The 67,558-nt window shown below is 33.3% G+C and overlaps 2 protein-coding genes and 1 pseudogene across 3 annotated transcripts; all 3 read left to right on the top strand.

Moving 5' to 3' along the window:
- Positions 1-26,238: 26,238 nt before the first annotated feature.
- On the top strand, positions 26,239-28,427 carry LOC107916964 (uncharacterized). Of its 2 annotated transcripts, XR_001689661.2 has the most exons (4): positions 26,239-26,643; positions 27,052-27,157; positions 27,937-28,003; positions 28,237-28,427. XR_001689661.2 is itself a non-coding variant. In XM_041086436.1 (3 exons), the coding sequence occupies exons 1-3, from the start codon at positions 26,534-26,536 to the stop codon at positions 27,949-27,951; spliced, it is 231 nt and encodes a 76-aa protein (XP_040942370.1). In that variant the 5' UTR covers positions 26,340-26,533; the 3' UTR covers positions 27,952-28,427. The 2 variants fall into 2 exon arrangements, 1 of the variants encoding a protein (XP_040942370.1); XM_041086436.1 differs by having other exon boundaries at positions 26,340-26,643; positions 27,937-28,427.
- Positions 28,428-33,170: 4,743 nt separating this feature from the next.
- On the top strand, positions 33,171-41,203 carry LOC107933423 (pentatricopeptide repeat-containing protein At4g21190-like; annotated as a pseudogene).
- A 21,341-nt stretch (positions 41,204-62,544) lies between these two features.
- Positions 62,545-63,300, top strand: LOC107933421 (uncharacterized). The gene has a single exon (XM_016865629.1). It carries the CDS (start codon positions 62,545-62,547, stop codon positions 63,298-63,300), a length of 756 nt encoding a protein of 251 aa, XP_016721118.1.
- Positions 63,301-67,558: the final 4,258 nt, after the last annotated feature.

Below are 67,558 nucleotides of genomic sequence, written 5' to 3'. Positions count from 1 at the left end.
AATTATATGGAAGTGAATGTAGGTTTCCAAAAATGAAAATGGAAATTTGCAATCCTATATAGGATTACTTAAAAACTGATGGAAGAACGAGTTTATGTTTTCAGACTATTTTGAAGCCCAAAAATAAAAATAAATAATTCATTCATAGTGAACATATTGATTATGAAATATTGAACGAATTTTCTCGAAATTTTATCAGGGTAAAATTGTCAAAATTTTACTCAAGTAAAATTGGGATGAGAAAATTATTTAATATGTAAATATTAAATTTTATTTTGAGAAATAGAAAAATTGAATCAGGTTGGACTATGTTACTCAGTACTAGGTCAAAAAGGCCCAACGTAATTTGGCCCGATATCAGAGAGGTCCAAAACCCCTCATATAACATGAAGGGGGTAGCAACCCTAGTAGAAATGCGAGGGTGACTCATTCACCCTTCTCCTACTCTAAGTAGGATATTGTTTTTCTATTTCAAATAAACCTTTACAATTTTATAAGGGTTCTACCTTCTCTTCCTATAAATAGATGGCATTGGTAGAGTTATTGACACAACTTTTGAGAGATTATTATTCTGCAGAATAAAATAGAAAATTTATTCTCAACTTATAAACATACTTTTCATAATAAAAATTATACCTATTTTTATTATAGAAGAGAGAATTTTTGTTTTCAACCCAAAAAGAAATGTTTTTTTTTCTAGTTTTGTGTTTTGATTTAATTGGTTCTTGTAACAGCCCGTTTTCATTAATATCAGAACAGTGGTTTCGGGACCACAAATCTGATGTGTAAATATTTATTTTATTATTATTTTCATGTCTCTGGTATGTTAGTAAGGTCGTATAAAATTTTCGTTAAGAAATTTTAACGTTTGCATGCTTAATTAAGTAAAAAAGGACTAAATCGTAAAAAATAAAAGTATAATTCTATTAGTTAAAGGTGCTAAATTATTATGAATTTTTAATATGAGTGGGCTTATTGGTAATTAGACCATTTGATTAGTTGGTGGACATATTTGAACATAGCTTAAATGTTTTTTAAAGTTAAAAACAAAGGTTAGTTTAGTAATTAGTAAATTAAACGAAAAACAAATAAAAGAAATAATGTACTCATCTTCTCCAAAGTTTCCTACCACCGAATTTTGAAGGAAATAAATCCATTCTTAGGGTTCTTAAATTCGGCTAGCTAGAGGGAGTGCATGTAAGTGAAATTTCATCCTGTTTTTAATGATGTCTATGTTTTTGAAGTTGTTGTAGCTTAATCTAACTAGCCTAGGAATTAATTTGAAAATTTTTTAAAGGTTTAGGGTTTTTCCATGAATGTTCTAGCATGATTTATGAAGTTTGGTGAAAGATTATGAGTCTTTTTTGTTAAATAAACAACTTTTGTAAAGTGATTTTTGATGAAATTATCATTTAAGGACTTATATGTAAAATTAGTAAAATACCATGATGAAATTGTGAAATATTGAGTTGTATGAGGTTGTATAAGTCCATAGGTAATTTGGCTAGCTTGCATGTGGATTAATTTGCATAAATGTTAATTTACGAGCTTAAAGACTAATTTGTAAAGAAGTTAAAACATTAAGGGCAAAAATATAAATTTAAAAAGTATGAATTTTGGATTGAATTGAATAGAATAAATATTAAATGGATTGAATTAGCTTATTAAGATCAATTTAAACCTCATACGAATCTAGATCGAGGGAAAGATAAAGCCTCGAATTAGTTGAACCTATTTCGACATCTTTAAAATTGAGGTAAGTTCGTATGTTTAAATAACATTTTAATATTATTTGATTTATATGTTATTATGCTATTTATCAAGTTATGTTACGACAAAAATCCAATGACGTTTCGATGAATATCGAGTCCCATTTGAACCTTAGGAATAAATAGGATACAAACGACATGCCATTAGGGTTACAATGTTTCATGTGCTGGTCCTGAATGTCCTACCGATGGTTGAGTTCTAGTATTTGTTGTGGATACTCGTTAGCTTGTGTGAGCGGACCCATTTACGGCTCGAGTGAGCATCAATGTAAAGAAAAAGCAAAAGGAATGGTTTCGACCATATGTTTAGCACACTTTGTGTGAGCTTCCCGCGTATCCAATATTATTTTAAGTGGTTCAATGGGCATGAAAAGGGAAGGAACAATAAGTGTTCCAATGGCTAAGTTATGAACTTATGGAAAGGTATAAATTGATATGATCAAAGTATGAATAACCATGTTTATGGAAAGTATGAATTTAAATATGCTATGTTCATGAAATCTATCTTAACATGTAATGAGTTTGTTAAGTTATGTGTTTAAGCAGTAACTTGTGTTGTTGATGATGCTTAGGCTTGTGCCATGCTTATGTTGGCTTGGTTCATATTTAATTTTAAAATTATGCATTAAAATGGTAAGTTATGTTCATGTTATACAAACTTACTGAGCATTTTATGCTTACGTTGTTTTCTTTCCTATGTTTTATAGATTATCGGAAGCTCAATCAATTTGGAAGCTCATCGGAGACTTATCACACTATCCAACGATTATATCGATAGATTTTTATACTTTGGTCAAGGTTATAATGGCATGTATATGTGGACTTGTGCTTAATGATCTAGTTGTTATGTTTGGCATGTATATATGGTATTATGGTTGGTGTGCTTTTGGTACTTTGATGCCTTGATGGTTGGTGTTGATATAGCTAAGTGGATGTATGTTTTGAATGACCAATTTGGTATGTTAGGATGTGATTTGGTATATGGTAAATTGGGTTATGTTTTGGTATGGAAATAAGTAGTTGTGTATGGTTCATTTATGGAAAAATATGCATATGCTTAGACAAGTTTGATGGTTGTGTTTGAGGTGCCTATATGGCATATTGGTTGGATGAATAAAAAGCCTTTTTAATTGGTCTTATTATGCATGTTTTGGGCATGATTTAAGGTCTTGGTTATATGTGCAAATGGCTTGTAAGTACATGCTTGAATTGGGTGAAAGATATGGCTTAATTTTGGCCTATTTCTTGTCCACATGGCCTAAGAGATGAGCGCGTGTCTCCATCGTATGTGACACACGACCATGCGACACAGCTGTGTGTCCCCTGTAGGTTTTAAAAGTTGCATTTTGAATGTTACATGGCCTAGCACACAAGCGTGTGAGGCCATTTCAAGTGTTACACGGCCTGGCACACGGGCATGTGGCTTGATTGTGTGGCCCAAGTCAGAGAGTTACACGAGTACAGACACGGGCTGAGATACGACCATGTGTCCCTATTTCTATTGTTACATAACCTAAGACACGGGCGTGTTTCAGTCGTGTGAGTCACACGGCCTGGCCACATAGTCATGTGACCTCTGCAGTTTGAATTTTTCTAACTTTTTCTTCAATGTTTCAAATGTTTCTGATTTAGTCCCGGATCATTTCTAAAGTTTTTCTTAGGCCTCGAGGGCTCGAATAAGGGATGACATACATGAATATGAATTGATTATGCTATCTTTAATGAAATGTTTGGAAATGTATGTTTTATGTTACGATTTTATAGTAAGGATCTGTAACCCTATTTTAGAAATGAATACAACTTAAAGGTGTTATATTTAGTGGTATTAGAGCTACAGTTTAGTCGATTCTCAGACTAAAGGTAGGGTGTTATATATAACTTGTGATAGTGTAATAACTCTTGACTCAATTTGAACTATGCTTTCATATAGATAATGTCATCCAATCGAGCCGATTTCAATGAGGCTGAAAGTAACGCGCAAGCCACCGTTCACGGGGCTGCATCGAGTGGCAGTAGGCCCATACTTGAGGGTCGAGGAGGAGAGGCTAAAGAAGCCTTCTTCCAGATGATGAATGAGTGGTTTACTGAGTTTGTACGAACGAACCCGATGGTTTAATGACCTCCACCCTCACATGTTCCCGAACCGGTCCTTGTAGTTCCTCAGGGTTTTGAACCAGTACGGGCAAGTAAGCCTCCAATCAATAAAATTCATAAATATAAGGCTGAAGAGTTTTGAGCTACGTCTAAAGATGATCTAGAGAGAGCTGAGTTCTGTTTAGAAAATATAATCAAGGTTTTTGAAGAATTATCTTGTACATCAATTGAATGTGTGAAATGTGTTGTTTCTTTATTGAAAGACTCAGCTTATTAGTGGTGAAACACCCTGGTTTCAATTGTGCCAAGAGAGCGAATAGACTGAGAATTCTTTCAAACCAAGTTTCGAAAGAAATACATAAGTCAGAGGTTTCTTGACTAGAAACACAAAGATTTTCTCGAGCTTAAACAGGACCAGATGACAGTATCCGAGTACGAGAGGGAATTTGTCTGATTGAGCAAGTATGCCTGAGAATGTATTCCTACCAAGATTTCCATGTGTAAATGGTTTGAAGATGGGCTGAATGAAGACATAAAGTTGTTAGTCGGGATTCTAGAATTGAAAGAATTTGTTGTTCTAGTTGAATGAGCACACAAAGCTGAAGAATTGAGTAAAGCTAAAAGAAAAGTTGATTATGAGGCTCATGATTTAGGTAACAGATCGGTGGGAACATCATTTCAACCACCATCAATGAAATCAAAAGAATATAATAACTGTAACAGCCCGATTTTGGGCCTAGTCGGAACAATAGTTTTGGGATCACAAATCCAACAAGGAAAAATTTATTTTTCTTATATTTTTATGGTTTACGATTTCACGGAATGATTTTGTGAAAATTTCGTTCGAAAATTTTGACATTTGGGCAGTCAATTTAGTCAAAAGGACTAAATTGTAAAAAGTACAAAAGTTGAGTTCTACATGTTAGAGGTGTTAAATTGTTATGAAACTTTAAATTGGAGGTCCTTATATGGTAATTAGACCATTGGTTAAGTTGGTAGACAAAAATGGGCATGAGATAAGTGAAATAGGAAAATTTTAAGTTAGGGGCAATTTAGTAATCTAGTAATTAAAATGAATTAAAAGGGAAATAGATGGCAAATTGTGCTCATCTTCTTCATTTGGACGAAATCAGCAAGGGGGAAGCCATTTTTAGGGTTTTCAAGCTTCCAAGCTCCATAGTAAGTGATTCTAAGCCCTGTTTTTAATGTTCTTTACGTTTTTTGAGTCCCAGTAACTTGATTTTGCTTATTCTAGCAATAATTTAATGTAGGGTTTATATTTGGAAAAATACCCATATGTGAAATTTATTTATTTTGATGTTTTGTGGTAGAATATGAAGCTAGAAATTATGTTAAGCAACTTTTGCTAAGCGATTTTGAGTAAAAACGAGTAAAACAACATAATCTATAAAAATACTAAATGTTCATAAGTGTCAGAGTGGGAATTTGATGTTGCCATAGAAGGGAAAAATGTTCAGCATGTCATAATACATAAGAATAAGGGATGAAGTTTAATTTACGAGCTTTGGGGAAAAGTGTAAATATGCAAAATTTAGGGGCAAAATTGTAATTTTGCCAAAGTTTGAGTCAAGGACTGTTTGATAAATGTGAGTACTAAATAAGTCAAATGTGTTATTATAGATCAAGAAAGAAGTGGAATCGACATTGACCGGAGAAAAGAAAAGATTCAAGACTAAATTGCTAAATTTTTATATTGTTGCATCAAAGTAAGTTATGTGTAAATAATAGTAATATACTTTTATAAATTGTGAATTTTATTTGATATGTGAATCAATATTGAATGTGGACGGAAAATTGTTCATGAATTATTCAAGTGATAAAGTGTTGAAAATAAAGTGTTAAATGTAAATTACCGGTTGAACTTAGGAATAGAAGTGGATACAAGTGACATGTCACTAGAGATCAGTGTTACAGTGTTACAGTGAGTCCCGGGTGCTGGGTGATCTAGCATGTGTTGCAGACACCTGACAGCTTATGTGAGCAGGCCCATGGACATTTCCAGTGTTATTGATCAGTGGTAGCTTCAGCTACATTTCAGTGGTAGCTTCGGCTACATATCAGTGTGGCACTTATGTGCTAATTCTCTACGTATCCATGTATATTCCAAGTGTTCAACGGGAAATTGACTAAGTGAAAATACATGAGATCATGTAACGATTAAGTGTAATTGAATAATGAATATATGTGTGGAATTGAATTGAATATTGATTTGAAAATGGAAAAGTGAATTTTGAATTGAATAGTGATTAAAAGTGAAAAAGTGAAATTATGAAAAAGTAGAATTAGCAACAAAACAGTTTTGGATAGTAACAATAGTGTGACTTTGAAAAGTCACCAAAAATGTTGGAAATTGAATTAGAGAGTGAATAAGATATGAAATGAAATCTTAAGGAGTCTATTTTTACATAAAAGAAACAGAGAAAGCAAAAGAGTTATACATTTTGAGATATTTTAATTTTAGTGAGGCAAGGTCGGATTGATTTCGGAATCCCCTGTTCTGACTTTGAAAAATAATTAAAAATTGTACAAAAATTATTATGAGTTATAATTTATATTCTTAGAATCCTTAATAAGTCTATTTTAAAATGGAACAAATGTGAATATCATCCGAGTTCTGTACAATGAGATAATTCATTTTTAGTGAAGAGAGGTCAGATATGTTGAGCAGTGAAAAAGGGGTGATTTTAAAGAATAAACTGTACTAATTGGCCAAGTCAGAAATTCTGAAAATTTTACGGTAAGAAGGTATGTGAGTATAGTTTCAATTAAAATTAACGTATCTTAATTTGGAGCTCTGTAGCTTTGGTTAAAAATGATTTAGTCACTCTGACTCAAATAGATAGCTTTAAATTTAAATATAAGTGAATAGTGAAATTATGTATAATGCTATTTAAGCATGTTTTACACATAAAGGATGTGGAATGGAGAGGAGGAGGAGGACAATAAAATGTATGAAAGAATTGTGTATAATGGTCATATGCCCGATTATAATCGGTAAATATTAAATTGAATGGTAAATACGTATTGGTACTGAAGGAACTATTGCGGTATTGAAAAGCAATTGATCAAATGTTTAAGAAATTTAGTTATGACATATATATATGTGATAATAATGATATATGGATGATTATATCATTGAGTTGCATTGATTAATTCGGTCTATGTGATGGAAATGTCAAAAACATTTGTCTTTGATATGTGATGATCATGGTTTAAGCTCATATGGGAAAATAAAGTTTCATAGTATGAGAGTGTGGTATTGAAATATATATATTGGATTAAGAAATTGATTTGAATTGTGAACATGAAAGATTGTGAATTGAATAAAATGGAAATGGAGCTTTGATTTACATGAGTAAGTATCAGGTCTCGTAGGCCCTATTTGTTATGAATATAATATTTTGAGGATATGTTGTAAAGAATTATAAAAGCATGTTAAAAATTTGAAGAGTTTAAATTTGAATGAAATTTTGTAACTCGGTTTAATATGTTTACATGTGTAAGTGTTCTAGTAATGTCTCATACCCTATTCCGGAGTTGAATACGGGTAAGGGGTGTTATAATAACCGTTCGTCAGTTTTAGAGGGTTATTCGAGTAGAGACCGATGTAAATAACATGCAGGTTCAAAACCTCAGGCTACGTCTGTAGCTAGCGTAGACAGTGTTAAGAGGTAGACCACCTCGAAACACTGGAAATATAGGAAATAGCTGTAGTGGTACAAAAGACTCTGCTGTGAGATCCGAGGCACAATCACCGGCTAGAGCTTACGCGACCCATGCACGAGAGGAAGCGTCAATGCCAGATGTTATTACTGGTACATTTTCTATCTTTGATACAAATGTTACTGCTTTGATTGATCTGGGATCAACACATTCGTATGTATGCACGAATCTAGTGTTAAGTAAGAAATTGCCTTTCGAGTCTACTGAATTTGTGGTTAAAGTAACAAACCCCCTAGGCCAGTATGTGTTAGTTGATAAAGTCTGTAAAAATTGTCCTTTAATGATTCAAAGTTACAACTTTCTGGTCGATTTGATGCTGCTACCCTTTGATGAGTTTAATGCAATTTTGGGGATGGATTGGTTGACTCTGCATGATGCTATAATGAACTGTGAACGAAAGCTTATTGTATTAAAATGTTCCAAAAACTGCGTTCAAGACCAGGTATGGACATTATGAATTTCTTATGATGCCGTTTGGTTTGACTAATGTACCTACAGTATTTATGGATTTGATGAATAGAATTTTTAGACCATATTTACGAGATGAGACTGAACATACTAAGCATTTGAAGATTATTTTGCAAACTTTGCACGAAAAGTAATTGTTCGCTAAGTTTAGAAAATGTGAATTATGGCTTCGAAAAGTCAGAATTTTGGGACATGTTGCATCAACCGAAGGCATTAGGGTTGATCCAAGAAAAAATTATACTATTGTAAATTGGAAGCCTCCAAGAAATGTATCTGAAGTTAGAAGTTTTCTAGGTTTAGCCGGATATTACAGAAAATTCGTCAAGAGATTCTCGATAATTGCTACACTGTTGATGGAACTGTTGCAAAAAGATGTGAAATTTGAGTGGTCTGGGAAATGACAACAAAGCTTTAATCAATTAAAAGTATTGTTAACTGAGGCACCAATGTTAGTTCAGCCAGAGTCGGGTAAAAAAATTGTGATCTATAGTGATGTGTCATTAAATGGTTTGGGTTGTGTTCTGATTCAAGAGGGCAAAGTGATAGCGTATGCTTCTAGACAGTTGAAGCCGAACGAAAAGAATATCCGACACATAATTTAGAGCTTGCAACGATTGTATTTGCTTTGAAGATTTGACGACATCATTTATTCGGAGAAAAATGTCACATCTTCATGGATCATAAAAATCTGAAGTACTTGATCTTACAGAAATATTTGAATTTGAGATAGCGTAGATGGCTCGAGTTATTAAAAGACTATGATTTGATAATTGATTATCATCAAGGAAAGGAAAATGTAGTTGCTGATGCTTTGAGTAGAAAATCCCTGTTTGCTTTGTGAGCTTTGAACACGCGGTTAACATTAATTGATGATGGTTCGATTTTAGCTGAGTTGAAAGTTAAACCGATGTTTTTGCAACAAATTTGAGAAGCTCAGAAAAATGATGATGTGTTGACAGCTAAACAGAAACAGATTGAGACAACTTCTGATTCAGACTTTCAGATTGGGTCCGATGATAGTTTGTATTTTAAAGGCAGAATTTGCGTTCCGAGAAATTCAGATCTCATTCAGAAGATTTTGCAGAAAGCTCATAGTAGTAGCTTATCTATTCATCCAGGCAGCAATAAAATGTACGGTGATTTGAAACAAATGTACAGGTGGCCAGGGATGAAACGAGAGATTTTTGAGTTTGTATCAAGATGTTTAGTTTGTCAGCAAATTAAATCTGAACATTAGGTACCATCTGATTTGTTACAACCAATGATGATTCTAGAGTGGAAGTGGGAACACATTACTATGGATTTTGTATCGGGCTGCCTCTATCTTCGAAAAAGAAAGATGTTATTTGGGTCATTGTCGATCGTTTGACGAAATCTGCACATTTTATTCCTATGCGTACAGATTATTCACTCGAGAGATTAGCAGAGTTGTATGTTGTAAAGATTGTCAAATTGCATAGGGTGCCAGTTTATGTCTCGATTTTAGAGCAAGTTACATGGGGCTCTAGGTACTCGTTTACATTTTAGCACCACGTTTTATCCTCAGATTGATGTTCAGTCTGAGCAAGTGATTCAGATACTTGAGGATATGCTTCGATGTTGCGTTTTAGAATTTGAAGGTAATTGGGAGATATTTCTACCGTTAGTTGAATTCGTAAACAACAATAGTTATTAATCGAGTATAAAGATGGAACCGTACGAAGATTTGTAAGGTTGGAAATGTCGAACTCCATTGTATTGAACTGAGCTCAGTGAGAAAAAGCTTCACGGGATTGATTTGATATGAGAAATTGAAGAAAATGTTAAAGTAATTCGAGATAGTTTGGAAGCAGCTTCAGATAGACAAAAATCTTATGCAGATTTGAAAAGAAAAGACATTGAATTTCAAGCTGGCGACAAAGCCTTCTTGAAAGGTTTGCCCTGGAAGAAAGTTCTTCGATTCGGTCGTAAAGGAAAGCTAAATCCGCAGTTTATTGGGCTGTCTAAGATTATTGAAAGATTCGGGCCAATAACATACAGATTAGCTTTGCCGTCATAATTAGAAATGATTCACAACGTATTTCATGTATCAATGTTATGACAGTATCATCAGATCCATCGCATGTGATTTCACCTGTTGACGTTGAAATTCAACCAGATATGACGTACAGTGAAGAACCGATCATAATTCTAGCTCGAGAGGTTAAAGAGTTAAGAAATAAAAGTATAGCTTTAGTGAATGTTCTTTGGCAATGACACGGAGTAGAAGAAGCTCCTTAGGAACTAAAAGAAGCTATGAAAGTGAAATACTCGAACCTCTTTTCTGGTAAGATTTTCGGGGACGAAATTCCTTTAGAGGGAGAGTTGTAACGGCCCGCTTTCAATGAAATCGGAACACTAGTTTCAGGACCACAAATTTGATGTGTAAATATTTATTTTATTATTATTTTCATGTCTCTGGTATGTTAGTAAGGTCGTATAAAATTTTCGTTAAGAAATTTTAACGTGTGTATGCTTAATTAAGTAGAAAATGACTAAATCGTAAAAAGTGTAAAAATATAATTCTATTAGCTAAAGGTGCTAAATTGTTATGAATTTTTAATATGATTGGGCTTATTGGTAATTAGACCATTTTATTAGTTGGTGGACATATTTGGACATAGCTTAAATGATTTTTAAAGTTAAAAATAAAGGTTAGTTTAGTAATTAGTAAATTAAACTAAAAACAAATAAAAGAAATAATGTACTCATCTTCTCCAAAGCTTCCTACCATTGAATTTTAAAGGAAATAAATCCATTCTTAGGGTTCTTGAATTTGGCTAGCTAGAGGGAGTGCATGTAATTGAAATTTCATCCCGTTTTTAATGTTTTCTATGTTTTTGAAGTCATTATAGCTTAACCTAACTAGCCTAGGGATTAACTTGCAAAACTGTTAAAGGTTTAGGGTTTTGCCATGAATGTTCTAGCATGATTGATGAATTTTGGTGAAAGATTATAAGTCTTTGTTGTTAAATAAATAACTTTTGTAAAGTGATGTCTTATGAAATTATCATTTAGGGACTTATATGTAAAAGTAGTAGAATACCATGATAAAATTGTGAAATATTGAGTTGTATGAGGTTGTATAAGTCCCTAGGTAATTTGGCTAGCTTGTATATGGATTAATTTGCATAAATGTTAATTTACGAGCTTAAAGACTAATTTGTAAAGAAGTTAAAACATTTGGGGCAAAAATATTCAAGTTAAGCCTCGTACAGATCTAGATCGAGTGAAAGATAAAGCCTTAGATTAGTTGAACCTATTTCGACATCTTTAAAATCGAGGTAAGTTTGTATGTTTAAAAAAAGGTATTAATGCTATTTGATTTATATGCTATTATGTTATTTATCATGTCATGTTACGAAGAAAATCTAATGACGTTTCGACGACTATCGATTCTCGTTTGAACCTTAGAAATATATAGGATACAAATGACATGTTATTAGGGTTACCATGTTTCAGGTGCTGGTCCTGAATATCCTATCGATGACTAAGTTCCAACATTTGTTACGGATACTTGTTAGCTTGTGTGAGCAACATCGTGTGGCTACATTCCAACCGTTAGCTTGTCTGAGCAGACCCATTTATGGCTTGAGTGAGCATCAATGTAAAGGAAAAGGAAAAGGAATAGTTTCAACCATATGTTTAGCACACTTTGTGTGAGCTTCTCATGTATCCGATATTATTCTAAGTGGTTTAATGGACATGAAAAGGGAAGGAACGATACGTGTTCCGATGGCTAAGTTATGAACTTATGGATAAGTATGAATTGATGATGATCAAAGTATGAATAACCATGTTTATGGAAAGTATGAATTTAAATATGCTATGTTCATGAAATTTATCTTACAATGTATTAATTTTGTTAAGTTATGTGTTTAAGCAGTAACTTGTGTTGTTGATGATGCTTAGGCTTATGCCAAGCTTATGTTAGCTTGGTTCATGTTTAATTTTAAAGTCATGCATTGAAATGGTAAGTTATGTTCATGTTATACAAACTTACTGAGCATTTTAAGCTTACGTTGTTTTCTTTCCTATGTTTTATAGATTATCAGAAGCTCAATCAATTTGGAATTCAAAGACTTATCACACTATCCAACGATTATATCGATAGATTTTGATGCTTTGGTTAAGGTTATAATCGCATGTATAGGTGGACTTGTGCTTAATGCTCTAGTTGTTATGTTTGGCATATATATATGGTATTATGGTTGGTGTGCTTTTGGTACTTTGATGCCTTGATGGTTGGTGTTGATACGGCTAAGTGGATGTATGTTTTGAATGACCAATTTGGTATGTTAGGATGTGATTTGGTATATGGTAAATTGGGTTATGTTTTGGTATAGAAATAAGTAGTTGTGTATGGTTGATTTATGGACAAATATGCATATGCTTAGACATGTTTGATGGTTGTGTTTGAGGTGTCTATATGACATATTGGTTGGATGAATAAATAGCCTTTTTAATTGGTCTTATTATGCATGTTTTGGGCATGATTTAAGGTCTTGGTTATATGTGCAAATGGCTTGTAGGTACATGCTTGAATTGGGTGACAGAAATGACTTGATTTTGACCTATTTCTTTTCCACACGGGCGTGTGTCTCAGCCGTGTGTGACACATAGCCATGCGAGACGACCATCCCCAGTAGGTTTTAAAGGTAGCATTTTGAATGTTACACTGCCTAGCACAAGGCGTGACACACAATCGTGTGAGGCCATTTTGAGTGTTACACGGCCTGGCACATGGGCATGTGGCTTGGCCGTGTGACCTAAGTTAGAGAGTTACACAGGCACGAACACGGGTGGGACACGATCGTGTGTCCCTATTTCGATTGTTACACGGCCTGAGACACGGGCGTGTGTCTCAACCGTGTGAGTCACACAACCTGGCCACACGGCCGTGCCTGCAGTTTGAATTTTTCTAACTTTTTCCTCAACGTTTCAAAAGTTTCGGATTTACTCCCGAATCATTTCTAAAGATTTTCTAAAGCCTCGAGGGCTTGAATAAGGGATGAATGAATGGATATGAATTGATTATGCTATCTTCAATGAAATGTTTGGAAATGTATGTTTTTATGTTACGGTAATGCTTTATAACCCTATTTTGGCAACGGATATGAGTTAGGGGTATTATAGTTCGAGCCCACATTCAATGCAGTTCGTGGTACAAGAATAATGGAGAAGATCGTGTGGTTGAAAGCCAGAAAACATCAAGGATCCACTTATCAGAAAACACAAGTGTATATTCGTTGAAGGTTTATTCCTATAAATATTACAAGCTGAATCGATTTTTAAAATTTTAATTTTCCGTTATACAAGAAAACCGTTTTCAAACCGAATTTTTTCTAACAGTTAGCACATGTTATATTTTTAGCGAACCTAGTTTCCTTTGTTGCGAACTTTCTTAATTACTTTTGAATGCCTTAACCCAATAGAGAAATAGAGTCTCTCATTAAATCCTAAGAGCTAAGTTCTGAGTTCTTGCTTTCATAGACACTTGGCAACAAGAGAAGGAAATAATCGAAGAAGAAATTTGAAAGAGTTTTTTTTTGTTTGTTTAAAAGATTATGAAATTTTAATGAAAAGAGCTTCATTTATAGACACTAGAGGTGTCCATGGGCCGGGCGGCCCGGCCCGGCCCGACCTGACGGCCTGCCCGAAATATGGGAGGGTTCGGGTAAAAATATAGGCCCGAAATATGGGCTTGGGCAAAATATGAGGCCCGTTTAGAAAACGGGCCGGGCCACGGGCAAAACTTTTTTGGCCTGGGCCCAGCCCGAAAATATATTAAATATATATTTTTATTTTTAAAATATACTAGTTTAGTTTTAGACTTTTAGTTTTATACTTATACCAATTTAATTCAATTATTAATGTTTTGACTGGTACAAAATGTTAGATTTTACTAACAACTAATAATTTGATATAATTTGATAATTTTACTAACAATTAATACAATTAACAATTAATAATTTTACTAACAAAATGTTAGATTTTACAAAATGTTTTGACTGGTAGTAATAATTAATAATTTGATAATTTTACTAACAATTAATACAATTAACAATTAATAATTTTACTAACAAAATATTAGATTTTACAAAATGTTTTGATTGATACAAAAAAATATAATTTGATATAATTTTAATAACAATTAATTTTAATATCAATTAGTTTTAATTTTAATAAAAATATAATTTTAATTTTAATTAAAAAACGGGTCTGGCCGGGCCAGGCTTGAGTTCCGTATTTTTTCCTCGGGTCGGGCCTGGACAAAATCTCAGCCCCATATTCCGGGCCGGGCCGGGCCCGAGCCTAGGAAGCAGGCTGAAAATTTTTTTGGGGCCCGACCCATGGACACATCTAATAGACACTAAGTATTTTGATGTTCTTAGAATGCCCTAATCGCAGTAGAAATAGGAAAGAATTACTTGCATGAGTGGTGTTATGAAGAGAAAAATAGGTTAACTTCCTAAATTTGGTATAACTTCCCTTTGGCTACTCCTAACTTTAACTCTTGACGCAAACCAGTAACCATAGGTCATGAGTCCTACTGGCGGCCCCAGTTCATTAGGCCCAAATCAACGATCGCAACTCACCAAGCCATTAGCAACCTTAGTTAGCTAGGCCCAAACTCCTAGGCCCTATCACGGGATGTTACACATATAAACCTAATTCATGGGATCTCTAATAATATAACTTAGGTTTCCATCATTGATGATATCACCATTTGACATTAGTCTCATTCCTCTCGATGTTTCATTTACTAGTTTCTTCTTCAGGGATGTTAGTCAAAGAATCAACCAAATTCACTTCTGATTACATAATCAATTGATATAGTTGTATCTATTTTGCAACAACTTAATCACATTACGTCTTAGACGAATATGTTTATTTTTGTCCTGAAAATTTTGTTATTTGCAATGGCTATTGTTGATTAGCAATCACAAAGCATGAGCACAGAAGCTGTTGGCTTTGTGCCCAATGAAATACGAGTTAAGAAGTTTTCCAACCACTTAACTTTATTATTGGCCAATTCCAGAATAATAAACTTTGACTTCATGGTAGATTTTGTAACGCCCCTAACCCATCTTCATTGCTGGATTAGAGTTACAGAGTGTTACTATACAAAACAAAACCTTTAAAATCATTACTAAACAATTAATTCAACTTAAATATTAATTACAATATCTCAATCCATTCAAAACAAAGATACACATTTGGGCCTTAATTCGAACTTTCGGGGCCCTAAAAATGATTTTACAGCAAACAGGGATCAATTCGAACAAATATGAAAATTTTCAAAAAAACATGAAAAATTGGGAAAATAGGGGTCACACAGCCATGTGACATAGCTTAGACCGTGTGGGAAATCAAAGTACGGACACATAGTCGTGTAACAGGCTGTGCTCGAATCTGTTTTGAGAGACATGGCCGTGTTATAGACCGTGTCTCAGACCGTGTGAAACCTGCACCTATCAATAATAAAAACACACGATCGTGTGATCAGGCCGTGTGCTACGCATGACCGTGTGACAGCCTGTGACTCAAGTCGTGTGTGCCAAAATGTACCTTAAAACACAAGTTTACCAAAAATATTTTCTTAAGCCACAAGCATACCATTTGCCAACCTTAAAACCTATTCAATACACACCTAAACAAGACCAAAACATGCCAAAATCATACATATGCAACACAATTCCATCAATCAGCCAATGTACCCTCATTGGTACCACAATATACCTATCCAAATAATTCAACTATACAACATGGTTTTATAAATTCAATTTACATCAAACACTTAAGATTCATCCATAATAGCCTCATATAAACATAGTTCAAAACATAAACTTAATTTACGCATAAAAGTAACCAAAATGATCCATACTTGCTAAGCATTATAAGTCTTAACACCTATTTACACAAAAGACATAAACACATCATGGTAATCAAATGACATACACAAAAGTCCTAGACATGTCACTTTATACCAACCAAAATAACTCAAAATATACCAAAATGATTGTTGGATAGTGTGATAGGTCTCCGACAAGATTCCAACCGATCAAGCCTCTGATGATATACAAAACAAGGAAAAACAAAATAAATAAGCAACAATGCTTAGTAAGTTCATTTAAGAGAACTCAACTTACCAAAAACATGATCTCATGATTAATCGTTCAAGCATTTTAATCCTTACAAGCATAATTCTTCCTATACACACCATATCACAAGTCAGTAACTAAATACATAATTAATTCAAAATTTCATACAAACCTTTACTGAATGGCTCTTACTATAAATCCTTTTAAATAAACCTTTTCATATGTTAACCCTTTTAGGGTAACAACCTTTTCAACCTTTTCATTTCATATCAGTTTCGGATATATCATTTTCAACCTTTTCAATTGATATCCATGTCAGATATATCCTTTTCAACCTTTTCATTTGATATTCATTTCAGATATATCTGTTTTAATGTTTTCATTTGATATCCATTTCGGATATCTACCTTTTCAAGAATTCGGAGATATCAAATGTAGTGCCATGGTGTCTTTCAACCGTGGTTTTTTTCCTTTTCAAGTGTAATACCGTAAGGTATTTCAATTCTGATCCTTTCCTTTTCATAATTCAAGGCAATCTCATACATCAAAACATAATTACATATACATGAAAACTATAAAATATTATTATCAATTCAATTGTAACATTTTAAAAAGAAGATACAAACTTAACTCGATAAAAAAATTGTAAAAATGAGGCCGATGATTAATCTACCACTTTAGCTTTTCCTCGATCTAAGTCCGGTTGATTATTACCTTAATCTAAATATGAATTTCATTCATTTAAGTAGTTTCAAATAGCTCAAAACAACCAATTCCAACTTATAACTCCTTTTACTATTAATTACAATTTTACCCAAATATTTTAACTTTTATACAATTTAATCCCTAAGACCAAAACGTGCTAATTCACCATTTCTTATCCAACATATGCCAGCCGATTTTTCGTCCTACCTATATCAACTCACATTTTTCCTCAATTCATAAAAATATACATGAAATTTATCATTTTAACAAATCAATCCTAAACCTTCAATTTACTAAAATTTACTTAACAAAACATGTTCATTTTAACAACCAAATTAATTATCATTTAACATAAAAACACACCCAAACTTTATCATGGAAAGTCCCTCAACCTTTAATAATTTTACAAATTAACTCCCGGGCCACATAGTTTAAGTGAAAACAAGCTCGAAAACATAAAAATCATTAAAAATGGGGCTCAAATACATACCATGCATGAGGAAAATTCAAAATCGAAGCCTTTTCCCCTCCTTCAATGGCTATTTGGTTTTGTCTAAGCCAAAATAGGGAAGATGATGATCAAATTTTCACTTTTGCTTTGTTAACATAACATTAATTATTAAATTACTAAACTAACCTTTAAAAACTATTAAAATCACACAAAAACCTTTCCATCACAATCCACTATCTTAAAATATATTTTAATTACCATATAAATCCACTAGATTAAAATTTAATAGCTATTTAATCCTTTTAACTAATAGATTTTAACTTTTGCATCATTTACAATTTAACCCTTTTTATTTAATTAACTATTTAAACATTAAAATTTCTTAACGAAAATTTAATACGATCTTAAAATAGTCCTATAGACATTAAAATATTACTCACTTGTAGGAATTGTGGTACCGAAATCACTATTTTTGACATAACTGAAAATGGGCTATTACAGATTTAACTATAATAGTTTATTTGGTTGACCTCAACAACATTGCACCACCACCGCCAAGGGTGAATATATAACCACTAGTGGATTTGTCTTATCTAAATCTGAAATCTAGTTAACATCATTGTGTCCTTTTAATACAACGAAATGTCCACTAAATAAGATAGCATAATTCATGGTACTCTTTAAATATTTCATAAACTTTACCATAATGTTCACAATTTGGGCTATGTCACTACAACAAATTTATGTATTAGTGCAATCAATTGAGCCCTTAATCAAAAGTTAGTAATCAATTGAGCCCATGGAATATGGTTTTCCTTTAAAGCCCTTGACAGACAGATAAGTGTGGCATGACAAGTGACGTGGCAAATGACATGGAAAAATGATGATGTGGCAACTAGTGAGGCATTTGATGTGGAAAATACTGAAATGGAGGGCTTAATTAATTTTTAATTATTTTACGAGAGCTCAATTGATTTTTTAATTATTTTAAGAGGGCTTAATTGATTTTTAGAGATTATATACAAATTCTAAATATATATATATAAAATATAAACATTATTTAACATGTATAAAATTTATAAATGGAGCAAGCAATTTTTAAAATTTTAAATATTTAATATTTTAGTAACTTATATAATTTTTATATTTCCTTTTTATAATTTACTAATTTTTATATCATTTTAATAAATTCTAATAATTTTTTACTCATTTTTATTTTCCCTCACATAATGTCATCATATCAACTTTACATGTATTACTCATCTAAACTAAGGGCTAGTTTGGATGGGCGGTGTGTTTACCTCCGGTGAGGTTAAAAACAGCGGTGGCGGTGAGATTAGTTATTGTAATGGTGAGATTGGGTACTGTAGCGGTGAGATTAGAAATAATGGTGGAGTGTGTGTTTGGATTCAAACGCAGCTGTAGCGGTGAGGTGAGAATGAAAAATGACTATTAAGGACATCAGATTAGAATTGATATATAATAGAAGTTATTTAAATTATTTTACTTTTTTAAAATTATTAAAATATGCAAATTCATTTAATAAAATATTAAAATGTATCTTCCAATATTTTAATGAATTATATAATTAATTTAAATTAATTATTAGATAAAATGATAATTATTTTTAATTTTTTTATAGTTATAATAAAATTTTTTTATAACAATGATAAATATTATTTTCACAAATAATAACATTATACTTGGATCTAATTTTGAAGTATCTAAACGGATGATTTTTAATAAAAAATATAGTAACATAAGACATAACAAGTTTCATTATTACTAGAAATTAGGTTATGATACAAAATGTGTTTACAAATATTGATTCATTAAACTAGTTGCAATGGTTTCCCTTAACATTGTGATTTCAAGGTCACTTTCTCTGTTAGAAGAACTCGATTCACCTCTGTCAAACTGGCTTGAAGAGACTGGCATGTCCGGTATATTCTCAAATTCTCGAAAATCCTCATCATTTGACCAAGCATGTCTTCGAATGTAATTATGCAAAACCATTGTTGCAATAACTATTAAAACTTGCTTGTCGAATGAATAACTTGGAATATCTCTTAATATTGGCCATTTGTTTCCACACTCCAAATGTTCGTTCAATCACAGAGCGTAACGAAGAATGGGCATGATTAAAGATTTCTTTTTTTCCAGATACTTGATGATTACCTCGACGAAAATCAGGTAAATGATATCGTTCCCCCTTATATGGACCTAGAAAACCTGCCATTTGTGGATATCCGAAATCCACAAGATAATATTTTCCTGCAAAAAAGTAAAACATAATATCAAGTTTAAAAATAAATTAAAAATTTTAATATTTTTTATGTAAAAAGTAATTAAAAAATTAAAGTTCGACCTGGTGGAGGGTGTGGAAACTTCAACTCTTGCTTTCTAAGTGCTTGCAAAAAAATTCTACTATCATGTGCTGTTCCTTCCCAACCAAGAAATGCAAAAATAAAGCACATGTTGAAGTCACAAGCTACCATAATATTTTGAGTTGGTTCACCTTTCCGTCCGATATAAGGTATTTGAGAAGAAGGCGAAATGCATGCTTTTATGTGTGTTCCATCTATGGCCCCAATACAATCCTTTAAAATAAATACAAGTAATGAGATAAAAGTTAGAAATAATTTATGTTTTAAAAATATAAAGATTGTGTAAATTTTACCTTAAAGTGAGGCCAATATCTTGTATCATGTCGAATATGGTTCGGTACTTCCTCGAATTGACCTTCAATGGGTTTAATCGTGTCTATTCCCATTCGAGCAAATATATGCAACATATCAGTAAAAATTCGACTAACAGTTTCCCCAAATCGTTGAAATCGCTCTGTTGCATTTGAATTTGATTCTCTATTTCCAAGAATGTACAATGATAATGCTAAATTCTCCATCGCCGATACTTTCCCATTCTTTAAGCCATAATTTGTTTGCAAATCATGCAACAATCTGTGAAATATATTTTTTGGCATCCTAAAACTAATCATGCAACGATCATCGTGCCCATTTAATACTTCGTCCACCCACATTTGACCAGTATAATTTGAATCCATACGCGGTTGCATAGTGAAATAAGTTTCATGGTGTACCAATACACTGCTTAACACATATTCTTCCTCATTATGATAATTGTTGTGCTTAACTTGGGTAACAATTGTGGCTATTCTTCGTTGAACTTCTTCACTTAATTCAGAGGTATCATAATTCATATCAAAACTATTATACATATTGTTAAATTCATCCATAACCTGAAAAAGTAATCAAATGAAAATAAATCCTTTAAAATCTCGTGACATTCTATACAACACAGAAACTTGATTAAAAGCATAACATAAAAATACCAAACATAAAAAGTAGCATACATTAGTTTTACATATAAAAAAGTAGTATAGTTATATTACAATAATATTTCTAAGGAGCTGATGATGGAGGTGGTTGATGGTATGGTTGGAAGGGAAATGAGGATGTTGCTACCAAGGATGAAAATGATGCAATTGGATTTTGTTCAGCATACTCACGTCGAAGCCACCAAACCCTATCATCTGGATCTAAGTTCAAAAACATTTCTCATTTCACCGGTATTTGGAACATTTTGGTGGCAAAATAGTACAGTTCATCTCTTTTTGGAATTTCATCTCCCAAAGCACGCAAAGCATCCATTGCATTTGAAATAGTATATTGAGAGTGAGGAAAAATAATTTCATTCACTGACTTCCTTGGACTAGCCATACTCTCACACAATTTCTCAATCTGAGTAGTTAATGTATTTCTTGATGATTTTCTACTTGAACTTGATTTTTTTCCCTTACCGTGTACAGCCCCAAGTGTTTACTTTCTTCGATTAGGGATTTCATGAGAAGGGTTTGATGGTACCTCATCAGGGGGAATACCTTCATTCTCGTTACTATGTTCATCTGAATCACCAAATCCCTCATAAGGTGCATCATCTCCCATAGGAACCCCACTTGGAAGAACACCAGACGAAGGTGCCCATGCGTTCTCTCCGGTGGCTACAATGCCACCAAACATTTGCCACATTAACTCATTCAATCGTGGCTCAATTCCTTTCTTCTTAAATCCTTTAAAATCAGGATTTTCCTACATAAAATGCTAAATGTTAAATGTTATACTAAGATTTTTATAATTGTAAATTATTAATTTCAATAAACTTTATGCATTAAAATAATGATAAAGTTAACACTAACCTGTATTTTTGCAGCCCACCATTCTTCGGTAGCATCGACCGTCTTTTTAGATGGACACCATCCAGTACCTGTAGATTCCTTAAGCAACTCCCTCCATAACCTCCATTCCTTTTTTAATGTATCCCACTTATTTTTCAATTGAGGTTTTCCATAATTTTTTTGTGTTTTTGCTTGAAAAAGAGCAATGACATTTTCCCATCCTTTTGAGTTTAGATGAGTTGTCGGTCTATTGCCAGCATTGACTTCATTCACGCAAAGTTCACAAAATATCAATGTCAACTCATCATCCCAAACAGCTTTTGTTGCTAAGCTACTATCTCCTTCCGCAAAATTTCGTGTCTTTTCCATCTATTATTATTTTGATTTTAAATGTCAATAGACATAAAACCATAAATATATAATTAGATATAAAAGCAGTGGTGATTAATTTCATTGGAAATGTATAACTCTTTAGCAATAAGTCCTACATCATTACACTAAGGGAATATTCGTACTCTAATCACAAGTAATGCAAAATAGCTTTTGTGTTTATCTGCTATTTGAGTTAAAAGTCTTTTATTCTCTATTACTTGTGTACTTAATTTTATCTACCTTTTCCTTTCAATTTTAATTGCTTGTTGATGATGTTCAAGAGGCTAGTATTGGCTAATGAAGTTTGCAAAGTCCTTATTGCATGCAAGGTAGCAAAAATTTAAAAGCAATTGGCTTTGCATGTCAGCCACATGCACTTGCATATGCATACATACATGTACCGAATTTGCCAATAAGGGCTCAGTAGCTTTTGTTTTTTTTCGTATATGCTTTCCATTATGTTATCATTGCTTAAGCACTTAAAGTTTGTGTATGAAAATACAGTAACTTGAACAAACAAACTAATATAATGTATGAAAATACTTATCCTTCAAAATTTTTTTATGAACCTCTAAGTTGTAACCTTTAATAAAAATGTTGGTTAAAACCTTTAATATATGAAAGTGGAGAGTTGCAAATTTTTTAATTGACTACTTTATATTTTTTTTTAATTTTTAAAATTTTAAATACAATGCAATTTCTCCATTCCCATCTCCCATCTCCCCTCTTCCATCATTCCCCTCTTCCACCGTTCCCTCCTCCCATTTCTTATTCCCATGCAATAACCATTCCAATTTCCCATTCCACCGTGTCGTCCTCCCATTTCCCATTCCCATCTCCCCTCTTCCATCGATTCCCCTCTTCTACCGTGCCCTCCTCCCATTTCCCATTCCCATGCAATACCCATTCCCATTCCCATTCCCATTCCCATTCCCATTTCCCATTCCCATTCCCATTATCAACAATACCAACAGCAGTAGCAGCAACAACAGAAACAGCAACAAGGGTGTAAATCGGATAAGGTTAAAACGATCTGGGTTGGTGACCTTGTTCATTGGATGGATGAAACTTTTCTCCACGATTGCTTCTCTCATACCGGCGAGGTATAAACAAATACAATAGTGTGGTTATAGCATGAAATTGATAGATGCATGTATTGTCATGAATCTTACACTAGATCTTTTTTTGTTTTATGTTTTGAGGAATCTGTTGGTTTTAGTACTTTGCTGCCTTTTTTGTTTGTGGGGTTTAAAGATAAGTTAAGGTTTGAGGTTTTTTACTAATATTTGTGGTTTATGTTTTTAATGTAATTACAGTTTTAGAAAATAATCTACCTTTATGGCCTAAAACTTTTTGCCCAGAACATTAAAGCTAATTAATTTAAAGACTGATTGTTTTTAATTGAAGCTAAACAGATGAATAGACCGTATAGTTGATTGCCATTATAAAATAAAATTAGATAATTGCCAAAAGTCAATTTAAGCTGTGTTGTAGACTGCCTGGTTGATTAGCTTTTGGTTAAAAGCAGTTTACATCTCGTTTCATAAACATGGAAATTTAATAATAAGAAAAAAGACCTCTTATTTCACATCAAAACTTTGCTGCTGATGCTTTCAAGAAAAAGAACAAGCTTTGCAGCAGTAGGAATCATAGTTGTTACTAGACATGTAATGACTTTTCATGTTGGGTGTTAATTAGGGGAGATAGGCTGGATTACGAAATCAATTATGCTTAAAATTCATTTTCCCCTGCTACATGGACTCCTCCTTAACACTCAGAATTTTTGTTTAATATAGGCTTTTTAATGTAGATAACTTGTTGAACACATAAAATAGGATCCTCTTGTTTTTGTTTAATATAGGCTTTGGATCAGGTGTCTTAGCTCGCTTTGTTGTGGAGTGGGAATCGGGTAAAGAAGGTTGCACAATGCATGTGTCTCCTGATCAACTTTGGCCTCATACCAAGGTTCGATTTTTTTCTTATTTTGTTTTTTTCCTCTTTCTTTTAAAATAATTTCCTCAATTCTTTTCTCATACTATTTTACTTATGTTCCTTAGTATCATTTGTCAGCCACTTTGTTTCTTCAACATTTCTTTTCTTATGTCATATTAAAAATTTCATGGATTAAGATGCTATGTTGGCTCATTTTGCTGCTTGGTATGGTATCATTTATTTCCTGAATTTTTTAGAATTACTTGTGCCATGGTGGTTTACTTCTATGCTCGGGTAAAATCTTTTATACCTTTGTTAGCTTTTTTTTAAGATTTGCTGATTCTTAGCACATATAGATCAATTTTTTCATCCTTTTTCTTTTTATGCTTTACTTCATTCTAGTACTTCGGCAAACTCATAGATTTTACATGTTCTATAATTTTTGTTAACATCATTAGAAAATCTGAAATGCATCACTGCAATTGTCAAGGTGTATTCTGTTAATATTATCTATTATTTCTGTCTCGATGCTTAAGGCCTGGTATGTTGAAGTTATCTCCATTCCTTATTTTTTGGCAAATTTGTTACTGGAAATTATAGGTTGTAATGACTTTTTGGAGTCCTTTTACTTGATTTATTTTCCATTCATCTTTCTAAAGGACTTAATAATGCATGTATTTTTAGCTTTTGGATTTGTGCATAAGATTACTACCTTTGAGAAGACAGCTGAATTTCAGGTCAATGAATTAAATCTCCTTCTTCCTAGATTGATTGGTTTGCAATTTTTATCATTTATAGCTTGTTTGCAGTTTTTGATCTGTTTAATTAATTGACTAGTGTTCTTTGTTTATATATAGTCAGGGATATATATATTGAATGGGGACTGATGCTATTGAAGTAGGGGAGACTCCATTTGACTCCTATCCTAGTTCCTTTGAGGTACTATTTTCAACTTCCTTTCACTTTTTTTTCTGTTCTAACTTTGAATCTATTGTATAATTTGATCGTTATCGGGAATAATTACATGCATTTGTTTGTGTTTTTTCTGTGCTTAAGCAAGTGTTAAAAGCCTTGGAAATTCGATTTGTGCCTTACAAGCTTTAAGTTATAATGTTTTTGAGTTTAGATGTTTAGGTAATTTCATTGTGTATGACTTAAAATTATAGTTAGTAATAATATTACTGTAAACCATGCTAAATTATAGGTCCAAAGATCAAAAGATAAAATGTTGTTACCTATGGGATAAGGTCAATATATCATTTAGAACCAGACTACTCAAAAGAAAAGCAATAACAATAACAACAATAATAACAGTGAGTGACAGCAAATCATCTCACCTTGAAGGAAGAATAACACTTTCTAACCAACCGTTCAAATGTAGACTTCCCCTGTCAATAGAGAAAAAAGGTAAATGTTGAGCATGAGAAAATAGAGGGAAAAAAACACAAGATATCTCTAACTTGTTAGTTTGATAGAGGAAACAGAATATCCTAAGCTCCCACAACCAAGAACAAAGTAAAAGGAGGGGAGAAACTAGCAAAAACGAGGGACAAACCAGTAAACAAGGGAGAAACCAACAAGAGCGAGGGGAGATTTCTGCTGTTTTGTTCCCAAATCTGAAAACAAATAAGATTGGGAAAGAAATTAGTTTAACATCTAAGGATAAAATGGTAAATTAATAAATTAAAGTAATGGTATTATTGTCTCCTAAATATGTCTATTGCCCCAGCTTGTCCTAACTGCTGCTTTATCCACCAGTCAGCCCAAGGCTGTCCAGTGCAGTAGAAATCTCTCACTGTGTGTGCTCGCAGCCAACACATCCAAAGGCTGTCTCAGTTGACTCCAGTGCAGTCAGACTGATATTAAAGGAGAAAAAATCCACCGCACTGTTGTGCGTTGCCATCCAAAGGGGGCCTAAAACCAAAACCATTGTTCATCACTTATCTTAAATTATCAAACACTAAATTTATTGTCTTTCAATCCCTTTACTCCGCGTTTCATAGAATTCTTATTATCATCACATTTTAAGTTCCCAATTAAAACCTCTTTAGTTTTATATATATATTTATAACTTTTTAAATAAATTTTATAAATTTTTATATGATTTATATAATATTTTCATATATTTCATAACATATTAACAATATTTTATATTTTATCTAGTTTTTTTTATATAAATTTTATAAATTTTCCAAAATTTTAATAATTTTTAGAATTAAATAATTAAAAGTCAATTAAACTGTTTAAAAATAATTAAAGATGAAAATTAAATCCATGTCAGTATTTTTCAATGATACATCAATAGTCGCACATCATTTTTTTAATTATCACGTCACATTTCATATCAACATCTAATTATCTATCAGAGCTTCAACGATAAAACATATTCTAAATGTTCAATTCATCGTTAATTTTCAATTGATTATATCTTCCACGAGTATTTTAATTGATTTTTTAATTATTTTGAATTTTTTTTATAGTACGAATGGATAGATAGAAACGAAATTCCGCTAGCTAGTTAATGGGAAAAGCTTTCAAAAAGATCGGAGAGTTATTTATTTTATGACGAGGCGTTAACCTATTGGTGTGTGGTGGGGCGAACTAAGTAAACGGAACCGCAATCTATTAAAAAAAAAGGGGGCAACGGAAATCAGACCCCGAAGGGGACAAAGAAACAAAAATGGGTTGTTTCGCTTGCTTCGATGGCGGAAATCGAGAACAGCGAAAGGAGCAAGATAGATTGGCCTCCGCCGAAGCTCGTGCCAAAGCCGCCGAGGCTGCTCAGAGGAGGTATTTTATGTTATACTTATTAGCATATGACAAAGAAACTAAAATTATGGTTTTATAACTATTTATTTTTTTCCATTCTTTTCTTTTTCGCTTGCTAGGCGTTCGTCGCAATCTAAGATTGATCCTTTTATCGATGAAAATTGCTTAGTCGTAGAGTTTTGAATCGGAATAGAGAAAGGGTTTGCAAACTTTGTTATGGAGATTAAAGATTAGATATTTCAAATTTTGGTCTGTAATTTAGGAGAAAGGCTTCTTTAGTTGTAACAAGTTTGAAAGAACCTGGATTATTCTTCTGGTTTGATGTTAAATTGAAGGAAGCATGATCGGAGTATTGGCAATCGGGTTGCTTTTATAACAGTTAATTTACTTTTGACTTTTACACATTTGAATCATTGATGAAAATTGCAGGCAAGAGCAGTTCGAAAAGTCGGCTGCGGGAAGAGCTGCTCGTGCACAGCTACAAGCTGCTGCAAAGCAATCCACGAATTCTAATAAAGGCGAACCTGCTTTGAAGGTTTTTGTTTACTAATGTGCTCATGTTTATTTTAACTATAATGGTTTTTCATCTTTTATGGTAATTAAAATTAAAATAATTTCTGTTTCATAAAATGATGAAGGTAGAGGGTGGAATGGGGGTGTGGTGTGGATTGGAAGTTTTGCTCTATCTTATTGTGTTAGGTAAAAGTACTATGGTTTCTCTAGTATTAGGATTTAAATTATATTTTGCTCCCTTTATTGAAAAAATAAATAAATTAGTCTCTATACATTAGATCAAAGACTAAATTAGTCATTTCTGTTAAAAATTTCATCCATTTCTACAGTTTTTTACAGTTAAAAACTAGTGTTGCTGACAGACTAATTAGAAAGTTACACATGACGTGCCACATGTATCTCATCCTGATATACATGAACCAATTTTTAACATTAGAAACGGATGAAATTTTTAACAGAAGGACCAGACTAGTTTACTCTTTGATCTAATGTACAAGAACTAATTTATTTAATCTTTTAGTAGAGAGGGCAAAATGCAATCTAACTCCTAGTACAAGGCCTTCATAATACATTTACCTATTGTATCATGTTCTTTTCTCTATATGTTATTTGGACTTTGGTGTGAGATATGAGTGTTTGCTGTTTTCTTTCTATATTACTCATACATAGATGTGAGTGTTAGATTCAAGGATTTGTTCATCATGTGTATGCAATCCAACCCTAGAAAATAATTCCATTTCCTTTGGGGATCATTTGTAACAGTATACAAATTTGACCCTTTTGTTGGTGATTTTGTTGCAGTGGCAGATGGGTTGAAGTTGAAGCTTTGTTAGCCTTTGTTGAGCAAAAACTGGTCATGTATTTATTGGTAAATTTAATTCTGTTCTCTAGTGATGTCTAAGGTTTCTTCACGCTATTAGAGATAGATGTTGTATCAGAAATCAACCATTCTATCTTTATGAATGACAGTCTTCGGGATTCTACCATGAGCTCCAAAAAGTGTAACAAAATTTCTAGCAAAAGCTCACGGTAGAATTTTCCCTCTCTGAGACACCACTTCGTTTGGACGGTGGGTTAACTTAATTCTTTTCTGTTGTGCAGAAATACAATACGATTCTTGTGTGGTTTTCATGTTGCCAGTTCATTGTGGTAAATACTACAAATGCATTTTTTGTTTCTGCTTTTCTTTCAATTGTAATGTATAAAATTGAAACAATAATCTTGGTTTCCTGTACAGATACTGCGCTTCTATTCTTTTCTGATTACGAGAAAATATAATTTGAAAAGTAAAATGAACATTATTCGAGTATTCACATTTTATGGCTTAAATGTAATCATTTTTATTTTAAAATATTTTCTTGTCCACTCCAATTTTAAAGTTATCAACATTTTCAGTTCAATACTTTGGTTATCAAAAAAATAATTAAGATATACAACCAATTATAAATTGACACGAATTTTATGTAGTTGTCACAATGACACCATTATCTATAAAAAAACTTATAAACTTTTAAAATTTGCAAAAGAAAAATATATAAATATATAAATAAAATTATAAAATATTATATAGTTTATCATTTTTTTAGAATGTGTTATAATTTTTTAAAAAATTCTGAAAAATTACTGAAAAGTATAAAAAATATAAAAATGTATATAAAAATTATTAGAAATTGTAAAAAATAATAAAAAATTTGTATCTTGGAATAAAGTATGCCTTCACTAATCACATTTAAAATTTGATATAAAAATTGTATTTTAAAAATATTTTAAGAAAAACTGAATCAATTTCTAAATATTTTTTTAACGAGTGAACTACACTAGTAGTCACCTAACTATTAGTAAAGTTTTTTTTGGTCTATTAGCTATGAAAAGTTACAAAATTCTCACCCAATTATTAGTAAATTTCTTTTTTGTCACTCAACTATGAAATGCTACAAAATGATCACCAAAAATCCAATTTTTTTCTTTTTTGGTAATTAGTTGGCTAACAGTGGTAGCTTTTAAAATTGACATAATTGCATCTTTAGTCCTCAACATGTATACATTGTGTTAGTTTAGTCTTGATTCTAAAAAATCTAACCTTCAACATTTACACATTGTGTTAGTTTGGTCTTTTTTTTTTTGCAATTTTGTTTTTTTTATTACCCTTTCACCTAAAAAGCTAAAAAAAATATTTATCAGCTAAATTTTATTGAAAATATACAAAAAATAGAAACACCCAAAAATATACGATAATAATTTTCTTATGTTCTCATTCTTTTAAAATTAACCCTCAATGTCATGAAGAAAAGCTAGATGCAAAGAGAGAGAGAGAGGGAGGAAGGGAGAGCAAATTGAGTGACCAAAAAGAAATTTAATAATAGTTGGTTGATCATTTTGTAACTTTTCATATTTGGGTGACTACTAGTGTAGTTTACCCATTTTTAATATTGTAAATACATCAATTTTTGTACTTTTCTAGTGTTATTGACAAAATAATTATTTGACTGGATCACTATTTAATGTATGAAGTAAGATTCTTTCATCCATCATCGTGCACATGCTCTCTATTTTGTACCAATCTTCTTTAGAATGATCATACTCTTGACAATAGTGGTGGACTTAAGGAAATGATGACATATTCAAATATTTGAGGGGCATTTGATTTGTAATTATGATAATAAATATTAAGGATTCAAATATTTTTAAGGCAATGAATAATATTTAGATATCTACTTCACTTTTAAAATATTTTATTTGCGAGTTAAGATATTCATCTAAAAGCAAATAATTTGTATTGAGATAGTAAAACATATTTAGAATAATTAAAAATATTATTTGAATTGAAATAACAATATTTTTCTTATTTAAATAATTTGAAATTCAACTTATCAAAATTTATCACTGAAAAAAATCTACCAATTATAAATTTTGATTGGTTAAATTATAAAACATGTAACGACTTGATTTTTAGTGGTACCGAAAAATACGATTTCAAAATCCCATTTTTATAAATCGAGTCCGTAAATATTAAATATTAATATTTATGGAGATAATATAAAAATATATTAAAGGTTGGTCCAACAAAATTTTCAAATTAATAGTTAATTAAGGCCTCGGACTAAACTATAAAAGTCCAATCGCTAAAGGTTTTTAATTAGCCAAAGGTTTAGGTAGCCAAGTAACAATTAATCGCATGTATAAAATGGTAATTAAATCATTTTTAAATGTTAGATAGTGGATGATGTTGATGAAATCCACTAACTTGAATTAAAATAAGTTTAAGTTAAATAAACCATGATTTTGTTAATTAATTTAGCTTAACTGAATCTTAATTAAACTATATATACTAAGTTAGTGGAAAATCATGTAAAAGCCATTTATTCATCTTCATCTCCTTGCCGTAACTTGAAGAAGAAAAACCTAGGAAAAATGTTGAATCATTCGTCCATGATTTGGCAAGTTAATTCAAGTCATTTTTTGTGACTTTTATGAATTTGAGGTTATGAGAACTTGATTTAACTAGTCCATGTACCAATTTGTAAAACTATTAAAATTCTTGAAAGTTGTCATTGTTGATTTCTTGAAGAATTAGGCTTGACATAATAGATTTTAAGCTTAGATTATGAAAATGACTAGATTGTAAAGTTAATTTATCTTAATTGTTAACTTTGTTACATTAGGGACCAAATTGAATAAATGCAAAATATGTCATGAAATTATGTTAGAAATAGAAAGTATATGGTCCTTAATGAAAGTATGTGAAATTGGATTTTAATCCGAAGCTAGAAATTGAAAGCTATGCTTATCTCGAGTTTAGAGACTGAATTGAAGAAAATGCAAAATTTTAGGGGTATCAAAAAATGAATTTGTATAGATTCATTCATTTCATGACATATTATGAAAATGTTTAGTATTGATTGATTGTATAAAATAATGGTATATATATCAAAATCGGATCAAAGTGGAGTTAACCGAGAAAAAACTAAAATTGTTGATTAGTCCTTGAAGAATCAACTTGTTTGATGTTTTGATAAGGTAAGTTCATATGGAACTTACTATTTCACTTTTTATTATATGTGAATGCTTGTTTTTAATTTACTATACGAATATTTGTATATAATTGAAATATCATGGAATTTTGTATAACTAGCTAATGATGGACTGAATTGGAATATTGTGTAATGTTGGTTATTATGTAATAATACATGGTATAAATGTGTAAACACTGATGATTACATGATATGGGAACATTATATGTGACCACTTTACGGGGTATGTTATATAAATGTAAATGATTACAGGGTTGATATTGAAATATGTGGAAACTTGATGCCTGTGAGAACTTAGTAAATGTTAGGATACAATTGACATGCCAATAAGGACTTGTGCATGCTTGTACGAGATATATTACAAATGTTAATTAGATCAACATTTGTTATAAAATTCTCGGATATTATGTGACATAGGTTTAGCTTAGAGGAGTGACCTGATGTGTCGTGATATAGGTTTAGCCCGAATGGGTAACTTGATATATATACTTAGCTCGAATTAGCAACTAGTGTGGTGTAGCTACTCGAGTATCTGAGTTTGTTTACTAGGGTTCATCGGGTGAAACAGAAAATGAGCTTTGATGATGTTAAGTATGACTCCTATTTTCAGTCAAATTTGAAAAATAATCTTTTAGTTAAACTCTGTTTATTTATTTCAGTCAAACACTGATTAGTTTAGATTATTTTATTATTATTTGACATATGAATTTAGCCTATAAATAGGCTCTTTTACAACCTTAGTAAACACACCCATTAGAGATTAAAACTCATAACACATTTAGAGAATTTTGTGTTTACGTTTTGAGAGTTCTTTGTTTTTGGGTTTTTGGGGTTTAGTTTTTATCTCCATCTTTTGTACTCTTCGTTTTTTTTTCCATTATAGTAAAATTATCTTTGCCCGTGGTTTTTTATCCTCTTTAGAGGGGTTTTTCCACGTTAAATTTGTGTATTCAATTTCGCAATTTATTCTGCTATTTTTTTGTTACTTGTTGCTTAATCGGGTCAATTCCTAACAAGTGGTATCAGAGCTAGTTCAAAGATCAGCCCATTCAGATATGACAACAACAAGGTTTGAAATTGAGAAGTTCGATGGTGAGACAAATTTTAATCTGTGGCAAGTTCAGATGATGGCAATTCTAGTTCAATCCGGTTTGAAAAAGGTTGTTACCAGGAAAAAGCCTAAGAATCTGAATAAAACAGAATGGGAAGAGCTTGATGAAAAGGCTTTGTCTGCAATCCAGTTGTGCCTCGCGAATACGGTATTGTAAGATGTATTGATGGAGAAGACCTCATCCGCCTTGTGGAAAAGGTTAGAAACTCTTTATGCGACTAAGTCTCTAGCTAACCGTTTAGTGTTGAAACAACATCTATTTACGTTTCGCATGAACGAAGGTAAGCTTCTTAGAGATCACATCAGTCAATTTATTACTCTTTTAAATGATTTAAAGAACGTTGAGGTTCATATTGATGATGAAGATCAAGCTAAGCTATTATTGTGCTCTTTACCCCCTTCATACAAGTTTTTCAAGGAGACCCTGATTTATGGCAGAGACAAACTCTCATTTGAAGATGTGAAGGGTCATTTGTTGAGTAGAGACAAACTCGACAATGAGCTTCATTTGGATAGCAAGGCAGATAGGCAAGCTTTTGTTTTGATAGCATCAAAGAAACGAGACAAAAGGTGTCACTATTGTAAAAAGTTAAGTCACGTCAAAGCAGATTGTTATAAACTGCGAAATAAAAGAGTTGCTGAGAGTAACGAGGAAGATGTAGCTGGTGCTAATTTGATCGATGAAAGTGGTGATGATTTCTTGTTAGTGTCAACAAGCAATAACTCGAAGCTCACGTCCGAGTGGATCCTAGATTTGGGATGTTCTTTCCACATGTGTCCCAATAGAGAATGGTTCTTTACATACAGTTCGGTTGAAGGTGGAGTTGTGCGCATGGGAAACGATTCATCTAGTAAGGTAATTGGTATTGGTACTGTTAAAATTAGGATACACGATGGGACGATTAGAACACTCTCAAATGTCAGGTATGTACCTGATTTACAAAAGAATCTCATCTCCTTGAGTATTTTAGACTTGAAAGGATGCAGAATCAACATCGAGTCAAGCAGCATCAAAGTATCTCGTAGAGCTCTCGTTTTGTTAAAAGGTAAAAGAACTGGCAGTTTTTATATTCTGGAAGGTTCTACAGTGACCGGTGAAATCAGACGTCCCTCATCCGTTACAGAGTCGAAGTTAACTTGTTTGGAGCGGAGGCAACTTGGTCATAGGAGGAAAAAATGTATGACCGTTTCGTTGAAGAGAGGTTCTCTTTTGGATGTAGGTTTTGAAAAGTTAGGGCACTGTGTTCGTGAAAATCAGACCCGGGTTAGTTTTGATTTGGCAGTGTACAAGTCGAAGGCTAGAAGTCTTCCAGTTTCTAAGCATAGATTCGACTTAGTTAATTCCCTGCATAGTTCAAGATAGGCTCGTTACGGGCTTTGGCAAAGATGGCGTTGTGGAAATATGAGTCAAGGTGGAGATTTGTTAAGTATGACTCCTATTTTCAGTCAAATTTGAAAAATAATCTTTTAGTTAAACTCTGTTTATTTATTTCAGTCAAACACTGATTAGTTTAGATTATTTTATTATTATTTGACATATGAATTTAGCCTATAAATAGGCTCCTTTACAACCTTAGAAAACACACTCATTAGAGATTAGAACTCATAACACATTTAGAGAATTTTGTGTTTACGTTTTGAGAGTTCTTTGTTTTTGTGTTTTCCGGGTTTAATTTTTATCTCCATCTTTTGTACTCTTCGTTCTTTTGCCATTATAGTAAAATTATCTTTGCCCGTGGTTTTTTATCCTCTTTGGAGGGGTTTTTCCACGTTAAATTTGTGTGTTCAATTTCTCAATTTATTCCGTTATTTTTTGTTACTTGTTGCTTAATCGGGACGATCCTAACAGATGCAAATCTAGAAAACTTATGTTTTGGAGAAGAGGATGAAGATGGTGAAGTTTTTGGGTGATTTTTCTTGGTCGTTTTATAAAGGTTGTAACTTAAGAGATGATAGAAATCAAAAGGAATTATGATTTAGAGTTCAAAATTAATTGGAATAGCAAGAGAGAAAAAGAGACAACAAATAGTAGTTTTGGGGGTTATTTTAACATGAAATAATTTGGAGGATGGGGTTTTTAGCTTGAATTTTAAAATCTGGCTAAATTGATTCATAAAAACTCTCAATTTTGACTCTTTTACAAATCAATCCTATTTTCAAAATTAAAGGTATTTAAAACTCATTTTCAGAAATTGATTTAATTTTCTAAAAATCATAATTGAAAACATTACAAGTATGCCACGTCACAAAATTCCCAACACTCTAAGGCTAAAATTCTTAAAATACCTCTAAAATTCCTAGGCCCTATTTTAGGGTGTGACATTAACTATGGTTGATGTTATTTAGTTGATGATATTTAAACATGCATATGTCATATATGTATGCCTTGTTTTGGTTCAAGATAAGGTCTTATAGGTTCATCGGGTATAAAATGAAATGAGTAGGTAAGTTGTAATAAACTTAAATGCCATTGTCGAAATGATTTGGTGAACAAATGATTTGATTAGGTCTAAATGAGGAATATGTATTGAATGTCATATTAAATGATTGATCGAAATTGTAGTAAACTTGTTTGGCATGTTTTGGCATGTTTTGGTTAGGTAGAATTGCTAGTTGGGTGATAATGTTGAAAGGTTTTGGTTGGAAGCTATGGGATAGGTACCAAAATGTGCATTTTGCTAAAAAAGGGGCCACGTCGACTGGTAGTAGGTGATGTCATGACGTCAATATGCATGAAGTTGCGATGTGACTTACTATGTTAATGACGTCATGACGTGAAAATTGTAAGATTGCGACGTCGGACCGAGATTTTTCAAACTTTACAATTTGATCCTATTTCATACTCGACTTAACAAAAGAGCTTTCATAAGCTTGTATATAAGTCGTAAATGATTGTATAACATAATTTGAATGTGATTGATACTTAATTACATGTGTGAATGATTAAATACAACCAAATTGACTGTAGTTGCTTGAACAACGAATGTAACATCTTGTAACTCGGACCCGATGATTGGGTTGGGCGAAGGGTGTTACAAAACAATTATCGTAGGAGGTATTATTCCAAGAGAGAACAATCTTATGTTCAAGCTCTAGTAAATGTGATCTATAAAATTTTAAAATTTTTAAAATTTCTAATATATATTTAAATTTAGTAATTTTTTTACATTTTCTATAATTTTATGTAAATTTTATATTTTTAATATTTTTCTAATACTTCTATTTGTAATATTTTTATTTTTAAAGGGGTTTTTTATGTTTTTCAAATAATGACATCACTATGACATCATCGTACGACATGTGGTAGCATATGATTGGTTGAATATTAAAAAGCCGTTAGCTTTTAACGTCCAAAGGACTAAATTGGAAACTTTGATGACGTTAGGGATTGAATTGGGCCAAAAACAACTTTAAAGGTCAAAGTGAAAAAACATAATACTTCAAGGACTAAAATGTGCATTAAGCCAAAAAAATTATAGATTGTTTTATCATTATTTACATTCTTGCTTTGGCTTTTCTTTTCGCTTATTGAAAAAATGATAATACTTTATCATTGCTGTTATTAATGATTTTATTTTTAAAATAAAAATTAAAAAAAGTTCTACATATATTTTATTTTCATATTATTTTTTATAAATTTTAAAAAAATAATTTTCCTTCTTAAAAAATATTCTATTTATAAAATAAAAAATATGTAATCATAAAGATGTTTAGGTATTTTGTTTTTCTTAATTAAAAATTAAAATTAAAATTCTTTTAAAAATTACTAATAACTTTTTTTTTTCTATTTCCATCTTATGGTCCATATTCGAGATTTGTGACTATTTTTTCAAATAATATCATCTCAAAAGTTTAACACGCGCTCTCTCATAAAAGTGTAGTGATCACTAGCCCTGATTGATATTTTATTTTAGCCATGGATTGTTTACCACCAAAATAATTCTTGTCTCTTGTATTTTCAATGTATTTTTTTAATTTTCACTTTTTCATTTTTTTATCAATAAATTTTCTAGTGAATATATTACTAATTAATCTTCTTGTGATTGTTGGCACTTGATAGTTGATCAACAAAAGTCTTATTACCTAAGAGAGACATCCATTTGAATCATAAACAAATCGGGTATGGATGGTGTAAAAGAGAGTAGTCTGTTTTTCACCTTTTCTGCCTGTGTAAGTATGCAGTGGTCCCTTGACTAGCAGGCTGGCATGTAGTTCCATTGATGAGTTGAGTAAAGCCATGGTGGCTTGTTGGGTATGGTGCTGTGTGCTGGTCACGTTAATGGGGCGTTTAACCGATCTTTTAGGGAGGAGTGGATTTGATGAAGTGCTACGAGATGAATAAGCTCTTATCATCAGGGCCGTATGTAGTGCAGAACTCGTTGCCATTAAAAGTGCTCTTGAAGTGTTTGTCAATACTGAATGGCTCTTGAAGTTCTACAGATTTCTTCATCTTCCACGCTTGTATGTTAGATCAGATGCTGTCCCTGTATGTATGCTAAAGCTAGACACGGTGCAAGGGATGTATTAATTGTTGGGCCAAATTTTGAAAAATTAAAACGGTTATAAAAACCATATAAATTAATTCATAATATTAATAGTTAATAAAATAATACATAATATTAACTCTTTTTTTTTTGAGAAAATAGTGCGATTGTGAAGTTGACAATTTCTTTTTTCCAAATATGTCATTCTTAGATTGTGTCTATCATTTGGATGATGATATAAAATCTTAGTTCTCAATTTTGGATCGTTCAAAAAGATTTCAAAGCTATTCACTTTTCTTTCTTGTTGTTTTTCTTGTACTTCAATGGTAGACTTTCTTTTAAAATATTTTTACATTTTAGTTAAACATTTTAAACAAATAAATTTATGTACTAAACACAAAAAAGTTTTCTTGAAGCCAACATACGATTAATAAATTTCTTTCACAAAAATGAAAATTACTTTAGTGCTTTTTGGTATCATGAGAATACAATATATCAAACATAATATGAACACAAACACAAGATTAATAATAATCACACAATCAACAACATTTTCTAAACATAAATGCTAAATTTCTAATCAATTCAAGAAACTCAAGACTATAATGAAAATCAATCGTAATTTCTTCAAGTATTTGTATTAATCAACCTCTAAAAATTATTACTTAATCAAGATATTAGGAATCTCAAACAAAATAAATATCCTAAAATTATTTGATGAATAAAAAATGGAACTTGCATAAAAATCCTAATTTATCACAAGAAAAGCCACAATCCTAATTTTCTAGATATTAAATCAATAAAACTTGTAAAGTAGGTTTATTTCTAAATTAGCGAGATTCACTTAAAAGCATTGAAAGATTAATTACCTATATTATAAATGTAATGGCTCAATTTTCAATATTGGAAAATCAGTTTTGGAACCCCATTTCCATAAACTAAGCTCATAATTATTAAATATTAATATTTACGAGAATTTTATAATAGTAAATTAAAGTTTGGTTCGATAATTGTGCCGAATTAGTAGTTAATTAAGGTCCAAAGACTAAATTGTAAAAGTCCAATCGCTATAGAGTTTTAGTTGTTAAAAGGCTTGAGGACTTAAATGGCAATTAACCAAAAGTCTAAAACGATAAATAAACCATTTTCATGAAGTGGAAGTGGACGGTAAGGTTAAATTTTCTAAGCTTGATTAACATGAACTTAGGTAATTAATTAGATAAACCAAACCTTAATATAAGTATAAATATATGGATGGTGGAATGAAAGAAAATAAATTCTCTTCTTCATCAAATGACCGTCCACCATAAGTGAAGAAAAGAAGAAAGGTTCTAAGGGTTTCCAACTTTTGGCCATTATTTAGGTATTGTAATCAAGTCATTTTCTTGTAACTTTTATAAACTTGAAGTCATGGGAGGTTGATTTAGCTAACCCATGTACCAATTTGTAAAAATGTAAAAGTTTTTTAAAAGTTGCCATTGCTGATTTCTTGAAAAACTAGGCTTAAAATTGATAGATTTTAAGTTTAGAATATGAAATGACTAGATTGTAAAGTTAATTTAGCTTATTGTTAACTTTGTTACATTATGTACCAAATTGAATAATTGTAAAATTTGTTATGAAACAATGTTAGAAATAGAAATTTTAAGGTCCCTAGCGAGAATATTTGAAATCAAGGGTGTGTTTGATTGTAGTAAAACATTTTCCGGAAAAGGTTTTCAGCCTTTTCCCGTGTTTGTTTGGCTGAAAATATTTTCCCCATGTAAAATCAATTACAAACACGGGAAAAAGAAGTGTTAAATTTTGGAAAATGACTTACCGTTTCTAATTCGGTAAGACATTTTCAGGAAAATTTTAGACACCGATCTTCCCTTTCCCTTCCCCTTCCCCTTCCCCTTCGCTTGACACCTGATCTTCTGCTTGCCATCAGCCAACACCGATTCTTAACACCAGACACCGGCTTTCATCAACCTTTTTTCTATGTTTTGATTTCGGAGCAATAATTGAGGGAATCCGAAAATTGAGAAAACTGATGGAATTGGGAAAGAAAATGGAAGCACAGAAGAAAAGCAAAGTTTCAAAGATGGATCAATTTGTGGGTATACTTCGCTTCACCACCTCTTGAGCGCAAATCTCAAGCCTCAACTCTACCAGGTCTTTTCTTATTCTTTTTTCCCGCTTTCCGGGTTGTAATTTATCTGTCTTCACTTTGTTGATTAAGATTTTATTTATGTTTTCAAGTGTAGCATAATGCTAATATTATGCACAATCGGAGCCCACCAATTGTTTACATTTTTTGATCAAACCATTGAAAAAAGGAAAGAAAAAATCTTCCATCTACAATGCTGAAGCAAACTCTCAAGTCTCAACCTTGAAATTTGCTGGTTCTTAAACCCTCAAGATATAACCGGTATTCCTCTTTCAGTTCTGTCTCGTTTAAGCAATTGCGTTTGGTTGCTGAGAAAATGCTGGAATATATAAGTTTAACCTTTTCTTTTAAGATTTTCTTGAAGCAATAAAATTGTTTAGTGGATGGCAACTAATGCTACCACAATTAATCAAAATTTCTTTCTTTTTTTCCTTTTGGTTTTGCATTATATCAGGATGCTTTGTTGTAGATATGCTCTGCCACTCGTTACTAAAAGATTGGAATCAGTTAAAATTAACCAGAGGCCTAGGAATACCGTGGTAGGCTTTCAATTGAAATTTTCGCATGTATAGATATATTGTCTCCTCCTAAACCCTAAAGAGAGAAGGGAATGCTGTATGAAGTTTGAAATTTTAATGGTGTTATTGGTGAATTAGTAAATCTGAAATAATTTTCAGGTATGCGCTGCTAAAGGTCCAAGACCTCGGTATCCTTGGGTATAGGAATCAAGGAATAGAATTGGGACTGTCTCAAAATCAGCAAAGCTTGTTACTTGTGTAAGTTCTTGTTTGCTTTACTATCTTAACTTTTATAAGTTAAATATTAGCAAAACAAATATCGTTAATGGTTGCTGATTCTGGAATGAGTGACTTAAGCTGAGTGAGCTCGTTGCGAAGTAATTATAGACACGGATTTGATTCTTTTTATAGCAATCTTGGGATAATAGTCATCTATTATCGGCCATCCTTATGTAGGTTAAGCAACTGTCAAATGTCAAGGAGGAAGTTTACGGGGCTCTCGACTCATTTATTACATGGGAACTAGAGTTCCCTCTAATTACAGTTAAGAAAGCATTGAAGATCCTACAGAACGAACAAGAATGGAAGAGAATAATTCAGGTAATCATTTCTCTTCAGTTTTATCCTTTCTTTTGGCTTTCTACACTAAAAAGAGTTAAGTCTAGGAAAGTGCACTTGGTTTGCAGGTGATAAAGTGGATGTTAAGCAAAGGTCAAAGAAGAACAATGGGAACGTATTTCACCTTATTGAATGCCTTAGCGGAGGATGAGAGACTTGAAGAGGCTGAAGAGCTGTGGGTCAAACTATTTTCTGATAATTTAGAAAGCACCCCACGTATTTTCTTTGATAAAATGATTTCTATTTATTACCACAAGGACATGCATGAGAAGATGTTTGAGTTATGTTTTTTTTTGCCATTTATTCAAGACTCTTATGCAGTACCATAATTTGAATGGATAGTTGAGCATTTCTTCTATCTTTCTTTGATTTCTGTGACTAACCATAAACTGCATCTGATTACTCCCAACTCTGATTTTATATTCCCTTAAAAATCAGTGTAGCACAGTTGAGATGGTTAGTGAATATGGTACATAGCGGTGTCTTTCTTTTCCTCGTGCTTTTAATCTTTCTATCTGCCTAAAACAATAATCAGTTTTCGGGATAATTGATGCACAATAATCAGTTGAAATTAGGACCAATAATTGATGCTGCTGGTGCTTCAGGAGTCAACATACTATGCTGCAGGTATGGTCAATTTTATTGATCGATGCATAATATTCTGAAAATGCAAATTAATGAGTCTATGATGCAAGTTCAGGAAGCATAGATGATGCCATTTGCCTTCTGTACATGAGAAAAGAGGTGGTGTGAATTTGCAGAACCTGTTAACGGGGAGTCTACACAATTTCTTCAGGAATTTGCACTCAAGTATAACATGGTCATTATAAGCTCAATTCTTGAGAGGGATATAAATCATGGAGGGACTCTCTGGAATACTGCTGTTATAATTGGAAATCATGGCAACATAATAGACTCTCTGGAATACTGCTCTTTTCTATTTAAATTGGGGACTTCAATGGAGCCTATTGCCTTTCTTGATTGCAATTGCTGATATTTCTAGCATATTGCTAGTTCATTTGCTTCATAGATATCAGATGGTTGTCTGCCTCTTTACCTGGTTGTATTAAATCAATAGATGTCAGTTGAAAATTTTGATTGTATGTATCATTCATTTTGATTTTACTATTAGTTCTATGAAATTCTTTTTTGGGCCATGAGTGATTTTTTCTTAACAGTTGCGTGAGCACGTTTCACCATATGTCTAGGTAAAAAGCTGGGTTCTTCGCTTGTATTTTTTCCTCTCTATTGGATGGCAGCCTATAATATTGGGGCAATGCTTGATCTAGTAGTAGCTTTCAAAGAACATAGCTGATTGCATGCATATGGTTATGTATTTGTTGAATGCATACATATATACATATTTATGTCTGTAAATATGTGCATTGGGATAAATTTTATAGGAGTTAGCTTTGTGTTATAATGTAGATTGGTTGGCTAAAGAATTGGTTATACTTGAGAGTGGCTAAAATTTGATAATGATGCTATTTGTGTTGTTTGTAAGACAACAAAAAATTGCTTTTATGCTGAGCATAATTTCATCAGGAGATTACTACAATTGATTCACTACTAATTAGTAAATTTCGGAAGTAGTTTGCAATGCTTTTATATTTTAATAATTGAGTATTATTATATATTTAATTTGATTTATTTATTTATAAATAAATCATTGCAATATATGTAAAAACAATTTAAAATATAGGTAAAAACAACTTTTCCGGAAAATATTTTCAGGAAACCTGCCAAACAGCAGAAAATATTTTACACAGATTCAATCAAACACCAGAAAATATTTTCCAGTAAATCATTTTACAGAAAAGTAAAACATTTTCCAGAAATTATTTTACGGAAAACATTTTACTGGCAATCAAACGGACCCCAAATTTTAATCTGGGGCTAGGATTTGAAAGTTATAACTATTTCGAGTTCAATGACTAAATTAAATAAATTGTAAAATTTTAGGGATGTTGAAAAGTTGAATTATATACGTTGATACATATCATAACATAGAATAGAAATATTTGATATTGATTGATGATATAAATAATTGTTTAGATCAAGAAGCGTACCGAAGTGGAATTGACTGAGAAAAACTAAAATTGCATATTAGTCCTTGCAGTATCCAATTTATATATTTTGTACAGGTAAGTTCATATGGAACTTAGTACCTTATTTTATTCTATGTTCGAGTCGCGTTTGATTTGATTTATATGTTTAGATTGAAGTAGATTTAGTGAATTTGACATATGTGGCTTAAAATGGATTGAATTGAAAATAATGTGAATATTGGCTATTACAAAAGTGTACGGAGTGCAAATATGAATATTGAATGTTTACAGGACTTGTAATGAAATATGTAAACAGGTACATGGTTTGATAATGATATATATATGTATATATATATATGACAACAGTGCCTGTGTGAACTTAGTAAAAGGTTAGGATACGTATGGCAGGTCATTAGGGTTATACGTGCGCTTGGTCAAGGATTTTACATATTATAACGAGGTCTGAATTTTTTTAAAAACTCTTAAATTATATGTTTCATAGGTCTAGCCCAAACAGGTGACCTCGATATAATGTCAGCTTGTGTGAGCAAGTTAATCCTGTGTATCCAAGTCCGTTTCACTGTAGTTCTCTCAAGCAAAATTTTAATTTAATGGAAATGAAAACTTGAAATGATTTAGAAAGGGATTGTATATGCATTCAACTTGATATGTTTACATGAAACTCTTCTTATTATTCTTGATATGTAAATTTGACTAACCTATTTGTTTGTATATGTGGATATGTATTTAGCTGTATCAATAAATGTTAAGAAAAGCCATATTGAATGCCAAAATCATTGTTATTTTAGCTTGCTTGAATTGATTAAGGTAAGTAATGTAAATTTCATATAAACTTACTAAGCATTCTTAATGCTTACTCTGGTTGTTTTCCTTTCCTGTAGATTTTTCACCTAGCGAAATTGTCTAGCCAGATCAATGGAGAAGCAAACACACTATCTTGAGACAGTAGTTATAAGTTCATTTTGAGTATAGACGATGTGACATGTACTTAAGTTTTCTATTGTGTAAATGATCATTTTGAGGTTTGTTAATGGTGGTGATAATTGATCTTGAATATAACACTTGGTATGAAACTTGTTGATGCATAGTTTTGGTCAAACTTGATGTTTTGTGGATGATGATATTTCGCTTGATTAGTTGGTATGAAAAAACTAAATTATAGTGAATTGGTCAATTTGAATTAAGGATTGTGAAAATGGTATGTTATATGTGTTAAGTGTGTATTTAATAGACTTGTGCATGCTTAAAGTAATGCATGACTATTCCTTGAAGTGGTAAGCTATAATTATCATGATAAACATGTGGTTGTAGTGAAAACATTTTTAAACTTGGATAGGTGAAAAAGAATTTGAACATGATTGAATGTTGAGTGATTAGATACTTAAATTGTTTGTCATGATGTTGGTTGATCGTTATATTCTTGTATAAGGTTGAATGAATAACATTTGTAATGGATTAAAGTTCATTGAATTAGGTACCAAATGTGGATTTGCCAAAAATAGGGGTGACGTCGCAACAAGGAATCCTTGACATCACAACTTCGTTCGATAGTGAGTGACATCACCATGTGGGTATACATGTCGCGGCGTGACTCTCTGAGATGAAGTCGCCGCAACGAGGAGGCTTTGAGGTTGCGATGTCACCTTAAGACTTTTAAAACTTTTCTTTTGGTCCTAATTCATGCTCTGGTTAGAAAAAGAAATTTCGTAAGCTCGTTTGTAACCTAAAAATGATTGTGTGACATGTTGTGAATATGTTTTGTAATGCCCTAAACCTGACCCAAATCATCAAGTCTAGATCTTGGGTGTTACTACACATAACTTAGCAAAAATTCAAAATAGTTGACAGTTACTCTTATTTAAAACATTTTTCTTATCAATTTATTTAAATGCTCAATATCAAAGAAATAAATAAATAAAGGTATTTAAAAATAAAATAAAATAAAATAAAATAAAATAAAATAATACATCAATCTAGTTACAACTTATTATAATACCAAAGTTTGCTAAGGATAAACTCTTAAGGTGTAATCCTACAATAAGAAACTATCCAAAGGTGTCCACTATAAGTATAATAACACAGATCGCCACTTTCTTGGTGCATTCCTGGCCTAGTTCCTCTTGGTGAACTCATTCTTCCAATAATACATGAAACATAAACATAACCTTTATAAGTTAGACGGGCTTAGTGAGTTTGAAATACAAATTACCTTTAAACCTTTCAAGCTGAAATTCTTCATTCTGATTGTTTAGATTACCCACTTCTTTCTTTGCTGAATACCTTCACATCATCGGATAAACACATGCTTATACACTACATGCTTTCTTAACATGTCATCTTTCACCTAACTAAATGTGTGACTCTAGATCTTATCAGACGATACTACCATTTCTCTTCTCTTCAAACAACTATCTTTGGTTATCAAAGAATAGTTAATCACATGTACCATTCTCTTGGCAAATACTACTTATTGGTCTTACCTTTGGCTGATTCCCATACTGATTTTTCTAATTCAGATTATACCTTGGTTCAACCCAAAATATATATACTCACTGATGAGGAATACTCTAGGTCATTCAAAAGAAATCCAAACATCTATATTTCACAGCATAAGAGTACCAGATTTACAAAAACACTTAGATTCGAACTATTCCTAGGTAAGACATGATAATACTCAAATGTGATAAATATAAGATAATTCATATTTCAATCTTTCATAGTGTAGTCCAAATTTGTACTAATAGACACTTATACCTTTCGTAATTTGAATACACCCATATTCTAATTTGACAGACTATTATGGCGAATTCTTTTTAGAAGTACAAACGCGATTTCTAATTCAGAATATATCTCGTACAACTTATCAAACCTTAACACCATATCAAATAACCCAATCTATTTTCAAACTCTTTAGATACTCATCATAGAACTAACTATAGAAGATATATAAGAAGTTACCCAAATATTAACACAGAAGATAATAACTTAACTCTCCCTACACATATATATCACTGAATACGCCCATAGGATGATACATAAATTGCCACAAAAGCCATATAGAATACGCCATAAAGGCTTAGCAGATCACGAAACAGATGTAATCATATAGGATCATGTGTTTACTATCCCGATAGACTTTCAAAAAAAGCACCATGGGTTTCTCCCCCATGGACTTATACATATTTTCATGTTGTGATTTGCCAGTTCAATTTACATATTACCGAAGGCATCACCATGAACATTCATACAATTATATATTTCCATGGGTCTTAGCTACATGGACCTACACATTCTCATGTTGTCATCTGCCAGTCCAACCTTCATCTTACTGGAGGCTACACCATGAGTTTTTTTCATATCATACATTGCCATGGATCTCAACCACATGGTCTTACACTTATTTTCATATCATGATCTGTCAGTCTGGTTAGCAATATACTTACCTAGATTTGTTCCCGCGTAGTTAATCGATTTGTATTTTCCTATATTAAACTTTACCTGCATACTTACTAATCACTTTCTATTCATACATTAGTTCATACACAATATCATCAAACACATATAACATCTTTTCTATGCTTCACTCACTTACTCGTTACCTGAGGTGTTATCATTACATATAGAAGTATTTACCTGAAAAATTAAGATGCAGGAGTCAAAATAGAGACTCACCTAATACTCACCTAAACTGTAGCTCGAAGCTCTAGACTCAGACATCCATCTTGACCTAGTAGTAAAAACTGCTTAAAGAACACAAATTCACCATTAAAACCCATTTTCATACAAATTGCTAACATCTCAATCATAAATAACCTCTATGCAAAGTCTCGTATTCATAACTTTCTGCTCATATAATTCTTAACATCTTTACTCCTTCAAAAACTTAACATGCAGAACTATAATACTCACCTAGAGATGAAACAATAACTGATTAAATCAGGAACCCTAGCTTGTAGCTTACCGAGGAAGAGACAACACTTAGATTTAAGAAAAAGAAATAGAGAGTAATATTGAAGAAAGAAGAAAAACTCCTTCACAAACCTTTCTCACTTGGATATATATAACCAACTTCTTTTATTGGACTTAACAAGTGTCACTTAAACCCAAAATTTTTCCTTATTAATGGCTTACAAATTCCATGAGAAACATAAATGAGGATCTTGTATAATTGATATTTGCCCAGTCAAATCCAGTTGGCCCCTAACTGAATCACATTAGAAAACCCAACTAACACAATACTCAGACAAACTGGTTGTAAAATGCATATCATGGTAACTCCCCCGATTTATACCTCATTTGATAGACCCTTCTATTAGATAACAAAATAAGAATAACTTAAAACCTTTATTCACCTCTACGAAGGTTACTATACGCCATATTCCAATTCCCCAAAAGACTAAAACATGGTGGATTACACTATGCCAAATAGATAACCTCACAGCTCTATATCTTAAACTCGAATTTGCCAGACTTGGGGGATGACATGTTTAATGTTTATTTATATATTTAAATGATTGAGAAGTGGATGATTAGACATAATTTCTCTAACAACAATCGTAGCATCTTGTTACATTGACTTGACGATTGGGTCGAGTAAAAGGTGTTACATTTATTGGTATTAGAGCTACGATTTAGTGAATTCTAGGACTAAATTATAGTGTAAATCGAGTTTAGAAATACATGTCTCCATATTCTATGATAGCTTGTTACTTATTAATTCGAATCAACTTTTCTTTTTCATATAAATAAACCATGTTGATTGATTTTAAAAAAGTTATAACTAATGTTGTTGAAAGTAATACTCCCATCTTTGGTCTGGGCGTTGCTAGAAGTTTGCTTGTTCCACAAGGGCCTGAAAATGAGGCTCGAGATGCCATTATGAATATGATGAGCCAATGTTTCACGCAGTTTATGAGAGTTACTCCTTATGCTCCTAGTAGCAAATGCCCTCTCCTCTACCTGTAATGCTCCCAATGACACCACCTTTACCTTAGGCTCCTGAATCGATGCCCGTGACCTACCTTCTGATTGATAAACTCCACAAATGTGGAGTGAAGGAATTCAAAGGCAAGAAAGACGATGACTTGATAAGAGACAAGTACTGGTTAGAAAACACTCAGAGGGATTGTAATGAGTTGATGTGTTCTCTCGAAGATAGCATGAAATGTGTTGTGCCTTTACTTAAAGAAGAAACATATTAGTGGTGGACAACACTAGCATCAGTTGTTTTGAGAGATCAGGTAGATTGGAAATTCTTTTAGATAGAATTTAGGAAGAAGTGTATCATTCAATTGCATTTATAGAAAAAAGAGGGAATTCATGGAGTTGAAGTAAGGAGAAATGATGGTAGCCGAGTACGGACAGGAATTTATTCTCCTTAGTAAATATGCCAAGGAGCTAGTGTCTACCGAAGTCGATATGTGTACTTGTTTTGAATGGGGTTTGAATGAAGATATATATATGTTAGAGGTCAAAAGGTAATAATTAAGTTAATTACTAGCTAATTCATGAAAACCCTAAGTTTGAAGTTAATTATGAATACTTAAGCAAGTTGATCATTTGTTTATATCATTTTAGTGAAATTCGATTATTCGATTATTTGATAGTTTGTTAGTTTTCTTATTTTATTTTATTTTATTTTATTTTTCTTCATATTTTTATTTTTTATTTGTCGTATAATGATTTTAGATTATTATTGTTTAGACCTGTTATATGAATATTATTGTTTGGTTTAATTCAGCATCCCTTGGGTACGATCTTCGAAATACTTCTGTGTTCCACTGTAACATCTATACTACAACCTGGCCTGTATACTTGCAAACACTGCTTAATTCTTATATTTTATTTGCAGTATTTACAGCAATAGTGCATGTACGTTGGGGCGGCGGCCAAGTTGTTGGCATGGTTGTCGGGGAGGTTTCGACATTAGGCTAGATTTTTAGTTTTTTCATTTTAGTAGGTGAAGTAGGAAATTTTAAAATTGTAGATACGATTTTTATTTTTATAATTGTTATTGCTTACTAACTTTATTAAATTTCTTTGATTTTAGTGCGTGACTCAAAGTTGGGGTAACTTGATTGAACCCAATTCTGACCGAGAGAGAACACTTAGACGTAATCGTAGACAACGGATAAAGGATAACCCACTAGTTGCAGTTGATCCACCATAAGAGAATCTACTATTTAAGGATCCACTTGAACTACAACCACCACCAGTACAGATTGAGCAAATCGCTCCAACCATGGCATAATAGGGAAGAAATTTTCGTGATTATGTGCTACCTACTTTTGATTTTGTGTGAGGCAAAATCGATAGGCCGATAATTAATTCTAATAACTTTGAAATAAAGCTGACTATGATACAAATGATCCAAAATACTATGTAGTTTCGAGGAACCATGACTGAGGACACAATTTCTCTTTTCTTCTTTCTCTCCTTTGTCTTCTTTTCTATTTTGCATATTAGATCCCAAGGAAAATGATAGGAAATCGAATGAATGATGAAGAACAAAAGTAGTCAAAACAAAAAAATGGAATCACAAGACACAACTCACAAGAGCAATGAGAAGAAGAAAATTTGTAACACCCCTAACCCGTATCCATCTCCAGAATAGGGTTATAGAGCATTACCGAAGTTTATAAATTAATTTACAGACATTTCTTTTCATCAAGCATTCATATTTAAAATCAATCAAAATCAAAACATTAATGAGCTAATGTTGGCCAATTTAACTCATACATGTCATTATAACCAGAATCAAAACATCCAAAATTACCGATAGAATTAATGGATAGTGTGATAAACATTCATACATCCATTTAATGCATTATTCCCCTTTTAATCAAATATATCAATGTTTCATCAATTTTCATACAATGACCATTCAAATCATATTCACATCAATAACATAAATTTCAGGCATTTAAGAATATAATTCAAGTTACACGAACTTACTAGACTAAATTGCAGAAATACCAAAAATTGAGGGACATTTTGGTAATTTTTTATTTTCCTTGAATTTCCACCCAATCATGATCTAAATTAATATTTCATTCAATTTATTAATTTAAATAATAAAACAATTCATTTCATGCAATTTGGTCACTTTTTGACATTTTTACCAATTTACCCTTAAAATATTACTTTTATTCAATTTAGTCATTGATCCTAAAACATGCAAATTGGCCATTTTTAATGAAAGCACATGCTATTTGAATAATCATTTATTTTCCTCATCCTCCTCTCCATTCCACATCCTTAATGTATAATATTCTTATATGTAACATTATCTATAATTCCATCATTTATTTATATATTAATTCAAAGCTGTCCACTTGAGTCATATTCACTAAATTATTTATATATCGAGCTATGAAACTCCGAATTAAGATCCACTAAATTCCTATGAAACTAGACTCACGTATCTTGTTACCATAAAATTTTCAGAATTTTTGGTTTAGCGAAGAAGAACAGTTTATTCTTTAAAGTTTTCCCTATTTCACTATTTGACAGTTCTGACCCCTCTTCACTAAAAATTAATTATCTCTTTGTATAGAAATTTGATGATGCTTCTGTTTGTTTCTATTGAAAATACTCTTTCAGGATTTTAAACATATAAATTTAATCCTCTAATTAGTTTTATTCAATTTTTGATGATTTTCCAAAATCACAAAATTTATTATATCTCATGATTTAAAATTTCATTACTTACACCGTTTCTTCTATAAGAAACTAGACTTAATAAAGTTTAATTCCATATTTTTTCATCCTCTAATTCGATTTCTAAAATTTATGGTGATTTTTCAAAGTTAACCTACTGCTGCTGTCCAAAACTGTTTTAGTGCAAAATGTTGATTACTAAATTTATAACTCCCTTATTCCCTTTTCTCTATAATATTTCCCATCATTTTCACTTATTTCCCTTCACTAATATATCAAGAATATAAGAATTTATTTAAGAAAACTCTACTATAACATCATTTCCATATTTTTCAACAATAACAAACTTAAAAATATATTGAAATCTTGATGTTCTTACCTTATGCTATTGATTTCAATCTTTAACTTGATTTTCTCTCTCCTCCAGCTTCTATTTCTTGAATCTAACTTGACATTCTAGCTCCCCATTGTCTTCTTATTATTTTTATCTCTTGGAAGCTATGGAAATTCTTTTGATTTCTAGGTGAAAATAGTGAATTTTTGGTGAAATGACCAAATTGTAAAGAAAGCAAAACTTTATTTCTTCTCTTCTCTTCTATCGTTGGTTGCATGGAAAGATGATGATTTTTCATCATCTTTCCTCCCTTTTATCATCTTTCCTCCCTTTTATAGTAATCATTTAATAATAAAATAATACTAAAAATCTTAATAAAATCTTAATTAAATAACATTTATCTAATTAATTAATTAAAAATATCACAAACATCATCATTACCTTCTAGAATTCTCTCTCTCTATTTGACCATTTTTCCCTTTATAATCTTTTGAAATTCCATCATTGAGTCATCACTTAATTTGGTAAAATTGTAATTTAGTCCCTCAAAATTCTTCACCTTTTCAATTTGGTCCTAATTCATCCATTTTCCTTAGTTTCTAGATTATTCCACCCTTAAATATTTATACTATTAGTCCTTTAGCTTTTTCGTATTTACACTTTAACCCCTCAAATTTTGTGTATTTACTCTTGGGCAAGAAAACTTTTCTCACTTTGCAATTTAATCTTTTCTTGAATTAATATGTCATAATATACTTCCCAATGTTGACATAACTCAATATTATCTTACTTTCTTACTGTAGTAATTTTCGGGGTATTACAAAATTTGGTAATTCTAATAAGTTTCATGGAAGCATTGATGGAATATATGATTTAGTGCATGGAATATTTCAATCCAATAGCTACCCATTATGCTGAAGTACACTATTTCCTTATTTTACTACATCAAGGATATTATCTTACTTGCTTACTGTAGTAATTTTCGGGGTATTACAAAATTTGGCAATTCTAATAAGTTTCATGGAAGCATTGATGGAATATATGATTTAGTGCACGGAATATTTCAATCCAATAGCTACCCATTATGCTGAAATACACGACATTGAGCTTCCTCAAGGGCCACAACCTCTACCGCATTAGACGACACCTTGCAATCCATCTGACATCCCATATCTAGAAACAAATGGGCACGCAACAGAAACAAGAGAGAGAAGATAGTTATAGCCATAACAATCTAATCTCAGCGAAGGCTACTAAAAGTGGTTTTTATTAAAAAAACAACTCTATTTATATGTAGGTAATCTATACGAAGGATGAACAACAATACTGAGTTGAACAAGCAAGAAGAGAATGACCCAACTACACCTCCCGACACCATCACAATAACAGGTAGTTTTATCCTGTATAATTAGACCGAGGCACAGGACAATGTGCAATCTAAAGTGTGCACCGAGGGCGAGGAGGGGGTTTACATAGGAATTTTTATTTATTTTTACTACTATTTTCATTTAGCATTTTTTATTTTGTGTGTGAATTGCGCTTGAGCTTGTAGTAATGCAAGTGATTGGTTAGGAGCATAATAATAGGTTGATTGTATAAAACTTCTAATTTGGCATGATAGTAAGTTTTTCTAGGTTGTTAAAAATTTAGATGAGTGGGTTCATACTATTACATTGTAAATAGGTAAAATAATTGAGCATACCAAATGATAAAGGAGTACAATGGGAAGCATGTATGTTTGTTTAAGTTATAACTATTTAAAATTTTATAACTTATATGATTGAATCCATGGATATTGAGGTTGTAACCTCTTAAACCCGAACCAGTCATTATGGCCGAATTCAGAAAGCCACATTAGCCACCGGAATGGCTCTGAAAATCTTTCGTAGTTTTCAAATATACTTTTTAAACCATTTGTGCAAGTCGTTCAAGTACATGCCAGATTTTGCCCGAGTCTAAAAGACCCGCATTACAGACAGGCCTATATGGCCCAATTAATAAAACAAATAGTGGCCCAAACCCAATTACAACGAAATAGGCCCAAATACAATGGATCAAAAAATATATATCAGAAACCCTAGGGTTTCTAAATCATCTGCGCCGCAACCACCTAGCCCGTTTGCGCCGCAACCGAATCTTCACCTGCAAGGAACGAACACAGAGAAGGAAACAAAATCAAAAGATTTGCAGATCAAGAGATATCAAGCATGATTTGTTTCTTTATTTTTTATTACTATGGCTATAAAAAGGCCATTAATGTTCTGTAATATGGATCCGAATTCAAAAAATCAATAAAAAAGGCAGTTACTCTTATATCAATAGAGAGTCAAATACCGAGAAAGTAAAAAACTGATCTAAAGGTCTACATTTTTTTGCTTACTTTCGTTTACTTTTTTTTGTTTATATTTTTATTGTACTAAAATAAATAAGAAAAGGAAAGAAATAACCTATGTTTTGAGCCCAGATCGCCGTGAACAGCCGAATGAGCTGTCTTCGAGGAAATACGGCCGGAAACCGAAAGGTTTCTTGGGCTTTTGAGGTGTTTCTATTAATCTTTTGAGGGTTCTGAGCCTGAATTTGCATTTGGGGGCTTTAGAGGGACCGGATTTGAGATTCTCCCCTTTTTTGGCGATGGCCGGATTGAACGCGGGATGATTGGGGAGGGGAGAGCTTATTTTGAATTTTTTTGAAGTTTTTTTTAAAAGGTTGAAAAAATGAAATTTTTGAAGGGATTTTTGGTTAAAATAGCTAATTAAAATGGCACCGTTTTGGGCATGGGTCAACCTGAAACCTACCCGACGCAGCCTAGGGTCTGCGCGTTTTTGAGCGAAAAGGCAAATTGCGCTTTTAGCCCCTCCGCATTTTAAAGCTTTTACAATTAGGTTTTTTTATTTTTAAAATTTATCCCTTTAATTTTTCTTTGATTTCAATTGGGTCCAATTTGAACGGCACCGTTTCAGAGGAGAAAGGATAATTTCCTTTCCAGCCCCTCTATGTTATTCGCGTGTTCAATATGGTCCCTTTTACCTCCAATTATTTGCGGATTTTGCCCTAGACTCCTATTTCCAATTCAAATTAGTCCTTTTTGTTATTCTTTAGAGAATTAATTAATTTCAAAATATAATTATAATTTTTATTATTTATTTTAATAATTTTTATATGTAAGTAATGTTTTCATAATTTATATATTTCTATAATGTAATTATTATTAATATTTATATATGTAATTTTTTTATATAATTTATATGTATATGTATAGATTTATTATATATATATGTACATGTAAATATATGTACATATTTTTTTAAATAAACATTTTCATATCTATACGTATATGTCCTTGTTTTTATTTATTTTTCAAAAATGCTCAAATACATATATATTTTTAACACATATTTTAATTTATATATTTATATATATATTTTCTTTATTTTCATAAATGCATTATATATTTATATAAATTTTATAATTCAAAATTTTATATGTAAATCTTGTGTTCGTTTTTCTTCCTCATAATTCCAACAAATATATTATGTACCTTTTTTATTCTTTACGGGTTTTGTTTATTTCCTTCTTTTGTTTGTCGATTTATGTTTTCATTTATGTTTTAAAAGCATGTTTCTTTATTTTGCTCATTTATTTGATATTCTTGCATTGTCATTGTTTTTTTATGTATATTAGTTTCGTTTATTTATTTGTTTATATTATTTCTATGCAATTGTTGTATTTGTTATTGCGACATTTATACATACATTCGACATAACATTATGTCATTTTTTTACTCGAATTTAAAAAATAGAAATTTTCAAAATAGAGATAATACTCGTATTTAGGATTTTCACGAAAATTGAGCCCTAACATATAGGGTTCTGATTTTCTTTGTAAAATCTAATAATCGAGGATTGCTCTTTAATCAAACAAAATAAAACTTGTCATCGGGATTTCAATTTGTTGCATCCTAACGTATAGGATGTGACATGTTGATTTCTCGAGATAAAGATTTTTTTAAAAAAAATAATGGAAATATTGAATGTTTGGGATTTTAAGAAATTGTGCCCTAACGTATTGGGCTGCGATTTCTTCATAAATTTTAAACTATTAAATATTTTCTTAAATTTTATTACACGAGTTTTTTGGACTAACTCATCTTGAAGGGAATAAAATGTTGTGCCCTAACGCATTGGGTTTGATATTTTTCTTTTTAAAATGAGAAATTATTAATAAATAACTTAATTTAACTAAGGATAGTATTTATTAACTCTCGACATTAAGACACTAATTAATCAACTAGGTACCAATTTTTGGGCGTAACGAGGGTGCTAATCCTTCCTCGTACGTAACCGACTCCCGGATCCATTTTTCTAAAACTTGTAGACCAAAGCCATTTTTAGGTGATCCAATCAGACCTCAATAAAAGATTGGTGGCGACTCCCATTTTCACCGACAACTAATTTTTGTTTTTTTTTTCAAAATAAAAATGGTTTCGACAGCTTGACGACTCCGCTGGGGACTAACACGAGAGTCGAGCCACAAAGTTGATTAGTTTCTGTTATGGTCGAGAAAATATGTTTTTTTTAAAAAAAAATTCATGCAATCCTTTTTCATTATTTTCTTGCTTAATTGATTTAAATATTGTTTGCATTACACATTACATGAGTCGAATGATTTTACCCTTTTAAGTGGGAGTGAGAAACTATTCCTTCGTGAGGTTTTCACCTCCGTATAGGATAGTGGATCGCTTTCGGAGTACATCGGTTCCTATGCCTTCGTGAGATTTTCATCTTCGTATAGTCATAGGGAAAATGTATTCCCCTGAACCGAACTTGGTCTATATAAGCCTATAATGGGTGAAGATCAAGGAATCTGCTGGTTCGGGTACCTTTGCCCTAGAAGCCGAACTTCATATAGTGAACCTTAGGAATCCACCTTAGGTAGAACTATATTGAACCCTAGTAGATATCCTATTAGGAGTTTTACTATTTCTTGATTATATTTTATGTTGTTATATGACACTGACTTTTTGTGTTTTATTTTGATTGCATGACATGACATTTCATTTCTTCATAAAAGGTGTCGGTTCATATTCAATTGCTAGATAGAAAGCTTATCATGGAAAAAGGGTTTCTTGATAAAGTAGAGGATAATGCGGCTGTCCGAACTTGGTCTGAAACAACGCAGCAAGAAAAGTGGATAGTTTGGCTGACGTGTATGTATCGGAATTATGGGACTTTACGCGCATCAGTGCAACTCAAAAAAATTTGCAAGAATTGAAGGAAATCTGGGATTAGTGGAATGACGAGGTTAGACAGCTATTTTAAAATAATTATGGGGATTTGCCTTATTTACTTAAAGTGAAGGTAGACAAGCGTTTGTTTCGAGCCCTCGCCTAGTTTTGGAATCCTGCTTACAGCTGCTTTACATTTGGGAAGGTCGATTTGGTGCCTACAATAGAAGAGTATGTGGCTCTACTCCGATGTTCAAAGTTTCAAGTAGATAGGGTCTACTCGAGAGCGGTAAATGTGCCAACCTTTTCAAAGAAGCTGATGAGTATAATAGGGATGAGTGAGCAGTGGGTTGCTGCACGGATTAAGCATAAGGGGGATAGTAAGTATGTTCCATGGAGAAGTTTGAAAGATGCAATTCTAACACACCCAGATGTGAGAAAGAGGTTAGATGTCTTTGCTTTAAGTATATACGGCTTGGTTGTCTTCCCTAAGGTGTTGGGGCATGTGGATGAAGCAGTCACTGATTTATTCGACCGCCTTGATAAGAAGGTTACACCAATTCCAGTAATTTTGGCAAAAACTTTCAGGTCATTGAGTGCATGCCGAAAGACGGGTGAAGGTAGATTTATTGGATGTGCACAGTTTCTACTCGCATGGTTTCATAGTCACTTTTGGAAGATGGATAAGGTTTCGTATCAGGTTTTATCTGAAAATTATTCACCACTAAAGGAGATAGTAGCTACGCCGAGAAGAGACGACATTTCGGAGGAGAAGTGGATGGCAATTCTTCAAAATCTTCAGGAGGAGGACGTTGAGTGGAGAGCTCTCTGGTTGCTTCTAGATGAGATCCTGTATAGGTGTGGTAGTTTTGATTGGGTTCCTTTGCTTAGTATTTGAGGAGCTATTGGATATGCCCCATTATTGGTGCTAAGGCAATATAGGTCAAGGCAATTTATACCTGCGAACCAAGGGATAGCTGATTGTGAATTTTCGTACAGGGATGATGGTTATAGAAAGAAGATTCAAGAAATGTCTAGTGCGTGGAAACAGACTCGCTGAATGAAGAGGTTAGCTGTGGGCCCGATGACATCTTCTGAGTATCATGAATGGTGGGTTAGGAGGATTAACGATAATACACCTAAGTTAAGTCAGGAAAATATCCAGTCAATAAAGGAATCTTTGTGAGTCGTCCCTTCTGAGTTGGAAATTATAAGATAGGATTTTGAAAGAAGAAATGCAGATTTAGAAAAGAAGATAGAACATATGGAAGAAGAAAAGACGAACTTGAGATTAGACATAGATGTTCAGAAGCTCGAAACTAAGAAATTAAGGAAAGAGAAAAACAAGGCTGAGGAGGAGTTGGGTAGTCTGAAGACGGATTATAAAAAGTTGCATCTGTCAATGAGAACTGCCGGGATGGGAAAAACTTCAGAATAGTGGCGAGTAGAAATTCGAGAAGAAAAGGACAAAGCCGATAGATGGGAACAGAAATTCCAAGAGATGCAGAGGCAAAACGAGGCTTTAGAAAAGAGGTTGTCAGAAAGCCAAAAGGAAAAGGGCAAGTTAAAGGATAGGGTGATCGTGTTGGAAGGATGTCTTCGTTAGTATCGAAATTGAAATCTCGAGATAGAGTTGAAAGCAAGCTTGAGCAAGATTGAAGAAATGAGGAAAACAATCGAAGAGTTAGAAACGGCGTTGCAAAATTGTGAGATCCAGATCAAGTACTTGAAAGAAAATGAAAGTTGGAATAATGAACAGCTCCACTACTTTCAGAGTCAAGTTAGAAGCAGAGATCATCTTATAGAGGAAGTTGTGGTCCAGATTCGAGAAGTAGCTGATCATATACAGACTTTGGTAGTACAGGCCGACATGCTGAGTGTGAAGTATGAATTAGAATCGGATCGGGGGCAAGAATTAGCTTTGCTACTTAGAAAGATTAGAGTTCTGGATACTAGGGCAAAGTCTTATTTGTAATTCACTTTATGTAAAGGAATTCAATTTCTAGTAAAGTTTTCTTAAATGGAATTGAATCAAAATTACCGCTTTTTTGCATTCATTTCATGCATTGCATTGCTTCATATGCATTAAAAAATACATTAAAAGATTCTAATTAATTTAAATCACTCCTTAGTTAATCTGGAAACCAATCAACCTACCAAACACCGTTACGGTACTCGTTCGAAAACTAAAGACATGGATTAAAGGCTAGAACAGTTCCAAAAGGAAATGCAAGATCAGCTTCAATAACAAATGAATGAGTAGCTTGAGAATATTCAACAAAAAATGATGGATAAAATGATGGAATCTCAGGGGATTATGATGGCTAAGTTGACTCAGTTGTTGACTGGAAGAGTTGATAAAGGGAAGGGCTCTGTGCTCAATATTGAAGAAGGAGACGACGAGGGACCTGTTGATCCCCCAGGCGTTACCCCTCAGCAAGTGGAGGTATATCCGCAAATCCTCGGTCATCATCAAGCCTCAGCAGTCTCAGGACGGTGCTGTAACACCAATGAACTTTCAAGCTAGATCAGGCTCTAACCCCGGAGACAACTTTGCTAATTCCGCTATCCCTGACTTCAACGAAACAGTTGAGAAAATGAAGGATGAATTGCCAAAACAGCTTGAAGAAAAGTATAAATGGTTGGAGGAAAAACTTAGAGCGATGGAAAGTACTGAGAGCTACCATGGAATTGACGCTAGAGAATTGAGCTTGGTTCCGGGTTTAGTACTCCCTCACAAATTCAAAATGCCAGAGTTTGAGAAGTACAACGGAACTAGTAGCCTCGAAGCCCATATTACTATGTTCTACAGAAGGATGACTAGGTATGTTAATAACGACCAGTTGTTGATACATTGCTTCCAGGATAGCCTCACAGGGGCTGCATCCAAGTGGTACAATCAATTGAGCCGTACCCAGATTAATTCATGGAGAGATCTAGTACAAGCATTCATAAAGCAGTATAATCACGTGACTGACATGGTACCTGATAGAATCACTCTACAGAACATGGAAAAGAAGCCTGGTGAAAGTTTTAGGCAATACGCACAGAGATGGAGGGAGGTTGCCATCCAAGTTCAGCCATCTCTTTTAGAAAGAGAGATGACAATGCTTTTCGTTAACACATTGAAGGCCCTATTTATTACACATATGTTAGGAAGTGCTATTAAAAGCTTTCTGACATAATTATGAATGACGAATATATATAAAATGCTATCAGAAGTGGGAAGATAGATGCGGGAGAAAGTAGCAGAAGGGCAGCATCGAAGAAAAAGGAAAATGAGGACAATAACGCCAGTTATTCAAAGACGATTACGGTGAATCACCCAAGAAAGGCGGCTGTTGACAAACAAGGAACCGACACAAGGCAAAGCAAGGAAAAGCCCCAATTTATGCCAATTCCAATGTCGTATAAGGAGTTGTATCAGAAGTTATTCAATGCACACGTAGTTTCTCCTTTTTATTTAGAACCTCTACAGCCACTGTACCCCAAGTGGTATGATGCAAACGTACAATGCGATTATCATGCGGGAATCGTGGGGCATTCCATAGAACATTGTACGACGTTCAAAAAGCTAGTTGAAAGACTTATAAGTATGGGCGTTGTTAAATTGGATGATTCACCTAAGACAGAGAATCTGTTACGTGATCATAATGGAGTAAACATGATAGGTGGGAGCATGGGAAGAAAAATCAAGGAAGATATTGCAGAAGCGAAAATTCCTTTGAGATGGGTCTGGAGGAAGATGGTAGAGAGGGGATTATTTGTTTCAGAGAGAAACTTTGAAGGGGTGGAAAACTACTGTGAGTTTCATCATGAGGAGGGACATGAGATTCAAGAATGTACAGAATTCAGAGCTTTGGTTCAAGGCATGATGGATAACAAGGAAATGGAGTTTTACGAAGAAGTTAAGGAGGAAGAGAGTATCTGCACATCCGAATCTACGAAGGTTCCAAGAGTAGTGCAGCTGGTGGTCATCATTTCGCGACCAAATAATAATGAAGTGAGAATGCCAGTAACACCAATGATTATAATAAAGAAACCTGCAACCTTTTCTTACTAAGATAGTAAGAGGGTTCCGTGGAACTACGAGTGCAATACAAATGTCCCTGAAAGGAGACTGCAAAGAACCAAGGTGTGATTACCGATCCAGAACCTGTGAAAGGAAAGGCCATAACAGTGGAACAAAAAAGGAAAGTAGCTGAGCCTGTGCTATCTATCAATGAGCCAGTGAAGGAGGAAGAAGCTGTGGAATTCCTCAAATTTTTGAAGTATAGTGAGTATAATGTGGTCGAACAGTTGTACAAACAACTGGCTCACACATCCGTACTAGCCTTGCTCTTGAATTCTGAAGTACACCGTAGTGCATTGATGAAGGTGTTGAACGAAACCTATGTAGCCAATGATATTTCTGTCAATAAATTAGATCGGTTGATCAATAATATCAGTGCTGATAATTTCATATTCTTCAACGATGATAAGATACCACCTGGAGGCATGGGGTCTACCAAGGCTTTGCATATCACTACACGATGCAAGGGGTATACTTTGCCAGGAGTGTTGATTGACAATGGGTCAGTTTTGAATGTGTTGCCATTATCCACACTTAACAGGCTTCCCATAGACAGCTCGCACATAAAAACATGCCGAAATATAGTGAGGGCATTTGATGGTACAGAAAGAAAAGTCATGAGAAGAATTGAGATACCTTTATTGATTGGCCCAACGGTTTATAAGGTGGATTTTCTTATGATGGACATTAAACCCTCCTACAATTGCTTACTGGGGAGACCATGGATACATTGGCGGGGGCCTTACCTTCATCGTTACATCAGAAATTAAAGTTGGCGTTAGAAGGTCGGTTGGTGACGATAAATGCTGAAGAGGATATTATAGCGGCCGTATCCAATGAGGCGCCATATGTGGAAACCAATGATGAGGCGATGAAATGTTCCTTTCGATCTCTGGAATTTTAAATGCAACATTTATTCTTGAAGGGAGTAAAATTTTGGTGCCTAAAATATCTAAAACTACAGAGATGGGTTTGCAATTGTTGTTGGGGAAATGAGCTTTACCCATAAGAGGATTAGGGAAATACCTTCAAAGGAAGGTTGGGGTTCCGGTGCTAAATGAAAAACAAGACAACCTTGGTTTAGGGTACAAGCCAGATAGAGGACAGAGAAGAAAAGAGTTGGAAAGAAGGCAAGAAAGAATAAGGGTGCGTTTAAATGGGGAGGAAGTCAAATGGGAGCCAATGATAATTACCCACATATCCAAAACCTTCGTGTCTGGGGGTATTATTTATTTTGGGAGAAGGATATAAACTGAGGAAAGCATCGAGGAGACACTAGAAAATGTGCACATCAATTCCATTTGTGATGGTACAAAGGAAGAAGGAAGTTTGTCAAACATTTGTCCTTATGAGCCTGAGAGTGTTCTAGATAATTGGACTACGGAAGAAATACCTGAAGTCTTTAGAATTGTCTCAGAGTAATATTCAGAACAAACTTGTTGTTTTAGCCTAGAAATAATAAGAACTCTTTTGTGAAAAAGGCTTACGTTCAAGCATCGTTATTTTAATAAAACTCATCTTTGCAATTCTTCGAGCAAATATTCTTTATTCTTTCCATACGAGTAAATATTATATAATTACTATCATATTGCACAAATAGTTGCACATAAATTCATGCATTCTTTTGTAACCATATTAGGTCCCTGCATATCGATGACGTGAATGACGCTGCTGCAAACTCAGAGTTTCATTTTGAACAAAACATCTGTTTAGAGGGATTGCATGACTTTGAAGGTGACGTAGATTGTGGTTTATCCTTGGACTTGTTAAAGATGGTAGAACAGAAGGAAAAACAAATTTTACCTCACAAGGAAACAATAAAAGTTGTGAGCCTGGAAGAAGGAAATGAGGTAAGAATTGGAATTGAGATTTCCGTAAAAATAAGAAGAGACCTCATTGAATTACTCCAAGAATTCAAAAATGTCTTCGCATGGTCATACCAAGATATGCCTGGATTGCGCACGGACTTTGTAGTGCATTGTTTACCTATAAGGGAAGATTGTAAGCCTGTTCAACAAAAGCTCAGAAGAATGAGACCTGATATTATGCTTAAGATAAAAGAAGAGGTCAAAAAGTAGTTTGATGTTGGGTTTTTGCAGGAGGTCAAATATTCTGAATGGGTAGCCAACATCATTCCAGTCCCTAAAAAAGATGGAAAAGTACGAATGTGCGTGGATTACAGAGATTTGAAGAAAGCAAGCCCGAAGGATAATTTCCCATTGCCACATATTGATACTTTAGTGGATAATACAGCGGGATATTCACTCTTTTCTTTCATGGATGGTTTCTCAGGATATAATCAGATAAAGATGCATCCTGAAGATATGAGAAAGACTACATTCATTACTTTGTGGGGAACATTTTGCTATAAAGTGATGCCGTTCGGATTAAAGAATGCGGGTGCAACATATCAAAGAGACATGGTAGCCTTGTTCCATGACATGATGCACAAGGAGATTGTGGTTTACGTCGATGATATGATAGCCAAATCCAGAACAAAGGAGGAACATGTATAGGTCCTAAGGAAATTGTTCTTAAGACTAAGGAAGTTTCAGCTCAAACTCAATCCGACGAAATGCATTTTTGGAGCTAGGTCAGGAAAGTTCTTGGGCTTCGTGGTTAGTGAAAAAGGAATTGAGATTGACCCAGATAAAGTCAAGGCAATACGAGATTTACCGCCACCACGTACTCAAAAAGAAGTTTGAGGTTTCTCAGGTAGACTAAATTATATTGCTCTGTTCATTTCACAGTTGACCGAGAAATGTGACCGTATATTTCGTCTTCTGAAGAAACATAATCCAGGGGTTTGGAATAAAGAATGCCAGGAAGCTTTTGAAAAGATAAAGTAGTACCTATCCAATACTCCAGTTCTGTCACCACCTAGCCCAGATAGACCTTTGATTTTGTTTTTAACGGTGTTCGACAATTCCATGGGATGTGTGTTGGGTCAACATGATGCGACTGGAAAGAAGGAAAAGGCAATATACTATCTCAGTAAGAAATTCACTGACTACGAGATGAGATATTCGTCTATTGAAAAATTATGTTGTGCCTTGATTTAGGCGACAAAGAGGTTGAGGCAATACTTACTCTATCATACGACTTGGTTAATTTCAAAATTAGACCCTTTCAAGTATATGATGGAGTCCACAGTGCTGAATGAGAGAATGGCTAGATGGCAAATCTTACTCTCCGAATTTGATATGGTATATGTAAGTCAGAAGGCCATCAAAGGGAGTGCAATAGCAGATTTCTTGGATAGCAGAGCTTTAGAAGACTATGAGCCTCTGGACTTTGACTTCCCGAATGAAGACTTGATGTATATAGCAAATTCTGAGGAGGATTCTCAAGAAAATCATTCTTGGAGGATGAACTTTGACGGAGCTTCAAATGCGTTGGGCAATGGGATTGGGGCAATCCTGGTGTCTCCAAACGGGGATCATCATCCTTTCACCAGTAAGTTAGACTTTGATTACACCAATAACATGGCTGAATATGAAGCTTGCATCATGGGTATTCGGGCAGCCATAGAGCAAAAAATCAAGACACTAGAAGTATATGGGGACTCGACATTGGTAATATACCAGCTAAAAGGAGAATGGGAAACGAGAGACCCAAAGTTAATCCATTATCAGAGATTGGTTCTGGAATTAATTAAAGAGTTTGACAATATCACTTTCTGGTATCTCCCACGAGATGAAAATCAGATGGCTGATGCTCTGGCTACACTAGCCTCCATGATTAAAGTGAATAAATTGGAAGACATGAAGCCCATTCAAATCAGTATTTATGAGATCCCGGCCCATTGCTATAGCATTGAAGAGGTGGAGAATGATAATTGCCCTTGGTACCAAGACATATTGCAATACGTGAAGGATCGCAAATATCCTAACTAGGCAACGAAGAATGATAAGAGGACATTGAGGAGACTAGCTATTGACTATGTCTTAGATAGAGAGATTCTATACAAGAGGGGAAAGGATCGAGTACTGTTAAGATGCGTGGATGCTGTAGAGGCTAAGGAAATCTTAGAAGAAGTCCATGAGGGTGTTTGTGGAACACACGTCAATGGATTCACCATGGCTAGACAGATCATGAGATTCGAATATTTTTGGTCCACTATGGAAAGAGATTGCATCAATTATGCCAAGAAGTGTCATAAATGCCAAATTTATAGGGATAAAATGCATGCATCTCCTGCACCTCTTCACGTTATGACCTCTCCATGGCCTTTCTCCATGAGGGGTACAAATGTCATTGGGCCAATATCACCAAAGACTTCTAATGGACATCGTTTCATTTTTGTAGTTATTGATTATTTCACTATGCGGGTAGAAGCAGCCTTGTACGCAAATGTCACGAAGTCAGCAGTCAGTAAGTTTTTAAAGAAAGAGATTATATGTCGATATGGAATGCCTGAAAGGATCATATCTGACAATGCATTGAATTTGAACAATAGCACAATAGCGAAAGTCTGCAATCAGTTCAATATTAGACACCATAATTCATCACCATATCACCCAAAAATGAACAGTGCAGTGGAGGCGGCCAACAAAAACATCAAGAAGATTGTGGGGAAAATAGCAGAAACTTATAAGGACTAGCATGAGAAGTTGCCATTCGCTCTTCTTGCTTATCAAACTTCTATCAGAACTTCTACTGGAGCAACGCCTTTTTCTTTTATTTATGGGATGGAGGCAGTTTTACCCATTGAGGTTGAAATTCCTTCTCTTCGGGTATTGGCTGAACTAAAACTAGATGAGGCCGAATAGATCTAATCTCGGTATGATCAGTTGAATCTGATAGAAGAGAAAAGACTCCGTCACGGTCAAATGTACCAGAAGCGAATGATGCAAGCTTATAGTAAGAAGGTTCATCCCAGAAAATTTGATGAGGGAGACTTGGTGCTGAAAAAGATTCTCCCTTTGCAGAAAGATTTCAGAGGGAAATGGATGCCAAATTGGGAAGGACCTTATGTTGTAAAAAAGACTTTTCCCGGAGGAGATTTGATTTTGAGTGAGATGGATGGTTAAAATTTGCCAAATCCTGTAAACTCAGATTCCGTCAAGAAATATTTCACCTGAAGAGTGGGGTGGGATCATAGTGAAAACCCTCAAAGGGCGTTAAAAAAAAGAGAAAAGGAGAGGTCAAGGTGAAAACCCGCAAAGGGCGCCTTGAGACCGAAGGGGGTTTGAGTTGAAAACCCAAAAAGGGCTACTCAAATATTGACTAGATTGGGGCATGTAATGAGCTTGATATAACCGAATTAACAAGAAAAGGGTGGACGACATCTTGGGGCATCGAGAAAGTATTGTGGATCTCCTAAACACATGTTAAATTCAAAAAAATTTTAGTTTGCACAAAGAAGTTCAAGCTGTGATATCCAAGGCACCTAGCCTTCATATTACTTATACAGAATTTGTTTGTTCTTGTAATACTTTATTCTTCATTATTCTTGAATATATTTTTCTTTTCAAGACACTTGCTATCAATAAATTCCTTTTCTATTTTTCGAGTTATGCCCTAGTCATTATTTTTGAAAACATATCGCATTAGAATAATGATTGATGGACTAATAAACTTTCACAAAAGAAGTTTTGCATATTACTCCAAGAATTTCTAAATAATTTAGTAACCTGAAACAGGACTATTGTCTAAAACGCACCAAGTTTAAAAGTTTAAAAGCCTAAGAAGTGAAAAGTCTAAATTAAGACTGCTTTTTTGAATTTGGTTGTCTAAATATCGAATGAGATGGCAAGAAGTCTTGATTGGTGAAAAAGCTTCAATCACCAAGGAGTAGGAAGAAGTCATCTACGGAAAGAGAACTCTTCATTTGTGCATGAGCATTTGGTATGACACCCTGGGAATGGTGTAAAAGAGTTTCATGATCTGCATCTTTGAATTGTGATAGGATAAGATTGAGGAAAAGCCATATATTTCTACCCTTGGATTACAGTGGGAGAAAATGATAACGAATTTTATGTCCTAGTGGGTTGAATCTAGAGGATTACAGTGGGGGCAATCTGTGGGTATTTCTTTGGAAATACCAGTCGAATAAAATGGCGTTCTGACGTGTCGACGTTAAAGCCTTAATGAACAGCGAGCAATGAAAACCTAAGAATTAAAAAGGATCATTCTTAAAAAAAACTCGGCATTCATGCAAACATCAGTCATACATGTCTAGTTAGGAGTATTTGATTCATTCTGATCATGACATCCTAATCTCTAGGCATAATTAGGTTCATAAAATCCATTATACATGTCATGTTCCCCAGAGAACAGATTAGTGAAAATAGCAGATCTTGCCTTCCTGTACCGGCAGCGGAGCAGATCAAAGACACCGGCCTTGTCTCCCTGAGCAGCAGTGGAGTAGGTTGAAAATAACAGATCTTGCCTTCTTGTACTGATAGTGAAGTAGACCAAAGACACCGGTCTTGCCTCCCTAGGTTGCAGTGGAGCAGACTGAAGATAGCAGATCTTGCCCTCCTGTACCGGTAGCGAAGCAAATCAAAGATCACAGCGAGTCTTATCTCCCTGAAGTTACAGTGGAGAAGACTCAAGAAAGCAAGTCTTATCCCCCTGAAATTGCAGTGGGGTAGACTAAATAAACAAATCCTATCTCCCCAAAGTTGTAGTGGAGTGGATTAGAAGGATGGATCTTGTCTCTCTGAAATTACAGTAGAGTAGGTCGCATCAAATTCATCTTTAAGTTGTAGCAGATCTTGTCTTCATGTATTGGCATGAAGTAGATCGAAGATAGCAGGTCCTGTCTTCCTATATTGGTAGGAAGTGGATCGAAGGTGCAGATCTTGTCTTCCCATACTGGTGGCAAAGTAGATCGAAGAAAGCAGGTATTGTCTTCATGTATTGACGTGAAGTAGATCGAAGATAGCAGATCCTATCTTTCTATATTGGTAGGAAGTGGATCGAAGATCTTGTCTTCCCATATTGGTGGCGAAGTAGATCAAAGAAAGCAGATCTTGTCTTCATGTATTGGCGTGAAGTAGATCAAAGATAGCAGATCCTGTCTTCCTATATTGGTAGCGAAGTGGATCGAAGATCCAGATCTTGTCTTCCCATACTGCTGGTGAAGAAGATCGAAGAAAGCAGATCTTGTCTTCATGTATTGGTGTTAAGTAGATCGAAGATAGCAAATCCTGTCTTCCTATATTGGTAGGAAGTGGATCGAAGATCTTGTCTTCCCATATTGGTGGCGAAGTAGATCAAAGAAAGCAGATCTTGTCTTCATGTATTAGCGTGAAGTAGATCGAAGATAGCAAATCCTGTCTTCCTATATTGGTAGCGAAATGGATCAAAGATGCAGATCTTGTCTTTATGTATTGGTGTGAAATAGATCGAAGAAAGCAAATCCTGTCTTCCTATATTGGTAGCGAAGTGGATTGAAGATAGCAGATCTTGTCTTCATGTATTGGCGTGAAGTAGATCGAAGAAAGCAAATCCTGTCTTCCTATATTGGTAGTGAAGTGGATTGAAGATAGCAGATCTTATCTTCCTATACTGGTGGTGAAGTAGATCGAAGAAAATAGATCTTGTCTTCATGAATTGGCATGAAGTAGATCAAGGATAACAGATCTTACCTTCCCGTACTGGCAGTGAAGTAGATCAAAAATAGCAGATCCTATCTAGTCTTATCCTCCTGAAGTTGCAGTGAAACAGACTAAAGACGACAAATCTCATCTCCCTGAAGTTGCAGTGGAGTAGATTAGAGCCAATAATCTTATCTCCCTGAAGTCGCAGTGGAGTGGATTAAAAATCACAGATCCTATCTCTCTGAAGTTGCAGAGAGTAGATCGCATCTAGTCTTATCTCCCTGAAGTTGTAGTGGAGAAGATTAAGGAAAGAAAATTTTGCTCTCTTGAGAAACTGCAGTGTACACATCCTATCACCCTGGCATTGCAGTGGAATGGATTAAAGCACTAGTTCCTATACCTCTGAAGATACAAGCTACTTAAGGAAGAAGAGTACCAAGGGCCAGTACGACCGGGCAAAATTGGGCATTTTAAAGTCTTTGCTCCATTCCTGTTACGCGATAACGAGCAAAGAGGGGCAGCTGTACACGCCAGATTTTGCCCAGGTCTAAAAGACCCGCATTACAGACAGGCCTATATGGCCCAATTAACAAAACAAATAGTG

This window comes from Gossypium hirsutum, chromosome D01 (genome assembly GCF_007990345.1).
Source record: "Gossypium hirsutum isolate 1008001.06 chromosome D01, Gossypium_hirsutum_v2.1, whole genome shotgun sequence".
NCBI classification, from domain to species: domain Eukaryota; kingdom Viridiplantae; phylum Streptophyta; class Magnoliopsida; order Malvales; family Malvaceae; genus Gossypium; species Gossypium hirsutum.
This window is presented reverse-complemented; position numbering and strand designations above follow the sequence as displayed.

What these genes read in the sequence shown, in the direction of transcription:
- LOC107916964 (XM_041086436.1), top strand. Translation starts at nt 26,534, where the DNA reads ATGGGTTGTTTCGCTTGCTTCGATGGCGGAAATCGAGAACAGCGAAAG. An exon ending in GCCGAGGCTGCTCAGAGGAG is followed by an intron (nt 26,644 to 27,051) that starts GTATTTTATGTT and finishes TGAAAATTGCAG; the next exon opens with GCAAGAGCAGTTCGAAAAGT.
- LOC107933421 (XM_016865629.1), top strand. Translation starts at nt 62,545, where the DNA reads ATGGAGTCCACAGTGCTGAATGAGAGAATGGCTAGATGGCAAATCTTA.